This window comes from Giraffa tippelskirchi, chromosome X (genome assembly GCF_054371585.1).
Source record: "Giraffa tippelskirchi isolate mGirTip1 chromosome X, T2T-mGirTip1v1.2.pri, whole genome shotgun sequence".
NCBI classification, from domain to species: domain Eukaryota; kingdom Metazoa; phylum Chordata; class Mammalia; order Artiodactyla; family Giraffidae; genus Giraffa; species Giraffa tippelskirchi.
Window position 1 is genome coordinate 78,018,854 of NC_137289.1, and position 72,089 is coordinate 78,090,942.

A 72,089-nucleotide genomic window follows, 5' to 3' on the forward strand; every position below is an offset into this window, starting at 1 on the left:
CTGTGGCCACCATCAGGTGGCCAAAGTATTGAAATTTCAGCTTCGGCCTCAGTCCTTCCAATGAACATCCAAGACTGATTTCCTTTAGAATTGACTGGTTGGCTCTCCTTGCAGTTCAAGGGATTCTCAAGAGTCTTCTCCAACACCACTGTTCAGAAGCATCAATTCTTCTGTGCTCAGCTTTCTTTACAGTCCAACTCTCACATCCATACATGACTACTGGAAAAACCATAGCTTTGACTAGATGGACCTTTGCTGGCAAAGTAACGTCTGTGCTTTTTAATAAGCTGTCTAGTTTGGTCATAGCTTTTCTTCCAAGGAGCAAGGGTCTTTTAATTTTGTGGCTGCAGTCACCATCCACAGTGATTTTGGACCCCAAGAAAATAAATTATTTCACTGTTTTCATTGTTTCCCCATCTATTTGCCATGAAGTGATGAGCTTTTTCTCTCTCTTCTTTCACCTTCGTCAAGAGGCTCTTTAGTTCCTCTTTGCTTTCTGCCCTAAGGGTGGTGATATCTTCATATCTGAGGTTATTGATATTTCTTCTGGTAATCTTGATTCCACTTTGTGCTTCATCTAGCCCAGAATTTCATATGATGTACTCTGCATATAAGTTAAATAAGCAGGATGATGATATGCAGTCTTGCTGTACTCCTTTCCCAATTTTGAACCAGTCCACTGTTCCATGTCCGGTTCTAACTGTTGCTTCTTGACTTGTATACAGGATTCTCAGGAGGCAGGTAAAGTGGTCTGGTACCCCCATCTCTTTAAGAATTTTCCATAGTTTGTTGTGATCCACACAGGTGAAGTCTTTAGTGTAGTCAACTAAGCAGAAATAAATATTTTTTCTGGAATTATCTTGCTTTTTCTATGATCCAACAGATGTTAGCAGTTTTATCTCTGGTTCCTCTGCCTTTTCTAAATCCAGCTTGTACATCTGTAAGTTCTCAACTCACATACTGTGGAAGCCTAGCTTGAAGAATTTTGAGCATTGCCTTGCTAGCATGTGAAATGAGTACTGTTGTGTGGTAGTTAGAGCATCTTTGGCATTGCTCTTCTTTGGGACTGAAATGAAAACTAACCTTTTCCATTCCCATGGCCATGGCTGAGTTTTCCAAGTTTGCTGGCATATTTAGTGCAGCACTTTGACAGCATCGTCTTTAGGATTTGAAATAGCTCAGCTGGAATTCCATCACCCCCACTAGCTTTTTTTGTAGTGATGCTTCCTAAGGCCCACTTGGCTTCACACTCCAGGATGTCAGCCTGCAGGTGACTGATCAGACCATTGTGGTCATTAAGATCTTTCTTTTTATAGTTCTTCTGTGTATTCTTGACACTTCTTCTTAATTTCTTCTGTTTCTGTTAGGTCTATACCATTTCTGTCCTTCATTGTGCCCATCTTTGCATGAGCTACTCAGTTCATGGTATTTTTATTGTAGCAGCCTGAACAGATTGTCTTTTTGTATGTATGTCTATATGCATGCATGGATGCATGCATGTATCGTTCTTCCACATCCATTTCCTCTCTCCAGAAGGAATATGAAAAGTATATTCATAAGAATTTGTATAATGATTGATAAGCATGTTTTATCCTCCTAGGGTCACTTTCAGTTTATCATTAAATAAAATAATAAACTAAAGAAATAGTTTCTAAAGATAAATGATTGCATTTTGAATTTTGTTTATGTATGTGGGTGGTGGGGATTATGATCTACATATATCTCTGTTTATTTTAATGGTGTGAAAGATCTGGTTCCTTCCATTTTCTTTACTTTTTCTTAATATAAAGTAAAACAGAAATTTAACAGAACACGTAAGAGAATCCCAAAGAACATTGCTGTTACAACCTGAAAACAGAAGTAGCTTCCAAAGTGAAGTGGTGTAAAATGCTGCAAAACTTTGTCTTGAGTAGATCAGGCTTTTAGTAAATAATTCACACACCTCTATACATCACCTTTATAAATTACACGTAAAAAATCAACTCCTGGTGCTCACAGAAGACTTGTTTTTATTTATTACAGTTCCACAGAAGTAGAAATGCTCATTTGAGAGTAGGTATTGTTAACTGTGGTAAGGCCATTCTGTGAAATGAAGTGCTCAGTTGTTCTTTAAAGCAGCTTATGAATCCATTTTGCTTCAGGCTGAGGAATAAAGTAGAAAAAAGATTAAGATAAATTATAACACTTTAAAAAAGCTAGTAATTATAGAAAGTTCCTGGTGTGTTAAAGACCACAATGAAACACACAAGTGGAAGCAAACTTGGATATAATTTTTATGTTTTCTTATTAAAAATGTAGATCCTTGGATCCCATCCCAGAGTTACCAAGTAAAAGCCTGAGAAGGAGTCAGCAATAGCATGTTTAATAATTCCTCTGCATGATCCTAATGTTCACTGAAAGATGTGAAGTACTGAATACTAGTCCAACCACCAGCATTTGTGTAGGAACCAAGTCCTAAGCAGTGTTACATTATGAACACAACTACTTTAATGGACTAGGACTTCAAAATTGATAAGATAAAAACACAGAAATACATTTAAAATACTGATAGTCTCTCTAAATTTCACCACATTAATACAAGTGTTTTCACATTTGCACATTATTGTCTATTGTCTGTAGAGTAGTTGCAAATTTCATCTAGTTGCAAACCTATAGTATTTTCCTCTACATTCTCCCTTAACATTATAGTATAAACTTTCCCCTCTAAACTCAAGGTCTCACAACTAGTATTTCAATGAATAAATACTATGTTTTATATTTTAGTATGCCAATCTTCTAATTTTCTGCATTTAGCTTAATTCCAAAATTTTTGTCTTATGAACAGTATTGCAATTATCATCTTTATGCCCAGAGTTTTTTTTTCCTTCTGTTGACTTGTTTTTATTACAATACATTTTTACTAATGGGGTTACTGAATCAAATAGTACCATCCCATTTGTGGCTCTTTCTACATAGTCCCATATAGGTCAAGAGGAAATTTAACCAGTTTATGTTGTTCATCTTTTGCCATCAGCAGTGAATTAATGGTATAGATGTATAGCTATACATATATCTGTATATCTTACTTGGAACTGTTGAGGCTTCAGGGATAGTGGTGTGCTTATTCATTTATTTACAATTCAGAGAATAGAAGTAGAATTTTTTCCATACATAAAAGAGTTTTGGGAGTGTTCAGAAAATGGAACTTTGCCTAAGGAAGGCAGATCATGGAATTAGAGCTTATTCTTGACAGTCAGACATCAGCAAGAAGGCATCAAAACTAATGGTGAGTGAGGGGAAAGGGTAGATTAGTTGCACACTTAAGAGTAGAGTTAAGCAGCAGTGTATCAACACAGTTATATAACAGGTAAAAAAGAAATATATTGAAACTATATAATTTTTTTTAAATCAAAGAATCATCATGGAACAAATCAGTACTTTGTTCATCTTCAATTTATTTATAGTTTAGTATTTCTTAAAAAGAAAACTGAAACTGTAGTAGAGATATCACAATTTTCTATTGCTGCTTTTATGCCCCTTAGCCTTGCATTATGCTTACTATGCCTGTTGCCAACTCTGTGTCACTCCCATCAACTACTTTATCTGCCTCCTGGTCTGGAAATTTTGTTTCTTCCTTCAGTTAATATCATCTTTCAATGTCATACTCATATTCCATTTCATGATGCAATTTCATAGACTGGTTCTGGTATTAACTGGTTGGGTATTCTTGGATAGAAACTTCTCCCATTGCCTTTGCCTTTCAAAAATCTTATCTTTCATGACCCAGTTCATATATCACTTTTTCACCCTTGTTGAATGAGTGAATGAGTAAGTTAATTCATAAACTGCAGACTAAAAATTCATACTATCTAGTACCATCTGGAGTTTTAAAAACGCCCAGCAATTCTTTCATTCATTTTTTTCTAATTTCTAATAAATGACAAATTAATTGATTTATTAAATTAATATTGAGTGCCAGCCACTCTCTTGGACATATAAGCAAAGAGTTTTTGTCTTCACAGAGCTTACCTTTTACCAAAGGATACGCAAAATAAGCATAACAAATAAGTAAATTACATAGTGGAAGGTAGCAAATATAGGAAAAAAAGTAGATGAGGTGAGGAATAGCATGCAGTAGTGAGGATTGTTGCAATTTTAAATTGTATGATTAGATTAACCTCACTGAAAAATTGATATTTGAACAAATATTTGAAGAGAGAATTAACCACATAGAAATCTGAGGAAATAAGATTCTAGGTTGAAGAGTGGATCTGTGCAAAGTCATATTCCTGGGATGTATGGAAGGATACCAGTATGGTTTCATCAGACTGATGAAAAGGTGAAATAAGAGAGAGCAGCAAGTCAGATTATATAGGATCTTATTGGCAATTTTAAGCATTTTTACATTCATTCTAAGTGAAATTAAGTACTAGAGTTTGTTGTTGTTCTCAAGTTTTGTTTCATTAGGTTTAATTTAACTTTGTTAATTCTAAGTATACATTTTAATAAACTTTATCAATTAAATGAAGCTCAATAAATTGCATCCATGTTGAGGATATGAAGAGGAAAAATTAGAAGCAAGAGATATCTTAGAAGGCTACTGCAGTAATAAAGGAGAAAAATAATAGTGATGAGGACTAGGCTGGTAGCAATGTTGTTCACAAGTGGTCAGATTTTAGCTATATACTGAGTCAACAAAATCCAAGAAGGATTGTGAAAGAAAAAGAATTAAGATATTTCTAATGAATTACAATCTTATTCTTGATCTTCAAGAAAATGTGTCTTGAGAATTTACTGTTTCCTTTCAGTCTTTGATAGATAGCTATTATCGGAGAAGGCAATGGCACCCCACTCCAGTACTCTTGCCTGGAAAATCCCATGGACGGAGGAGCCTGGTAGGCTACAGCCCATGGGGTCGCTAAGAGTCAGACACGACTGAGCGACTTCACTTTCACTTTTCCCTTTCATGCACTGGAGAAGGAAATGGCAACCCACTCCAGTATTCCTGTCTGGAGAATCCCAGGGACAGCGGAGCCTGGTTGGCTGCCGTCTGTGGGGTCGCACAGAGTCAGACACGACTGAAGCGACTTAGCAGCAGCATTATCAAGATAAGGGAATTCTCTATTCCTTTTTATATTGGTGTTTTCATCTTAAGTAAATGCTGAAATTTATCAAATACTTTTCCAAAGACCTACAATTCCAGTTCTCAAGAATAAAGTAGATGAGTAAAGAACATAAAGATGGAAAGTTTGTGTGGTATTTTGACTGTTTCTATTCTCAGGGAGCTTCCCAGGTGGCTGAGTGGTCAAGAATCTGCCAGCCAAGCAGGAGACAGAAGTTCAGTCCTTGAGTCAGGAAGATCCCCTGGAGAAGAAATTGGCAACTCACACCAGTATTCTGGCTTGGGAAATCCCATGGACAGAGGAACCTGCTGGGCTGCAGTCCATGGGATTGTACATGAATTAAAGTCGGACATGACTCAGTGACTAAACAACAACAATTATCAAGGAAGACTCTCTTCAAGATTCTTGTTGTTCAGTTGCTGTATCTGGCTCTTTGTGACCCCATTGACTGCAGCATGTCAGGCTCCTCTGTCCTTCACTATCTCCTGGAGTTTGCTCAGATTCATGTCCATTGAGTTGGTGATTCTATCTAACATTCTCATCCTCTGTTGCCCCCTTCTTCTCTTGCCCTCAATTTTTCCTAGCATCGGGGTCTTTTCCAATGAGTCAGCTCTTCGCTTCAGGTGGCCAAAGTATTGGAGCTTCAGTATCAGTCTTTACAATGAATATTCAGAGTTGATTTCCTTTAGGATTTACTCTTTGGATCTCCTTGCTGTCCAAGGGACTCTCAAGAGTCTACTCCGGCACCACAGTTCGAAAACATCAATTATTTGGCACTCAGCCATCTTTATGGCTCAAATCTCACATCCATAGATAACTACTGGGTAAACCATAGCTTTGACTATAGGGTCCTTTGTTGGTAAACTGATGTCCTTGTTTTTTAATATGCTGTCTAGGTTTGTCATAACTTTCCTTCCAAGGAGCAAGCATCTTTTAACTTCATGGTTTTAGTTACCATCAGAAGTGATTTTGGAGCCCACAAAAATAAAATCTGTCACTGCTTCACTTTTCCCCCTTCTATTTGCCATGAACTGATGGAACAGGATGCCATGATTCTAGGTTTCTAATTTTGAGTTTTAAGCCGGTTTTTTCAGTCTACTCTTTCATCATCATTAAGAGGCTCTTTAGGTCCTCTTCACTTTCTGTCATTAAGGTGGTATCATCTCTGTATCTGAGGTTGTTGATATTTCTCCTGGTAATCTTGATTCCAGCTTGTAACTCATCCATCCTGGTATTTTGCATAATGTACTCTGAATCTGGAAGTTCTTGGATCATGTCCTATTGAAGCCTAGCTTGAAGGATGTTTAGCATAACCTTGCTAGCATGTGAAATGAGTGCAATTGTACAGTAGTTTGAACATTATTTGGCATTTCCCTTCTTTGGGATTGGAATGAAAACTGACCTTTTCCAGTCCTGCGGCCACTACTGAATTTTCCAAATTTGCTGACATATTGAGGGCAGCACTTTAATTGCATCATTTTTTAGAATTTGAAAGAAGTAGGGTGACAATATACAGCCTTGTGGTACTCCTTTCTCAATTTTTTCTGTTGCATCTTGACCTGCATACAAGTTTTTCAGAAGACAGGTAAGGTGGTCTGATAGTCCCATCTCTTTAAGAATTTTCCATAGTTTGTCATGAATCCACACAGTCAAAGTCTTTAGCATGGTCAGTGAAGCAGAAGTAGATGTTTTTCTGGAACTCTCTTGCTTTCTCAATGATCCATTGAATGTTAGCAATTTGATCTCTGATTTCTCTGTCTTTTCTAAACCCAGTTTGTACATCTGGAAGTTCTTTGATCATGTCTTATTGAAGCCTAGTTTGAAGGATTTTGAGGATAACCATGCTAGCATGTGCAATGAGTGCATTTGTTCAGTAGTTTGAATACTCTTTGGCATTGCCCTTCTTTGGGATTGCAATGAAAACTGACCTTTTCAAGTCCTATGGCCACTGATGAGTCTTTCAAATTTGCTGACATATTGAGTCCAGCACTTTAATTGCATTGTCTTTTAGGATTTTAAATAAGTCAGCTGGAAATCCATCAGCTCCACTAGCTTTGTTCTTAGTAATGTTTCTTAAGGCCCACCTGACTTCTGTATCATCAATACATTTTTTTGGTATAGTTCTTCTGTGCATTCTTGCCAACATTTCTTAATCTTCTTAATCTCTTCTGCTTTGGTTAGATCCATACCGTTTCTGTCCTATATCATGCCCATCTTTGTATGAAATGTTCCCTTGGTATCTCCAAGTTTCTTGAAGAAATTTCTAGTATCCCATTCTATTGTTTTCCTCTATTTTTTGCATTGCTTATTTAAAAAGCCCTTCTTATCTGTCCTTGATATACTTTGGAAATCTGCATTCAGTTGGCTATATCTTTCTTTTTCTCCTTTGCCTTTCATTTCTCTTCTTTCCCCACTATTTGAAAAGTCTCCTCAGATAACCATTTTGCCTTCCTGCAACTTTTTTACCTTTGGGATGGTTTTTGTCACTCTCTCTTATAGAATGCTATGAACATCCATCTGTAGTTCCTCAGGCACTCTGCCTACCAGATCTAATTCCTTGAATCAATTTATCACCCCCACTGTATAAATGATTTGACTTAGATCATACATGATTGGCCTAGTGGTTTACCCTACTTTCTTCAATTTAAGCCTGAATTTTGCAACAAGGAGCTCATGATCTGAGTCACAGTCAGCTCCTGGTCTTGTTTTTGGTGACTGTATAGAGCTTCTCCATCTTTGGCTGCTAAGAACACAATCAATCTGATATTGGTATTGACCATTTGGTGATGGCCATGTATAATTATCTCTTGTGTTTTTAGAAGAGGGTGTTTGCTGTGACCAGTTTGTTCTTTTAACAAAACTGTTAACATTGCCTTGCTTCATTCTGTACTTCAAGGCCAAACTTCTCTGTTACTCCAGATATCTCTTGACTTCCTAGTTTTTCATTCTAATCCCCTGTGAAGAAAAGGATATCCTTTTTTTTCTTTTTTTTTTGGTGTTAGTTCTAAAAGTTTGTCTAGAAGTTTAGTTCTTGTAGGTCTTCAGAAAACCAGTCAACTTCAGTTTCTCCAGCATCAGTGGTTGGGGCATCAACTTGTATTACTATGATAATAAATATTTTGCCTTGGAAACAAACCAAGATCATTCTTTCATTTTTGAGATTGCATCCAAATATACAGTGAGAGACTTGATTTTGGGGGCCTCCAAAATCACTGCAGATTGTGACTGTAGCATGATATTAAAAGATGCTTGCTACTTGGAAGAACAGCTATGACCAACCTAGACAGCATATTACAAAGCAGAGGCATTACTTTACCAACAAAGGTCCATCTAGTCAAAGCTATGGTTTTTCAAGGAGTCAATTGTGGATGTGAGAGTTGGACCATAAAGAAAGCTGAGCACCAAAGAGAAGATCAAGCCAGTAAATCGTAAAGGAAATCAGTCCTGAATATTCATTGCAAGGACTGATGCTGAAGCTGAAACTCCAATAGTTGGCCACCTGATGTGAAGAACTGACTCACTGGAAAATACCCTAATGGCAGGAAAGATTGAAAGCAGGAAGAGAAAGGGAAGATAGAGGGGGAGATGGTTGGATGGCATCACCAGCTCGTTGAGTTTGAATAAGTTCTGGAAGTTGGTGATGGACAGGGAAGCCTGGAGTGCTTCAGTGCATGGTGTTGCAAAGAGTCAGAGACGACTGAGCAACTGAACTGAACTGAATTGATGAGTGGTTGCTAGTACTGGTAATTAGGGGCAGAAAAATTAACTTGCTGGAGATGAGTATATTTTTTATGGGTTATAACAGTCTCTTCAGTTCAGTTCAGTTCAGTCGCTCAGTTGTGTCCGATTCTTTGTGACCCCATGAATCGCAGCATGCCAGGCCTCCCTGACCATCACCAACTCCTGGAGTCTACCCAAACACATGTCCGTCGAGTCAGTGATGCCATCCAGCCATCTCATCCTCTGTCATCCCCTTCTCCTCCTGCCTCCAATCCTTCCCAGCATTAGGGTCTTTTCCAATGAGTCAACTCTTTGCATGAGGTGGCCAAAGTACTGGAGTTTCAGCTTCAACATCAGTCCTTCCAATGAACACCTAGGATTGATCTCCTTTAGGATGGACTAGTTGGTTCTTCTTGCAGTCCATGGGACTCCCAAGAGTCTTCTCCAACACCACAGTTCAAAAGCATCAATTCTGCAGCGCTCAGCTTTCTTCACCGTCCAACTCTCACATCCATACATGACTACTGGAAAAACCATAGCTTTGACTAGACGGACCTTTGTTGGAAAAGTAATGTCTCTGCTTTTAAATATGCTACCTAGGTTGGTCATAACTTTCTTTCTAAAGAATAAGCATCTTTTAATTTCATGGCTGCAATCACCATCTGCATTGATTTTGGAGTCCAAAAAATAAAGCCTGACACTGTTTCCACTGTTTCCCCATCTATTTCCCATGAAGGTTAACCTAAAAAATGAACCATAGGAAAAACACTGAGTTGAAGATGGGATGAAGAATAATTGACAGGCATGAATATAGATACATAGTAATTAGGAAGGATAAAAGAAAACAATAATAGTAGAAATTCAAAGTAGTTAAAGGCGGAGGCATTTCCAATGAAAGGAAGAAGTCACAAGGTAATGAGGATGGAGACAAGGCCATGGTATTTGGTAAAAGATTATTTCAGGACATCCCTAAAAGAATGCTTTTAATAGAAAAACTAGAGTAAGGGAACAAGAAAGGAGAATTGAAGAGAAAATTTTAAGAGCACTAGGGAAAAAAAAGTTACAAATGCAATGTTTCAAGTTACAAGTGTCATTAACAAATGAACTAAAAATAAAGAATCATATTAGAAAAAGAGAAGATGAATAAGATCTTCATCCATTTTGGAAGCAATCCAATAGAAAATGTATAAAACTGATAAAAAACTATATAAATACATTATGTAGAGATACAGAAGGGTCACAAAAAGTCAGACACAACTGAGTGACTGAACTGACTGACTGACTGATCTCTATTCTAATCCAATTATGGGCAGACATATTGCCTACATCTTTAAACCACCAGTAGGGAACGCCAAGCTCTTTCTCCTGTGCTGTCTACAGTTACAATTTATAGTTCATCTAGTTTGATTCCTTATTCTGGAAATGAAGAAACATGTTTAGAATAGAAAAGGGATTTATTTGCCTTATTTTATCATGAAGCAACATGTGTTTTAGGAAGAAAGGATACTTTTAACCTAATTCTATAATTCAACAATTCCTATCTGTTTAAATTCAATTTGTAATTTGGCTGATTTTGCATAGAATAAGTATGTTGAAGTCTTGAGGCTACTGTTAGAGATGGACCAAAAGCCAGAGGCAGGAGGCTTAACTCCAAAACTTTAGAATATCATAGAACTCCTGACTTCAGGGAACATTAATAGAAAAGAGATTACCCAAAAGTTTCCATACCTACACTGAAACCAAGCTCACTCAAGAGCCAACAAGTTCCTGTGCAAGACACACCACATTAATTCTCCAGCAAAATAGGAACACAACCATGAACATTAAAAGGCAGGCTGCCCAAAGAGATGCCAAGCCCATAGACTGTCCAAAAGTCACTACTGGACACTTCATTGCAAGCAAGAGAGTGGATCCAGCTCCACCAACCAGAACAGAGACATGAGTTCTCCCAACCAGGAAACTTTTACAAACCACTGGTCCAACCCCATCTTCAGGGAGTAGTCTCCACAATAAACAGGAACCATGAACTTCCAGCCTTCAGAAAGGGCACCCCAAACACAGCAATCTAAACAGAGTGAAAAGGCAGAGAAATATTCATCAGATGAAGGAACATGATGAAAACCCATTGAACCAAGCAGAATAGGAAGAGACAGGGAGTCTACCTGAAAAAGAATTCAGAATAATGATAGTAAATATGATCCAAAATCTTGAAAACAAAATGGAATTACAGGTAAATAGACTACAAACAAGAACTGAGAAGATGCAAGAAATGTTTAACAAGACTTAGAAGAAATATAGAGGAGTCAATCGACATGGAACAATATAATAACTGAGATTAAAAGCACTCTGGAGGGAACCAACAGTAGAATAACTGAGGGAGAAGAGAAGATAAGTGAGGTGGAAGATAGAATAGTAGAAATAAATGAAGAAGAGAGGAGAAAAGAAAAATAATTAAAAGAAAGGAGGACAATTTCAGAGACCTCAAGGACAATGTTAAATGCCTCAACATTCAAATCATAGGTGTCCTAGAAGAAGAAGAAAAAAATAAAGGGCATAAGAAAATACTTGAGGGGATACTAGTTGAAAACTTCCCTAAAATGGGGAAGGAACTAGTCACCCAAGTCCAAGAACCTAGAGAATTCCAAACAGGATAAACCCAAGGTGAAACACCACAAAACATGTATTAATCAAACTTACAAAAATTGAAAACAAAGAGGAAATATTAAAAGCAGCAAGGGTAAAGCCAGAATGGAATGGTTGGGCATATTTAAAGTGAAGAAAGAGAAAAACCTACAACCAAGATTACTCTACCGAGCCAAGATCTCATTCAGACATGAAGGAGAAATCAAAAGCTGTACAGACAAACAAAACAGAAAATTCAGTACACCAAGCCAGCTCTTCAACAAATGCTAAAGGATATTCTCTAGACAGAAACACAGAAGAGTCTTATAAAAACGAGCCCAAAACAATAAAAGTAAATGGTAACAAGATCACACTTATTGATAATTACCTTAAATGTAAATGGGTTAAATGCTCTAACCAAAAGACAAAAACTGGCTGAATGGATACAAAAAAAAAAAAAAAAAACCCCTCTATATGCTGTCTAAAACAGACCCACCTCAAACCTAGGGACACATGCAGACTGAAAGTGAGGGGCTAGAAAAAGATATCTTACGCAAATGGAGACCAAAAGAAAGCAGGAGTAGCAATACTCATATCAGATAAAATAGACTTTGAAATAAAGACAGTGTTAACAAAGAGGACACTACATAATGATCAAAGGATCAATCCAAGAAGAAAATATAGCAATTATAAATATATATGCACCCAACATACTACTACTACTAAATCGCTTCAGTCATGTCTGACTCTGTGCCACCCCATGGACAGCAGCCCACCAGGCTCCCCTGTCCCTGGGATTCTACAGGCAAGAATACTGGAGGGGGTTGCCATTTCCTTCTCCAATGCATAAAAGTGAAAACTGAAAGTGAAGTCACTCAGTTGTTTCAGACTCCTATCGACCCCATGGACTACAGCCTTCCAGGCTCCTCTGTCCATGGGATTTTCCAGGCAAGAGTACTGGAGTTGGTTGCCATTGCACCCAACATAGGAGCACCTAATACATAAGGCAAATGCCAACAAATAAGAAAGGGGGAAATAACAGCAACACAATGATAGAGGGGGATTTTAATATTGCACGCACATCTATGGATAGATCAACCAAATAGAAAATTAACAAGGAAACACAAACATTAAATGATACAATATACCAGCTAGATTTAATTGATATTTAGAGGACATTTCACCCCAAAACAATCAATTTCACATTTTTCTCAAGTGCACACGGAACCTTCTCCAGGATAGATCACATCCTGGGCCATAAATCTAGCCCTGGTAAATTCAAAAAAATTGAAATCATCCCAATGATCTTCTCTGACCACAATGCAGTAAGATTAAACCTCAATTACAGGGAAAAAAAACTATTAAAAATTCCAACATATGGGGGCTAAACAACACGCTTCAGAATAACCAACAAATCACAGAATAAATCAAAAAAGAAATCAAAATATGCATAGAAATGAATGAAAATGAAAACACAACAACCCAACTCAACACCTATGGGACACTGTAAAAGCAGTGCTAAGGGGAAGGCTCATAGCAATACAAGCGTACCTCAAGAAACAAGAAAAAAATCAAATACATAACCTGACTCTACACCTAAAGCAACTATAGAAGGAAGAACTGAAGAACCTCGGGGTTAGTAGAAGGAAAGAAAACTTTAAAATTAGGGCAGAAATAAATGCAAAAGAAAAAAAAGACACCATAGCAAAAATCAACAAAACTACAAGCTGGTTTTTCGAGAAGATAGAAAAAAAAAAAAATTGACAAACCATTAGCCAGACTCATCAAGAAACAAAGGGATAAGAATCAAATCAACAAAATTAGAAATGAAAAGGGAGAGATCAAAAAAGACTACACAGAAATACAAAGGACCATAAGAGACTACTACCAACAGCTATATGCCAATAAAATAGACAATGTGGAAGAAATGGACAAATTCTTAGAGAGCATAACTTTCCAAAACTGAACCAGGAAGAAATAGAAGATCATAATGGACACATCACAAGCACGGAAATCGAAACTGTAATCAGAAATCTTCAAGCAAACAAAAACCCAGGACCAGACGGCTTCACAGCTGAATTCTACCAAAAATTTAGAGAAGAGCTAACACCCGTCTTAGTCAAAATCCTCCAGAAAATTGCAGAGGATAGTAAACTGCCAAACTCATTCTATGAGGCCACCATCACCCTAATTCCAAAACCAGGCAACGATGCCACAAAAAAAGAAAATTACAGGCCAATATCAGTGATGAACATAGATGCAAAAATCCTTAATAAAATTCTCACAAACAGAATCCAAAAACATATTAAAAAGATCATACATCATGACCAAGTGGGCTTTATCCCAGGAATGCAAGGTTTCTTTAACATCCACAAATCAATCAATGTAATACACCACATTAACAAATTGAAAGATAAAAACCATATGATTATCTCAATAGATGCAGAAAAAGCCTTGGGCAAAATTCAGCATCCATTTATGATAAAAACCCTCCAGAAAGCAGGAATAGAAGGAACATACCTCAACATAATAAAAGCTATATATGACAAACCCACAGCAAACATTATCCTCAATGGTGAAAAATTGGAAGCATTTCCCCTAATGTCAGGAAAAAGACAAGGGTGCCCACTCTCACCATTATTATTCAACATACTTTTGGCCACAGCAATCAGAGAAGAAAAAGAAATAAAGGGAATCCAGATAGGAAAAGAAGAAGTAAAACTCTCACTGTTTGCAGATGACATGATCCTCTACATAGAAAACCCCAAAGACTCCACCAGAAAATTACTGGAGCTAATCAATGAATATAGTAAAGTTGCAGGATATAAAATTGACACACAGAAATCCCTTGCATTCCTATACACTAACAATGAGAAAACAGAAAGAAAAATTAAGGAAACAATTCCATTTACCATTGCAATGAAAAGAATAAAATACTTAGAAATAAATCTACCTAAAGAAACAAAAGACCTATATATAGAAAACTGTAAAACACTGATGAAGGAAATCAAAGAGGACACAAACAGATGAAGAAATATACCATGTTCATGGATTGCAAGAATTAATATAGTGAAAATGAGTATACTACCCAAAGCAATCTATAGATTCAATGCAATCCCTATCAAGCTATCAACAGTATTTTTCACAGAACTAGAACAAATAATTTCACAATTTGTATGGAAATATAAACAACCTCGAATAGCCAAACAACCTTGAGAAAGAAGAATGGAGCTGGAGGAATCAACCTGCCTGACTTCAGGCTCTACTACAAAGCAACAGTCATCAAGACAGCATGGTACTGGAACAAGGACAGAAATATAGATCAATGGAACAAAATAGAAAGCCCAGAGATAAATCCATGCACCTATGGACACCTTCTCTTCGACAAAGGAGGCAAGAATATACAATGGAGAAAAGAAAATCTCTTTAACAAGTGGTGTTGGGAAAACTGGTCAACCACTTGGAAAAGAATGAAACTAGAATACTTTCTAACACCATACACAGAAATAAACTCAAAATGGATTAAAGATCTAAACGTAAGACCAGAAACGATAAAACTCCTAGAGGAAAACATAGGCAAAACACTCTCCGACATAAACCACAGCAGGATCCTCTATGACCCACCTCCCAGAATATTGGAAATAAAAGCAAAAATAAACAAATGGGACCTAATTAAACTTAAAAGCTTTTGCACAACAAAAGAAACTATAAGCAAGGTGAAACGACAGCCTTCATAATGGGAGAAAATAATAGCAAACGAAGCAATGGACAAACAATTAATCTCAAAAATATACAAGCATCTCCTGCAGCTCTATTCCAGAAAAAGAAACGACCCAATCAAAAAATGGGCCAAAGAACTAAACAGACATCTCTCCAAAGAAGACATAGAGATGACTCACAAACACATGAAAAGATGCTCAACATCACTCATTATTAGAGAAATGCAAATCAAAACCGCAATTAGGTACCATTTCTCGCCAGTCAGAATGGCTGCTATCCAAAAGTCTACAAGCAATAAATGCTGGAGAGGGTGTGGAGAAAACGGAACCCTCTTACACTGTTGGTGGGAATGCACACTAGTACAGCCACTATGGAGAACAGTGTGGAGATTCCTTAAAAAAATGGAAGTAGAACTGCCATATGACCCAGCAATCCCACTGCTGGGCATGCACACCGAGGAAACCAGAATTGAAAGAGACACGTGTACCCCTATGTTCATCGCAGAACTGTTTATAATAGCCAGCACATGGAAGCAACTTACGTGTCCATGGGCAGACGAATGGATAAGAAAGTAGTGGTACATATACACAATGGAATATTACTCAGCCACTAAAAAGAATACATTTGAATCAGTTCTATTGAGATGGATGAAACTGGAGCCCATTATACAGAGTGAAGTAAGCCAGAAAGAAAAACACCAATACAGAACACTAATGCATATATATGGAATTTGAAAGATGGTAACGATACGCCTATATGTGAGAGAGAATAAGAGACACAGATGCATAGAACAGTCTTATAGACTCTGTGGGAGAAGGTGAGGGTGGGATGTTCTGAGAGAATAGCATTGAAACATGTATATTATCATATGTGAAACAGAACACCATTTCATGTTTGATGCATGAGACAAATGCTCAGGGCTGGGGCAATGGGATGAACCAGAAGAATGGGATGGGGAGCGAGGTGGGAGAGGGATTCAGGATGGGGAACATATGTAAACCCTTGTCCGATTCATGTCAGTGTATGGCAAAAACCACTACAATATTGTAAAGTAATTAGCCCCCAACTAAAATAAATAAATTAAAAAAAATAAATAAAATAAAAGCATTCTATTAAAAAAAAAGAAAGAAAATTAGCAACGTAACATAAGCTTTAAATGATACAATGGACCAGTTAGACCTAATTGATATCTACAGAGCATTTCACCCCAAAACAATGGATTTCAACTTTTCTCAAGTGCACACGGAACATTCTCCAGGGTAGATCACATCCTAGGCCAGAAATCAGCCTTTGTAAATTTAACAAAAATGAAATCATTTTTAGCATCTTGTCTATATTGCAATGTGCTAAGATTAGATGTCAACTACAGGGAACAAAAACGTGTTATAAACACAAACATACAGAGGCTAAACCACATGCATCTTAATAAACAACAGATAGTGGATTAAATAAAAAAGGAAATCAACATATACATAGAAAGAAATGAAAATGAAAACATGACAACCCAAAGCTGATGGGGTTCAGTAAAAGCAATGCTAAGACGGAGATTCATAGCAATACAAGCCTACTTCAAGATACAAGAGAATTATCAAATAAACAACCCAACTTTTCACCCAAAGCAACTAGAAAAAGAAGAAGAAAAATAAACCAAAGTTATTAGAAGGAAAGAAATCATAAAAATCAGAGCAGACATAAATGAGAAAGAAACAAAGGAGACTATAGCAAAGAACAACAAAAGTAAATTTTTTTCTTTGAGTAGATAAACAAAATAGACAAACTGTTAGCCAACTCATCAAGAAAAAATAGGAGAAGAATCAAATTCATAAAATTAGAAATGGAAATGAAGAAATCACAACGGACAAAACAGAAATATGAAGGAACATAAGTGACTACTGTGAGCAATTATATGCCAATAAAATGGACAGTTTGGAAGAAATGGACAAATTCTTAGAAAAACAGAACCTTCCAAAACTGAGCTAGAAAGAAATAGAAAATTTGAACAGACCCATCACAAACATGGAAACTGAAAATGTAATAAAAAATCTTCCAACAAACAAAAGCCCAGGACCAGATGGCTTCAGAGGTGAATTCTACCCATAATTTAGAGAAAAACTAATACCTATCCTACTCAAACTCTTCAAGAAAATTGCAGAGTAAGGTCAACTCCCAAACTCATTCTATGAAGCTGCTGCTGCTGCTAAGTCGTTTCAGTCATGTCCAACTCTGTGCGACACCATAGACGGCAGTCCACCAGGCTCCCCCGTCCCTGAGATTCTCCAGGCAAGAATACTGGAGTGGGTTTCCATTTCCTTCTCCAATGCATGAAAGTGAAAAGTGAACGTGAAGTTGCTCAGTCGTGTCTGACTCTTAGTGACCCCATGGACTGCAGACTACTAGGCTCCTCTGTCCATGGGATTTTCCAGGCAAGAGTACCTGAGTGGGGTGCCACTGCCTTCTCTGTCTATGAAGCTACCATCACCCTAATACCAAAACCAGACAAAGATGTCACACAAAAATAGAAAACTGAAGGCCAATATCACCAATGAACACAGATGCAAAAATCCTCAACAAAATTCTAGCAAACAGAACCCAACAACATATTAAAACGACTTATCAGAAAAAAAATAAACCAGTAACTCCAAAGATATATGCACGCTCATGTTCATTGCAGCAGTAGTTATAGTAGCCGAGACATGGAAAAATGAGTTTTCACCAATGGTTGAATAAATAAAGAAGTTGTGGAATATATAAAAAGTGGAATATTATTCAGCCATAAAAAGAAAATCTTGCCATTTACAACAACGTGAATGGAAATTGAGGGAATTACGCTAGTAAAATAAGTCGATCAGAAAAAGACACATATTTATATTGAATTTCTATACATAGAAAATCCTAAATAACTAGTATAGCTCATCAGTGAATTTGATAAAGTTATGATACAAAATAAATACACAGAAATTTCTTGTATATCTGTTCACTAACAATGAAAGATCTGACAGAGAAATTAAAGAAATAATTACATTTGCCATGGCTTCAAAAAGAATAGTAAAATACCTAGAAATAAACCTATCTAAGGAGGCAAAAGACCTGTAGTCCAGAAACTATAAGATGCTGATTAAAGAAATCAAAGACAACACAAACCGATGATGATATATACTATATTCTTGGATTGGAATGATCAATATCATCAAAAAGATTATCCTACTTAAAGCAATCCCTGGCAAATTACCAATGGAATTTTCCCCAGAAGTAGAACAGCAACAACAACAACAACAAAAAACTTACAATTTGTATGGAAACACAAAAAGACCCCAAATAGCCAAAGCAATTTTGCAAAAGAAAAGCAGAGCTTGAAGAATGAGACTCCCTGATTTTAGACTATACTACAAAGCTACAGTCATCAAAACAGTATGGTACTGGCACAGAAATAGAAATATACATCCAAGGAACTGGATCAAAAGCACAGAAATAAACCCACACACCTATGGTCAACTAATCTAGGACAAAGAAGGCAAGGATATACAATGGAGAAAAGACAGAATCTTCAATAAGTGGTTCTGGGAAAAGTGGACAGCTACATGTAAAAGAATAAAATCAGAAATTCTATAACATCATACACAAAAATAAACTCAAATGGTTTAAAGACATAAATGTAAGATCAGATACTTTAAAACTCTTAGGGGACAGTATAGGCAGGATGCTCTTTGACATAAATCATAATAAGTTCCTCTATGACTCACCTCCTAGAGTAATGGAAATAATAACAAAAATAAACAAATGGGATCTAATTAAACTTAAAAGCTTTTGAATAGCAAAGAAAAACATAAACAAGATGAAAAGATGACCCTCAGAATGAGAGAAATAATTGCAAATGAAAGTGAAAATTGAAGCCGCTCAGTTGTGTCTGACTCTTTGCAACCAACTGACAAAGGATTAATATCCAAATATGCAAGCAACTCAGGCAGCTCAACATCAGAAAAACAAACAACCCAATCAAAAATGGGCAGAATACTTAAACAGACATTTCTCCAAAGAAGACATACAGATAGCTAATAAACACATGAAAAACTGCTCAATGTTGCTTACTATTTAAGAACTGCAAATCAAAACTGTAATGAAGTACCACCTCGCACTGGTCAGAGTGGCCATCATCAAAAAATTTACAAATAATAAATACTAGAGAGAATGTGGAGAAAAGGAAATGCTCTTGCCTTGTTGGTTGGAATGTAAATTAATACAGCCACTATGGAGAGCAGTATAAAGATTTCTTAAAAAAAAAACCACAAAAAAACTAGGAATAAAACTAGCATGTGACTTAGTATTCCCACTACTGGGCATATGTCCTAAGAAAATCACAACTTTAAAAGGCACATGTACTTCAATATTCACTGAAACACTATTTACAATAGCCAAGATGTGCTATTAAAGACATGGAAGTAACATAGATTCCTATTGGCACATGATAAGATAAAGAAGTTATGGTACATATATACAGTGGGATATTACTCAGCCATAAAAAGGAACATATTTGCGTCAGTTCTAGTGAGGTGGATGAACCTAGAGTCTGTTATAAAGTGTGAAGTAAGTCAGAAAGAGAAAAGCAAATATCACATAATAACGTGCATATATGGAATCTAGAAAAATGGTACTAATGAAGCTATATCTACGGCAGGGTTAGAGATGTAAACATAGAGAATAGACTGTGGACACAGTGGGAGAAGGAGAGGGTGGGACAAACTGAGAGAGTAGCATGGAAGCATATACATTACCATATATAAATATCCAGTGGGCATTTGCTATATCAAACAGGGAGCTCAACCCAGTGCTCTGTGATGAGCTAGAGGCATGTGATGGGGTGGGAGGAGGGTGGAAGGTTAAAGTGGGAGGGAATATATGTGCACCTATGGATGATTTATATTGATGTGTGGCAGAAACCAACACAACATTGTAAGGCAATCATCCTACAATTAAAATAAATTGTTAAAAATGTGGTACATATATACAATGGAATATTACCAAACTGTTAAAAAGAATAAAATACTACCATTTGCAGCAACATAGATGGACTTATAGATTGCCATACTGGGTGAAGTAACTCAGAAAGAGAATAACAAATATATGTTATCACTTATATGTAGAGTTTAAAAAAAAACTACAAATGAACCTATTTCCTAAACAGAAATAGAGTCACAGATGTAGAAAATATATTTATGCCTACCAGAGGGATAATAGGAAGGGAAGGATAAATTGGGAGACTAGGACTAACATATACACACTACTATATATAATACAAATGCCTAATAAGGACCTACTGTGCAGGCCATGGAATTCAATACTCTGTCATAACCTATATGGGAAAGGAATCTATAAAAGAGTGAATATATGTATATGTATATCATGTATCCTTAGAGATAACAAGAGAATATTTCATGCAAAGATGGACACAATAAAGGACAGAAATGGCATGGACCTAACAGAAGGAGAAGATATTAAGAAGAGGTGACAAGAATACACAGAGGAACTATACAAAAAAGATCTTCATGACCCAGATAACCACGATGGTGTGATCACTCACCTAGAGCCAGACATCCTGGAATGTGAAGTCAAGCGGGCCTTAGGAAGCATCACTACAAAAAAAAGCTAGTGGAGGTGATGGGATTCCAGTTGAGCTATTTCAAATCCTAAAAGATGATGCTGTGAAAATGCTGCACTGAATATGCCAGCCAATTTGGAAAACTCAACAATGGCCACAGGACAGGAAAAGGTCAGTTTTCATTCCAATCCCAAGGAAAAGCAATGCCAAGGAATGTTCAAACAACTGCACAATTGCACTCATCTCACACATTAGCAAAGTAATGCTCAAAATTATGCAACAGTAGGTAAATTCAACACTATGTGAACCAACAACTTCCAGATGTTCAAGCTGGATTTAGAAAAGGCAGAGGAACCAGAGATAACATTGCCAACATCTGTTGGATCATAGAAAAGGCAAGAGAATTCCAGAAAAAACATCCATTCTGCTGCATTGACTACGCTAAAACATTTGACTCTGTGGATCACAACAAACTGGGGAAATTCTTAAGGATATGGGAATGCCAGACCACCTTATCTGCCTCCTAAGAAATCTGTATGCAGGCCAAGAAGCAACAGACAGAACTGGACATAGAACAATGGACTGGTTCCAAATTGAGAAAGGAGCATGCCAAGGCTGTATATTGTTACCCTGCTTATTTAACTCATATGCAGAGTACACCATGAGAAACGCCAGCTGCATGAAGCACAGGCTGGAATCAAAATTGCCAGGGGAAATATGAATAACCTCAGATATGCAGATGACACCACATTTATGGCAGAAAGTGAAGAGGAACTAAATATCCTCTTGATGAAATTGAGAGAGTGAAAAAGCTAGCTTAAAAGTCAACATTCAAAAAACGAAGATCATGGCATCCAGTCCCATCACTTCATGGAAAATAGATAGGGAGACAATGGAAACAGTGACAGACTTTATTTTCTTTGGCTCCAAAATCACTGCAGATGGTGACTGCAGCATGAAATTAAAAGACCCTTGCACCTTGGAAGAAAAGCTATGACCAACCTAGATAGCATATTAAAAAGCAGAGGCATTATTTTGCCAACAAAGATCCATATAGTCAAAGCTATGGTTTTTTCAGTAGTCATGTATGAATGTGAGAGTTGGACCATAAAGAAAGCTAAGCATCAAAGAAGTGATGCTTTTGAACTGTGGTGTTGGAGAAGACTCTTGAGTATCCCTTGGATTGCAAGGAGATCAAATTAGTTTTCCTAAAGGAAATCAGTCCCGAATATTCATTAGAAGGAGTGATGTTGAAGTTGAAGCGCCAATATTTTAGCCACCTGCTGTGAAGAACTGACTCATTAGAAAAGACTCCGATGCCAGGATAGATAGAAGACAGGAGGAGAAGGGGATGGCCAAGGATTAGATGGTTGGATGGCATCACCGACTAGATGGACATGAGGCTGAGCAAGCTCTGGAAGTGGGTGATGGACAAAGATCCCGTGGACAAAGATGGTTGGATGGCATCACTGACTCGATGGACATAAGTTTGAGCAAGCTCTGGGAGTGGGTGATGGATGGCAGCATGCCAGTCCATGGGTTCAAAAAGAGTCAGACACTACTAAGCAACTGAACTGATCTGATGGACATGAATAAGTGATTTTCTTTGCTGTACACTGGAAACCAACAACATTGTAAATTAACTATATTCCACTAAAAATTTAAAAAAATATTGTATGATATCAAATTCAGGAAATTTGAAAGAAAAACAAAAAACTGAATTATGGAGAACAGATTGGTTGTTATCTGATGTGGGGAGGGTGGGCGGTGGACAAAATGGTTCAAAGGAGTTAACAAGTACAAACTTCCAGCTATAAAACAAATGTCATGGAAATACAATGTACAGCACGGCAACTAAAGTTGATAATACTGTATGTATGCTTGGCAGTGTTAATGGAGTACTTTTTAAAATTTTTCATCACACAAAAATAGTTTGTAGCTATGCACAGTGATAGAGTTGAATATGCTATTGTCATGATTATTTCTAAATATATAAAAATATCAAATCTTATGTTGTAGACCTGAAACTAAAATATCAGTGTATGGCAATTATATCTAAATTAAAAAAATAGAAAATTAGAATGGAAAACAAACACTCTAAACTTAGTTTTCTACCTCCATTAAATGGAATAAAAATAATTCTTCATTCAAACTTGAGGAACATGTCAATCTTCACAAGCATAATTTCAATGTGAATTATTTTAATCCAGAAATAATGTTGACCCTGAAACAAGGTACTAGCCTTATTTATGTGCTGCTGCAAGAATCAGACGGACTCTGGTGGGAGGAGTAAAGACATGGTTTTTCAAACTCATACAAGAAAAGACCTAAGATGCATTAACACAGTCTGATCATTAATTTCTCACACAGAAGTGAGGTTATATATATTTTCTATTCAGATATCAATTTAGATGTAACTTGCACTATTGTGACTTCTTTCCTTCCAAAATGTCTTGTTTGTTCATTTTAGTCTAATATTGCTAGAAAAGAAATACTTAGGAAAGTGGATGTCAGAAATGATATGATCTGCAGCTCTCTTAGAGATATCAAATTCTTATCCAATCAAATATAGGCCAAGTGACACTTTTTGAACTGTGGATACAGAAATGAAGAAAAAGGAAAAGATCAGGTTCACGGTTGCATGGAGCCTAAATTCTAATGGTGAACATAATTAACAAACAAATGAATAAACATAGCATTTTATATTAAGGTACATTCTATGAAGGGGCTTCCCTGGTGGCTCAGTGGTAAAGAATCCACCTGCTGATGCAGGTGCGAGTTTGATCTCTGGGTGGAGAAGACCCCTTGGAAAAATACAGTAGGATTCTGGGTTAGAAGAGTAACTGGACAGTTGTTGTGGGAGGGGATAACATAAGATATAGTAAATCAGGGAAGGCTTCTCCAAAAAGATAATATTTAGGTTGAAAAACCAAATGATGAGACTAGTCATGCAAAAACTGGGGAGAAGAATTCCAAGCAGAGGGAACAGCATATGCAAAAGCTTGGCAAGAGAGCAATCTTAATGTATATGAGAAGCAAAAATAATAGTAGTTTGGGTAGGTCAAAAAATAAAATGGGAAACTGGTTCAAGATGAGGGTAGAAAATAGGTAGAGGCTGGATAATGTAAGCATTGAAAGCCAGGGTAAGAAGCCTGAGTACATTATGAATGTAATGGGAAACCATTAGTGTTTTAAGCAGTGGGCAGTAGAGTCAGCAAGACTAATTAGGAACTCTTACAGTACTTCAGCAAAGATTATGATGAACATTGGGACCATTTAGATAGTATAATTGAGATGGAAGAAGTGGACTGATTCAGGATATATTTTGGAGGTAAGATAGACAAGTTTTAGTGATCGATCACATATGGGGGATAAGGAAAGTGCAGAATCATAGATGAAATCCAAATTTTAAAAGATTAAATGGGTGGATGGCAGTGCCATTTACTAAGACGGAGAATACTGGGAAAGACTAGGTTTTGAGATGGGTTAAGAGTGTTATTCATATATGTTAAATTTGAGATGTCCAGTAGACTCTACACTGAAACTTCCAAGTAGGTGTTTAGAATTTGGAACTGATTGGAAAGACCAAAGTTGGTTATATTACTTTTGGAGTAATCAATACATAAATTACATTTAAAACTATTGAATTGGATGAACTCACCAAAGGAAAATTTTAGAGAGAAGGTCCAGGACCAAGTCTTAGATCATTCTAACATTAAAGGGGAGGAAGAGTAAGATACAATAAAGGTGGTGAAAAGCTACCAGTAAGTAGAAAGAACAGGATAGGGTAGAATCAAGTAAAGTAAGTGTTTTTTGAAAGAAGAAGAGGTTGGTTTAAATGCTGCTGGATTATGGAATAACATGAGGAGAGAAGAGAGCCCAGTATGTATGGCTACAAGAAGATATTTGGGTAATCTTGAAAAGAGCACTTTTAGTAAAGTGATAGGGATGGAAGACACTGATTAGATGGTAGTCATATAAATTTAAGCTTATTACAGTGATGGTATGAATATATGCAAGGCCAGAACATATCCTGAAAGTTTTTTTTTTACAATTAAAATTAATCCTCAGATTCAAGGATTTTGTGGTATTAGTTTCTTATATTTTACATATTTTTCATAAAAACTGCTTTTGGAAAAGAGTTCAGCTTTTTGAGCGTCTCTTTTTCTTAATTACCTTAAAATTATCCACCAATATATTTTCATTCCTTACAAATTTTGTTGCTTTACTGGTTACCTGCCCGTTGACTTGGATTGAGCCCTAAACAATGGGGTTATTAATCAGCTTTGTCACAAAGCTGACATTTTGAGTCTGCCAGGAGAAAAATGGACTTAAAATCAGCCTTTTTGAAAGCGATAATAGGGATTTATTAATCTCTCCCATACATGTAAAATATACGAAGAGCAAATGGAAGTCAATACATAAAGTTTTATTATAAATAAACCAAGGATAGAAAAAACTTGGAATACAATGTAAAGTGAGATTCCCACCATTCAGAAGAGGAAATGGAAGCCCTTTGAGAAATAAGAACAAGAATAGGGGGACCGAGAGGAAAAGGAGAAAGGGTGGGGGGAAATTAATTAAATATAAGGTCAAGACCCAGCCATATCTACAGATGTTCTGAATTTAGCAGGACAGAGAGCATGAGACCTACCATGCTGAGAATAGTCAATTAACACTGTGGGAAAACAGAGGAAATACAGACTGACACCCAGAAACCATGCAAATAAATCACACCTCAACCAAAGATCGGAGAGTCAACAAGGGAGGACGAGAGTGGGAAGAGCAGACCTTCCATCCAAAGTGAGATGTTTAACTAAGCTTCCCTTTACAGCCAGGTTTTGAAGGAAGGGGGATTGAAAGGGAGATCCTTTGTAGGAGAGAAAGAGAAAACTTTAAATTTACAGAGTATTTTACAGCGAAAGAGATTGGATCAACCTTGAAGAGACTGCTTCCACCCCCACCCCCCCAGATTATCAGTACTAGTGACAACTCATAAAGATATGGTTAAAAAATTAAATGATTAAATATGCTTTTTTGGATATCTGAATCCTAATATGTTATGTTTCTATCTTGCTGTGTCTGAATTTGGTTGAGTTTTTACCATATTCAGCAACTTCCTAGGAAATGTCTTTATATCCTACTAAAACCTGCCCTTTAGAAATTTTAGTCATTTTCCTTTTTGTTCTTTCATAAGGATAGGACAGTTTAACCACTTTTGTAATATGATCCTTTTTACAAATAATTATAAATAGTTTCTTAAATTCCAAGTCAGTTCTCTCTGCTCCAATCTAAATACTATTCTTAACTTTTTGACATTTGTTTTGCAACTCTTTTGGGTCCTTGGAAGTACTCTATCTTTTCTCATCTGTGAGTCTCAAACTTGTCAATATTCCAGTAAAAGAGAACTAATCTTCAGAGAAAATATTAATTCAAAATTTAAAATATATCTTTCATTTTTAATCCAATTTTCTCTAAAAATGAAACAGGAGCAAACATACCAAAGGAGCATATCTTGGCTTTGGAGTTGGAGGAGGCATCTGGCACCGACAGAGACGTTTGACTCTAGGTGATGGCAGTAAAGGATCACAAGGAGGTAGTGGTGGCCTTTCTCTTGATGGAGGAACTCTACCTGTACGTATTTTTTTTCCTTTTTCTTTGAATGTAGTCCTCAGGGATTGCACTTTGAATCCTCTTTTTGGTTCCACTGCATCCTCCTTTGAATCTGTAGATGTGGCATCTGATTCATCAACTCTCTTTTTAGGCCCAGGTTTAAATAGAGACTCTTCAGATTCAGCATCTGAACTTTTGAACATTTCAGTCTTCTTTAGGTCTCTTCTGGAAGACACATCAGATTCAGCATCACTAGACTCTGTGTCCTTCTTTGCACTCTTCTTGGAGTCTTTCTTTGAATCTCGCTTAACCTTCTTTGAATCCTTCCTTGACTCCCAATCAGACTCAGTTTCAGTAGACTCTTCAGACTTCATTGCAGACTTCTTGTCATCTTTCTTTAAATCTTTCTTATCTTTCTTTGAGTCTTTTTTACCCTTTTTTGCATCCCCTTCAGATTCAGAATCAGCATCAGTAGACACAGCATCCTTCTTGGCATCCTTTTTCTTATCATCTTTCTTGCCCTTTTTTGAACCTTTCTTTGCATCCTTTGAGTCTCCAGATTCTGCATCAGTAGACTCTGCATCCTCCTTGGCATCCTTTTTCTTATCATCTTTCTTGCCCTTTTTTGAACCTTTCTTTGCATCCTTTGAGTCTTCAGATTCTGAATCAGATGCAGAATCCTTCTTGGCATCCTTTTTCTTGTCATCTTTCTTTGACTCTTTCTTGCCTTTCTTTGAATCTTTCTTTGCATCCTTTGAGTCTCCAGATTCTGCATCAGTAGACTCTGCATCTTTCCTGGCATCCTTTTTCTTATCATCTTTCTTTGACTCTTTCTTGCCCTTTTTCGAATCTTTCTTTGCATCCTTTGAGTCTTTAGATTCTGAATCAGATGCAGCAACCTTCTTGGCATCCTTTTTCTTGTCATCTTTCTTTGACTCTTTCTTGCCTTTCTTTGAATCTTTCTTTGCATCCTTTGAGTCTCCAGATTCTGCATCAGTAGACTCTTCATCCTTCTTTGCATCTTTCTTGGTGTCTTTCATTGCATTCTTCTTATCTTTCTTCGCATCTTTCTTTGCATCTTTTGAATCTACAGATTCAGCATCAGAGCCCTTCCCCTTTGAATCCTTCTTTGTGGGCTTCTTTGAATTATTCTGTGAATAATTCTTTAACCACATATCAAATTCCATGGTTTCAGCACCCGATTCCCCTAAATGCATCATTAAACACACATTTGAACTATTTTTTGAACAAGTCTCTGATATGGCATCAGAATTATTCTTTGAGCTCTTAGAGTACTTCTTTGTACTTATGGATTCAAAATCCATCTCCTTGGAATCTTTTGAATATCTCTTATTTTTTTTTTGATGCTTTATTGAAACTGGTATGGAATCTTTGGATTCTGGGTTTGTTTCTGATTTGGACTTTAACTTCTTAGATAGTTGACTTTCATGTGGTGATTTTGATGGAGTTTTATCTGCTTTATTTCCTCTTTTAGTTTTCTCATCTATTTCATTTGGGCCTGTAGCTTTCTTGGAAATTTTCTTCAAAGCTGTTCCTTTTTTGTCATCTTTGCACTTTTTAGATTCTGCCTTTTTAGAATGGATTATATGAGTATAAGTATGTCTGAATGAGGCCTGTCTCCCAATGGTTAAATTAATAGATGGACTTTGAAATTTTTTCCTTAAAGAATGCCTTATCCATATATGAGCTGGCTTCTGAAGTTCATCTAAATTTCTTTTGTCATGTCTCTGAAAAAAACGGTTAGAATAATGATAAGTTTTTTAATGAATTATATCTTTTTTATATTGAAATAAATAGTCTAGCTTTTCGATGACCATCTATTTAGATTGTGTCTTTTTTCTTTTTAAACATTCTGTGTGTGTTTGTATGAGTATGTGAGAAAACTCCACTTTGGAAATAAAATGAATTTAACAGGAACCTCAGAATATCTTCAGCGATTCATATTAGGATAAGAGGGGGTCCACAATGATTCATGACATTTCAGGACCTGGCCTCACAATAGATAACAAATTCCTTTAGAACTCCTACATGGGAGAGATATTTTGAAGCATTTCATGTACCCTTCTGCCCCCAAATAGATAAAAAGTAAGCTGATACTCTTAAAGTGTGTCATGGTAATTCTTATGATAGTTTACAATTCTGTAGGCTTCAGGGTAGCCTGATTTCTACATCTACTTTCAAGATTTTCTTTCCAAATTAAGAGCCTAAGATCTCTGCTGTGAAGCACTGCTGAAAACGAATACATAAAATAAAACAAGTGTCTTATCCACATTAATTAGTGTAGCAGTAGCTTATTATTGTTATTATTTTTATTTTCTGTCCAAACATTTGTCAAGGCTGGTTGTCATAGTGACCACATAGACTAATTTTACATTTACTTCTTATATTTCTTCCATTGTTATATGGAATGAAAGGAAGACCGTGAAGAGAAGCATGAAATTTGGGTCTCTATAGATGTAAATAAATAGCCCTTGAATAAATGCATTGACTATAGCTCTGCTTTGGGAGATGCTTTTAAAACATATTTTGCTATCACTATGGGTGACATCTGTAAGCTAACTTTTGGTTAGTTGAAAGAATAACTCCACTTTATAAAAGCAGTAGAAAACTTGAATCTCCAAGTATCTAGTATTTGAATGCTAGATTAAAGAAAATGTAAAGGCCCTGAAACCTCAAGATTGGCTCCTGTTCTAAGACTCAAATTTTATATGTTTTTATAGGAAACATTGTAAACATTTCCTGAGAGATCCCACCAGTTTCAGTATTAGATTCTCCAGCTTACGTAGCCTATGAGTTTTAAAATGACTTCGAAATGGAGAAACACGTATAAATAAAAGTTCAATCAGAAACAGCTCGGGACAATCTGCTATACAGGGAATTATACACCTAAAATATTTGCCTCCTAAAGGTAGCAAAATTCAAATTATGTATTTTATTTGTATGTATGTATTGTAACATATTATATTTAGTTAAAAATGATCTTGTCAATACTCACAGGAACTGTGATTTGTATTTTTGAGGGTCTTAATCTCTTTTTTCCACCTGGCTGGGATGGTTTGGGAAATGTTATAGTGAAATATTGTTGATTCCATAATTTTTTGCTTGATTCACTGACTGAAATGAGAGAGGATAAGAAACAATTTTGCATCTAATAGCCAGATTTTCATCAGCCCTGAAATATTCCTGAGCAAGTAATATAGTTTAATTTAAACTAAATTATAACTCAAAATATAGTCCTCCCCTAGAGTTTGTAGTTTATTTGCATGTCAGTTAAGGAAAACTAAAAATCAATTATTCCATTTAAAACCAAATTAAGTTTAAAATGACATTTGTAACTTTATTTTCTAGATTAAACCAATATATGCACTACTATGTGTAAAATAAATAGCTAATGGGAAGCTGCTGTATAACACAGGGATCTCAGCTCAGTGCTCTGTGATGATAGAAGGAGTGGGATGGGGGAGTGGGAGAGAGGCTCAATAGGGAGGGGATATATGTATATTTGTAGCTGATTCATGTTGCTGTGCAGCAGAAACTAACACAAAATTGTAAAGCAGTTATCCTCCAATTTAAAAAAAAATAATGAAAATAATAGTTACAGTAATACAATCAAACAATAGGAATGGAAAATAAAGATTAACTGTTTCCTTCCACACATCTCCACCATCTCCACTACCTTCATGTCATTTTGTTTAGATTGCAGAGCATATGACTTCTTCTATAGTCCCCATAATAGCTATTAATAGCATAATAGCTATTAGTAGAGCATCAGTAAAAGTCTCAATTGATTAAGTGTTTATGTTACTCCTCCTCTGACCTCAATGACATCCCAAGCCATAAAAATTAGGGCCACAGACCCAAATGCTACATTCAGTTCTGACACCCTTATTTAAAGTAAGGGCATGTACACATTTGAGGGCACCCAGAATAGAGTGATCAGGAGGATCAAGCTATCTGGAAGCTATCAAAAGAAGAAAAGTGGGATAGTTTAGATAGTTCTCCTGGAGATTAACAAGAGATGTGATCATTATATTCAAATATTTAAAGAGCCATTACATAAAAGAGTAGTAGTAATAGTAGTAATAAGATAGCTGCAACTGCTAACACATATATAGCATTTGCTATATGCTGGACTGTGTTTTAAGTACTTTATATATATCAACTCTTAGTCATTGCAACACTTTGAATTAGTTAATATAATTTATGATTGACTCCATTTTACAGATGTAGAAAAATAAAGCACCTAGAGAGGTTAAATTACTTGCCCCCAAATCGTAAATTTAGCAGAAGAGTTAAGATTCAAGCACAGATAGTTTGGCTCCAGAGTCCATGCTATTAATTACAATGTCAGAGACTTCTTTGTGTTTCTTGAGGGAATAACTAGAATCAATGGATAAAAGTTGTAGCAGTGCAGGTGTATTTCAACTCAATATATTAAGAAATTTCCTAAAGTTTTAGCTGTTCAACACATGAACTGTCAACTTATTTCTTTCTGACTATAGAAATACTTTAAACATGCACACACATGCCAATATTCGTGCTTCTCTTAGATTTTAACAAAAATTCAGAGTTTTTTATGCTTTATCACATTGAATGGAAGAGACTAGTCATTTTCCCTAAAATTATTTTCAAATATAATCTTAATTCTTACTTGGTATGGAATTATCATATGTTTTGATGTTTGTTTCTTGCCTGTTTAAAAAAGAAAACGTTTCAATTGAATTTGTACTATGTTTAATAATAACAATAATGACTATTATTACTAAGATGCCTTTAATAGTAATGCTGTCAGAAATCTGATGTGTTCTCTGAATTCCATTATCTAAGACTGTCTACCTATAATCCACAATTCCCTTCCTCTAAATCAAGTTATAGATGTATATGACTGTATTTCTCATCAGAAACTTGAATAAAAATAGACTATAGATCAAAACTGAAATAAAAACACTCCAGTTAAAATAAATTAATTAATTTTAAAAAAACTTGGTAAAGAGAAGGAAATATCTTATGAGCATATTTAACTAAACTTACTAAAGACAATTTTAACTTAGTAAAAAAAACCCCACTAATTTGAAAAATTCTATAACATGTAAAATATCTTATTTAATTATACAGAACAAGAAATAGAATTAGTTCCCCTGCAATTTTCTAATGAAAACATCTAAATCAGTATGAACGATATATCTTTTAACTTCACTACATAAATTTTGAAGACAACCTACCGCTTTTTAATAGTCTTAGTACTTAAACCACTAATGATGTGTGAGAGGGGAACATATAAGTGTTGATCTGTATTTTGAGTTGCTCCTACACATGAGAAAATTGGTCCATGGTATCTTTCCTTTGGAAAGTACTCATTTAATTTTGTAATGATTGTGTTGTCTATTGAGGATACACATGGTATAATTTGTTTTTAATTTTAAAATTTTTATCTTTTTAAAATTTTATTTAATTTAAGTATTACTTCCTTATTAATTAGCAGGAACAGTAGATTGTGACCATTGCTAATTCTGAGACTGTACTTGTGTGTGTTAAGTCACTTCAGTTGTGTCTGACTCTTTGCAACCCAAAATCTCTAGGTGTGGCTTGATCAAGTCTATTTAAAAACTCTCACAGGTGATTTGGACACTCAGTTCCAGTTATGAATCACACTCAGTTCTATGTATGAATTCATGGTCTTGAAAAAGAAAACTTCATAGATTTCTGAAATAGTCCAAGCTTGTGATATTTACTTTTTCAAAAAAATAGATCTATTCATCTGTATTGAAACCACATTTACTCTATAGTATAGCTAGAAGGTTAAATGCCCTGGGATCCTGGAAATTCAACAGTTTGAAAGTATGAAATGCTGGCTGGATCACTCACTGCCTTCACATTCTGGGAAAAATACTTTGCCACCTGTATTGATTTTGACTTCTTTGCTATAGTCTAAAGTAATGCTTTTCAAACTTTCTTTTGGGCACGACTCAATATGTGTGATGTGTGGATAATTCAAATTCTACTGTAATAATATACCTTATAAGTTATGTATTAAGATAGAAAATTTTAAGAGATGAAATAAAATACATAAATTGAAGCTGTAATTTCCTGTTCGCATATTCCAATTGATTGTCTTGCACGTACATCTCATTTTGGAAAACACTAAAAAAGGCAATCAAGGAACAATGAGAAATGGGAAAACAGTCAAATATCACAACATGTCTACCTTGTATATGGGCTTCCCAGGTGGTAAAGAATCTGCCTGCCAATTCAGGACATGAAAGAGATGTGGGTTTGATCGCTGGGTTGGGCAGATTTTTGCCAGTATTTTTGGCTGGAGAATTCCATGGATAGAGAAGCCTGGCAGGCTATGGCCCATAGGGTAACAAAGAGTTGGACACTACTGAAGTGACTTAGCAAGCACTGCCTTGTATACAAGTGGCCTCAGTCTCAAATCATTAGGGCTTTAATATAGTTAAAATTCTGAGAATTTCTATTCATTTCAAAGTGTACGTTTTAGTGCAATAAATGATTGTGTGCATATTGTTCTGTTACATAGGTGATCCGAACCTATATTTTGAAATAAAGGGGAAAATTAGTGACAGAAGCCAGAAGAAAATAGAAGGCATATTTAGTTCTAAAAAAAAAAAAAAAAACTACAAAAAACCCCTGACAACTTAAGATTTTTATCACAGCACAAATATTTTTCAAAAATGAGTGTGAAGTAAAGACATTGTTTTTATATTAAAATAAAAAAAATTGTGAGAGTTGTATGGCTAGCAGGAAGTACTAAAACAAATGCAGGTAAGAATTCTTCAGGTAGAAGGAAATGACCTAAGATAATACATACTTAAAATAAAGAGCATAAGACAGCACATATTTGGGTGCAGAACATGAATATTAAGTATTTACATATAATACTGATAATCTGGTGAGTTTAAAATTAAATTTATAAATTTAAATACAAAATTTATAGTGGTAATAAAGATTGGTGAAATAATTGGAGTTAAGGTGTTATAAGAAGCTTGATTCTCTGGGAGTTGTACAGATACTAATTTTTGATATACCTCTATAAATTAAAAGATAACCACTAAAGAATAATGAAAAGTGTATAAATAAAATAATAGAGAAGGAAATGTAATTAAAATGTTTGATTAATATAAAGGAAAGCAATAAATGATAAATGAACAAAAACATGGGACAAATAATAAAACTAAAATGATAGATGTAAATCCAAACATAAAGCAATTACATTAAAAGCAAATGAACTGGGCACTTCCCTGGTGTGTAGTGAGCAAGAATTTGCCAAGCAGGCCACACAGGTTTGATCCCTGGTCTGGGAAGTTTCCACATGCTGCAGAACAACTAAGCCTGTGAGCCTCAACTGCTGAGTTTGTTTGCCACAACTACTGAAGCCTGTGCACCTAGATTCTGTGCTCTGTAATGAGAAGCTACTGCAGTGAAAAGCTCATGCCCAACAAGAGTAGCTCCTGTTCACCACAGCTAGAGAAACACCCGCACACAGCAACAATGCAGCGAATTCTTTACCCTCTGAGCCACCAGGGAAACCCAAGAATACTGGAGTGGGTAGCGTGTCCCTTCTCCAGGGGATCTTCCTGACCCAGGAATCAAACCAGGGTCTCCTGCATTGTAGGCAGATTCTTTACCAACTGAGCTACCAGGGAAGCCCAAGAAAGACCCAGTGCTGCCAAAAATGAATAAATAAATACATACATAAATAAATACTTTTAAAAAAAGCAAATGGACTAAAATCAACAAGTTATAGAGGTTTTCTGCATAACATTGGGCCTATAATTAACAATACCATGTTTAACACTTAAAAGTTTGGTGAGTAGTTCTCATGTTTAATTTTCTTACCACAGAAAAGTATATGGACTAAGTACACAACTTAAAACATGAATCTGTCACAGTGGATTATAATAAATAAACCTAAAATATAAGAGAACATGATGTTTTTTGGCTTTTTTTTTTTTAATGGAAAAGGGATACACTGTGTACCTTAATGGATAATAAGCTCATGGAGCTAAACTAATGTCAAAGTTAACTTTAAGATACATAAAAATAAATAGGAATATTTTATAATGGTAAAGGGGTTAATCCAACAGAAAGATGTAATAATTCTAAATATGCATGTACCCACTGACATAGCTTTAAAAACCATAAAACTATAATTTATAAAAGGAAAAGTAATGTGCAAACTGACAATTATAGTTGGGAACTTTAGCATATTTATTTAAATAACTAATAGAACAAGAAGAAAAGAATATACAGTAGAGATATAGAAAAGTTGAATAACATGATTGACAAAACTTGGTGTAGCATAAAGATATCACACCAAATAACTGCACAATACTATACATTTTTTTTCAAGTTCATATGGAATATTTAACAAAAGTGACCATAGACTAAGCAATAAGCAAGTCTCAACAAGTATCAAAGTACTAAATCATATGACATATGTTTGCTGCTCACAGTTGAATAAAGCTAGAAATCAACAACAAAAACTAAAAAAAAATCTAAACAATTGGAAATTAAAAATACAATCTACAGATCAAAGAGTAAATTACAATGTAAACTAGAAAATATTTTTAAAACATTTTGAATAGTATAAGGTAAATACAGTATTGAAATATTTGTGGGATGTAAAAACCTATTTAAAACTTTATAACTTGAAATTTGTAAATTAGAAAAGAAGAATAGCTGAAAAGTCAATGACTTAAGTATCTAGTTTAAGAAGCTAAAAACAGAACAGCAAAATAAAGCCAACATATATAAGAGGAAAAAATAATAAAATTGTCATCAGAAAGAAATGTAAGAAGCAAAAGCATTATGCTAATATATTGAAAATTTGGATAAAATAGGCAAATTCCTTGAAAAAGAAAACATATGAAATCTGAAACAAGGGTTAAGCAGAAAATATGGATTACTGTATGTATACTAAAGACATTGTTTGATCATTAAAAACTTACCGACATAGAGAATTCCAGATGTGGATGTCTTCATTGATTAATTCTCCCAAACACCTAAGGAAGAGAAAGTAACAATTATTCAAAAAATCTTCCAAAGAACAGAAAAAGATTTATCCTATGAAATGAACATAGCCTTGATACCAAAATCTGATGAGGTCATTAACAGAAAAAATCACAGACTTACATCTCTCATAAATATAAATACCCTAACCCTTAAACATTCAATCTGATTCAATACATAGAAAAGATACTCTACCACAATCAAACAGGATTTAATTCAAGTTAGTTTAACATTTGAAATTCAGCACATTAACACATTAGCACATCAAAATAAAGAAGGGAAGATTATATGCACAGTTCAATACGCAGATAAAATCTAACAAATCCATGGTAAAATTTTAGCAATTTATAATTGGAAAGAAACTTCCTTAACTTGATAATAGATATATACAGAAAACTAGAGAAAATATGAATATTCAGTGCTGAAGCATTAGAAATATTCCTCTTAAGCTCAGGAACAAAAAGAAGATATCTGCTAGTACAACTTGAATGTAATATTTTACTGGAGGTTCTAGGTAGTGCAATAAAGCAAGAAAAATATAAACAAAAAGTCTAAGAATAGGGGAAAAAAGAAAGAAAACTGTTAATATTTACGGGCAGCATGTTTATGTAGAAAATCCATAATACCTATACACACACAATTAGAATTAATAAGATAATTTAGCAAAATGATATAAGATTAAGTGTGAAAATCAATTATATTTATATATACAACAAAACAAGTAGAAAATATTTTAATAATACAATTTTTCAGTTCATTTCAGTCACTCAGCTGTGTCTGACTCTTTGCGACCCCATGCACTGTAACACGCCAGGCTTCCCTGTCCTTCACAAACTACCAGAACTTGCTCAAACTCATGTCCATCAAGTCAGTGATGCCACCCAACCATCTCATTCTCTGTTGTCCCCTTCTCCTCCCACCTTCAACCTTTTTCCAGTATCAAGGTCTTTTCCAATGAGTCAGTTCTTCGCATCAGGCGGCCACAGTATTGGAGCTTCAGCTTCAGCATCAGTTCTTCCAACGAATATTCAGGGCTGATTTCTTTAGGATTGACTGGTTTGATCTCTTGCAGTCCAAGACTCTCGAGAGTCTTCTCCAACACCACAGTTCAAAAGTGTCAATTCTTTGGCGCTCAGCTTTCTTTATAGTCCAACTCTCACATCCATACATGACTACTGGAAAAACCATAGCTTTGACTAGAAGCAATTTGTCTGCAAAGTAATGTCTCTGCTTTTTCATATGCTGTCTGGTTGGTCATAGCTTTTCTTCCAAGGAGTAAGCGTCTTTTAATTTCATGGCTGCAATCACCATCTGCAGTGATTTTGGAGATCAAAAAAATAGTCTGACACTGTTTCCACTGTTTCCCCATCTATTTCCCATGAGGTGATGGAACCAGATGTCATGATCTTAGTTTTCTGAACATTGAGCTTTAAGCCAACTTTTTCACTCTCCTCTTTCACTTTCATCAAGAGGCTCTTTTGTTCTTCTTCACTTTCTGCCATAAGGGTGGTGTCATCTGCATATCTGAGGTTATTGATATTTCTCCTGGCAATCTTGATTCCAGCTTGTGTTTCTTCCAGCCCAGGGTTTCTCATGATGTACAGTGGTGTGATCGCTCACCTAGAGCCAGACATCCTGGAATGTGAAGTCAAGTGTGCCTTAGAAAGCATCACAATGAACAAAGCTAGTGGAGGTGATGGAATTCCGGTTGAGCTATTTCAAATCCTGAAAGATGATGCTGTGAAAGTGCTGCACTCAATATGCCAGCAAATTTGGAAAACTCAGCAGTGGCCACAGGACTGGAAAAGGTCAGTTTTTGTTCCAATCCCAAAGAAAGGCAATGCCAAAGAATGCTCAAATTACTACACAATTGCACTCATCTCACACGCTAGTAAAGTAATGCTCAAACATCTCCAAGCCAGGCTTCAGCAATACGTGAACCGTGAACTTCCAGATGTTCAAGCTCGTTTTAGAAAAGGCAGAGGAACCAGAGATCAAATTGCCAATATCCGCTGGATCATCAAAAATGCAAGAATGTTCCAGGAAAACATCAATTTCTGCTTTATTGACTACGCCAAAGCCTTTGACTGTGTGGATCACAATAAACTGTGGAAAATTCTGAAAGAGATGGGAATACCAGACCATCTGACCTGTCTCTTGAGAAACTTGTATGCAGGTCAGGAAGCAACAGTTAGAACTGGACATGGAACAACAGACTGGTTTCAAAAAGGAAAAGGAGTACATCAAGGCTGTATATTGTCACCCTGCTTATTGAACTTATATGCAGAGTACATCATGAGAAATGCTGGGGTGGAAGAAACACAAGCTGGAATCAAGATTGCCAGGAGAAATATCAATAACCTCAGATACGGAGATGACACCACCCTTATGGCTGAAAGTGAAGAAGAACTAAAGAGCCTCTTGATGAAAGTGAAAGAGGAGAGTGAAAAAGTTGGCTTAAAGCTCAATGTTCAGAAAACTAAGATCATGACATCTGGTCCCATCACTTCATGGAAAATTGATGGGGAAACAGTGGAAACAGTGTCAGACTTATTTGGGGGGGGGCTCCCAAATCACTGCAGATGGTGATTGCAGCCATGTAATTAAAAGACGCTTACTCCTTGGAAGGAAGGTTATGGCCAACGTAGGTAGCATATTTAAAAGCAGAGACGTTACTTTGCCAACAAAAGTCCGTCTAATCAAGGCTATGGTTTTTCCAGTGGTCATGTATGGATGTGAGAGTTGGACGATGAAGAAAGCTGAGCGCCGAAGAATTGATGCTTTTGAACTGTGGTGTTGGAGAAGACTCTTGAGAGTCCCTTGGACTGCAAGGAGATCCAACCAGTCCATCCTAAACGAGACCAGTCCTGGATGTTCATTGGAAGGACTGATGTTGAAGCTGAAACTCCAATACTTTGGCCGCATCATGTGAAGAGTTGACTCATTGGAAAAGACCCTAATGCTGGGTAGGATTGGGGGCAGGAGGAGAAGGGGACGTCAGAAGATGAGATGGTTGGATGGCATCACTGACTCAATGGACATGGGTTTGGATAGACTCCGGGAGTTGTTGATGGACAGAGAGGCCTGGCGTTCTGCAATTCATGGGGTCTCAAAGAGTCAGACACGACTGAGCGACTGAACTGAACTCTGCATATAATTTAAATAAGCAGGGTGACAATATACAGCCTTGAAGTACTCCTTTTTCTATTTGGAACCATTCTGTTGTTCCATGTCCAGTTCTAACTGTTGCTTCCTGACCTGCATACAGGTTTCTCAAGAGACAGGTCAGATGTATATTCACAATAGTGTTTTAAAGAGGGACTCCAAGCAAGATTTGACTGAAGAAATAGAGAAGACAATGTGACAACAGTCGCAATTTCAAGAAATTCTGATGGCCATCCAAACTGGAGGATGTATCAAATGAGTTTTCCCTTAAGGCCTCCAGAAAGACTCAGCACTGCCAATACCTTGATTTTTGCTCAAAACAGCTCAATGTGGACTTATGCTTTCCAGAACTATAAAATAATGAACTTAAATAATTTTAATATGTTAAGCTTATTGTATTTTGCACATTGGCAATTGGAAACTAATATACAAGGTAAGTGAATTTTTGTAATAATTTGTAATTAACCTGAGATATAAGATCAAAATTATTTAGATTTAGTGACAAAATTGACATTGAGAAGTGACTGAATTTTAGACACATTTTGAAGTTAGTCTCCATAGCATTTGCTAATATACTGGATGTTAACTGCTACAGAAAGAGAGCAGTCAAGGGAAACAACAAAAAGTGTTAGGGTGTGTGTGTGTGTGTGTTTACTTGAAGAATCAAATGAATAGTAGTGCTAGTTTTTGGAATGGAGAATACTTATGGATGACCATGTTTAGAATGAAGCAAGAATTTTGTTTTCATATTGAGTTCGAGATATTAAACATTTATGTGGAAGTGTCAATAAGGCAGTTGTATATATAGGTCTGGAAATTAGATATCTGGCTGAAATAGAGACTTGGGATTCATGAACATATAGATGGCATATAAAACTATGGGGCTGGTGATATTATATATTAAATGGTTATAGATAAGAAGGAGAAGAGGCCCAAGGACTGAGTTTTTGGGTTTTCTAATATTTAAAGATTGACGAGAAGAAAGATCAGCAAGAGAGTTTGAAAAGGAGTAACTAGTATTGTGGAAGGGGAAACAGGAGAGAATAGTAATACAATAACCAAGGGAAAAATAATTTACAGAAGAGGATCAACTGTGTCAAATGTTGCTAGTGGATTTTAAAAGGTGAAGGTCTGTTTCCATGGAATCTAAGGCAGTTTGAGAGAAAGTCTGGGGTCAGTTTGAGAGAAAAGGGAAACTAATAATAGTGAGTGAACTGGGGATTAAGGGATGGGGGGTGGGTATCTAGTATGGAAAAGTAACTTTTTACTATTTGTCTTTTTATTCTTTTGAAATTTTCTACCATATGTATGTATTAACCATTTTCATTAAAATCTACTTAAAATAAACATTGTTTGTGGGAGAAAAGGAGGTGGAGATAACTAATATGAATAATTACTTCAAAGAATTTTGCTATATAAAAGTTATATAAATTGGACTGGTGATTAAAAGAGGCTGTGTGGTCAAGGGAATATTTTTTAATGCTAGAAACTAATCCTCCTTTTCTGTTTGTTGATGGAAATGATCATATTGAGAGTTAAGAAAAAATGATAGTGTGACTGAATAAGAGATTTCTCACTCATATCACACTGCTGCAACAATAAAAATTCATTTATCCACAGTCAAAAGTACCTCTTTGTGGAGCTGTGGGATTCATCACAACATGGTAAGGAACTCAGGAGGAGTCTTGCCCACCTGTGTGTTGGATAATAGGCCTTGTTTCCAGCTGTGGCCCAAGAACTAGCCTCAATCCCCCTCAACTATGGTCCAGGATTCCCTGGAGAACGTTGTTTTAGACAATCTCCCACAGATAAGACAGCCTTTGTGGAAGTCCAAATTTCCAGGAGAATGATTATAGGTTATAATGTGAGCAAAAAATATAAATTTGGGTGCTTGGAGAGGGTCAGAGCATACTTGACTATAGACATCATCCCTCCCTTAAGGTAGCACAGTATACTGATAAAAGAAATCTCCCTGGCCTGTAATTTCTCCCGTGAGAGACAGTAAGGTTGTGTGAGTGAGCATCCAGCTTCCTCTGCAGTGTATGATGCTGTCAAAAAGTATCATTTCTCTGTCACCACATCTAGAGTACTGAGTGATGCGCAGCATGGATGGAAGCAAGAAGCTGAGAGAGCAACAGATATGACCCTCCGAGGGCATTAAAGGGAAATAAATCCTGTAGTGTTGCAAACTACATCATGAAGCCTACCCACAAGCCGCTGGAGATGACTTACTCAGGGATACCCCCAACTGGCCCACAGGCACCCTCAGAATATCATGTGCTTTATCCATACATACTCTTACCCTGTGGCTGGTTCCTTGTACATGTTTTTAATGATGGTGAGAGTGAGCTTTGAAAGACAGTTAGTGAGCATGCACAGAAAGCTGGCATGTATCTGTGGGCCAAGGAGAGACCACAAACATGAGCTTTGGTTCTGCCACTAAGAAAGTCAAATGGAGACTGTCAGCAGTGGGCCTGGTGCATTGTAAGATCGAAAGATGGTTACAAGCTTAAGAATTCTGCTGCAAAAGGGATCAAGAAGCATGGAGCAGAAATAGCCATAGAGGGTCTGAGAAAACCCCAGAATCCCTAGCAGGTCTGATGGAAGGTATCTCTCAAAGAATGGAGGAAGTCACTGCTTCTTCAAATGTGAAGCCAGTAATGAAAGACTTCAAGAAACGTGAAAAATCAAGGAAACATGATACCACAAAAGTATCATAATTATCTTCCAGCAATCAATCACAAAGACATAAAGATTTATGATTTATCTAATAAAGAATTCAAAACAGCCGTTTTAAGAAAGTTGAATAAGCTACAAGAAAGCAGAGAAAGACAATTCACTGAAATTAGGGAAACAATACACTAACAAATTAAGCAGTTTAACAAAGAGGTAGAAATCATAAAAACAACAACAACAACAAATTCTCAAGCTGAAGAATATGGTGAATTAAATAACAATGTAATACACAGCAAATCACCAAGTAGAACAGATTAAACAGAAGAAAAAGCCTAAGAATGGAAAAACAATACTTTTGAAATTATTGAGTCAGAATAGAACAAAGAAAACAAATGAAAAAGACTAAAGAAATCCTATATGATCTATGGGATACCATCAAAAGAAACAATTCATGAATTATTGAAGTCAGAAATCTTACAATTCAGGAGAGAGTGAGATTATATATTCAAAGGGCTGAAAGAAAAAAAAAAAGGAATATTACTCAGCTATAAAAAACAACACATTTGAATCAGTTCTAATGAGGTGGATGAACCTGGAGCCTATTATACAGAGTAAGTCAGAAAGAGAAACATCAATACAGTATATTAATGCATATATATGGAATTTAGAAAGACAGTAACGACAACCCTGTATGCAAGACAAAAAAAGAGACACAGACTTAAAGAACAGACTTGGACTACATCAGAGAAGGAAGGAGTGGAATGATTTGAGAGAATAGTGTTGAAACATGTATATTACCATATGTAAAATAGATGACCAGTGCAAGATTGATGCATGAAGTAGGGCACTCAAAGCAGGTGCACTGGGACAACCCAGAAGGATGGGATGTGGAAGGAAGTTCAAGATGGGGGGACACATGTACACCTGTGGCTGATTCATGTCATTGTATGGCAAAAATCAAACCACAATATTGTAAAGTAATTAACTTCTAGTTAAAATAAAAAACACCCTGCCAACAAAGAACATTCTAACAAAAGTTTTCCTTCAAAAATAAATGAGAAAAAAAAACTCAGACTAAAAAACTCTTACAGAGTTCATCATCATTAGATGTTTCTCACAAGAAATGAAAGTTCTTCAGGGTGAAATTAAAGGATAAAAACTAGTAATATGAAAAGATATGAATATATTCAACACACTTGGAAAAGGAGTATATGGTCAAATTCAGAATACTCTAATACTGTAATATGATTATATGTTAACTTAATTGAAGTTAAGTATTTATCAGTGAAAAATAAACTATTACATTAATAACAATTTTTTTTAACTGATGGTAACTGCAAGGCAAAAACTTATAATAGATACACAAAAGATAAAGGGAAAGGGAAATAAAAACAACTTACTATGATATTAATAAATTCACAAAGGAAGGCAGCAAGAGATGAAGTAAGAAAGAAACAAGGGAACTATAAAACAGTCAGAAAGAATAATATGACATTAGTAAGTTCTTATATATCAATAATTACTCTAAAACTCAAAATGGATTAAAGATCTAAATGTAAGACCAGAAACGATAAAACTCCTAGAGGAAAACATAGGCAAAACACTCTCCGACATAAACCACAGCAGGATCCTCTATGACCCACCTCCCAGAATATTGGAAATAAAAGCAAAAATAAACAAATGGGACCTAATTAAACTTAAAAGCTTTTGCACAACGAAGGAAACTATAAACAAGGTGAAAAGATAACCTTCTGAATGGGAGAAAATAATAGCAAATGAAGCAAAGGACAAACAATTAATCTCAAAAATATACAAGCAACTCCTGCAGCTCAATTCCAGAAAAATAAATGACCCAATCAAAAAGTGGGCCAAAGAACTAAACAGACACTTCTCCAAAAAAGACATACAGATGGCTAACAAACACATGAAAAGATGCTCAACATCACTTATCAGAGAAATTAAAATCAAAACCACAATGAGGTACCATTTCACACCCATCAGAATGGCTGCTATCCAAAAGTCTACAAGCAATAAATGCTGGAGAGGGTGTGGAGAAAAGGGAACCCTCTTACACTGTTGGTGGGAATGCAAACTAGTACAGCCACTATGGGGAACAGTGTGGAGATTCCTCATAAAACTGTAAATAGAACTGCCATATGAACCAGCAATCCCACTGCTGGGCATACACACTGAGGAAACCAGAATTGAAAGAGACACGTGTACCCCAATGTTCATCGCAGCACTGTTTACAATAGCCAGGACATGGAAGCAACCTAGATGCCCATCAGCAGACGAACGGATGAGGAAGCTGTGGTACATATACACAATGGAATATTACTCAGCCATTAAAATGAATACATTCGAATCAGTTCTAATGAGGTGGATGAAACTGGAGCCTATTACACAGAGTGAAGTAAGCCAGAAAGAAAAATACCAATATAGTATACTAACTCATATATACGGTATTTAGTTAATGGTAAAATAACCCTGTATGCGAGACATCAAAAGAGACACAGATACATAGAACAGTATTATGGACTCTATGGGAGAGGGCGAGGGTGGGAGGATATGGGAGAATGGCAATGAAGCATGTAAATTATCACATGTGAAACGAATCGCCAGTCTAGATTCGACACATGATACAAGGTGCTCGGGGCTGGCACCGGGACGACCCGGTGGGATGGGATAGGAAGGGAGGTGGAAGAGGGTTTCTGGAAGGGGAAAACATGTACACTCGTGGTGGATTCATGTCAATGTATGGCAAAACAAATACAATATTGTAAAGTTAAAAATAGAAAATAAGCTAATAAAAAAGTAAAAAGTAAATGGATTAAATTCTCCAAATAAAATACTTAGAGTGGCTGAATGAATGTAAAAACAAGGCACAAATATATGATACTCACAAGAGCGTCACTTCAGTTTTAAGATCACATATAGATTCAAAACTAAGTGATGGAAAAATATATTTCATACAAGTGGAAATCAGAAGAGAGCTTTCATCAGAAAAAATAGACATTAGGTCAAAAACCACAATCACAGATAAAGAAGGTCCTTTTATGATGATAAAGAGATCAATTCATAAGAGGATATAACAATGGTAAATATATAATCAGCAAAGATTAGAATAACTAAATATATTAAACAGATACTAACAGATTTTAAGGCAAAAATATACACCAATACAATAATAGTGTGGGACTTCAATACCCACTTTCAACAATAGATAGATCCTCCAGAAATAAAATCAATAAGGAGCAATTAAATTTGGAATATATTTTATACAAAATGGGCCTAACAAACATATACATAATAGTCCATCCAATAACAGCAGGATACATATTCCTCTCGAGAGCACACAGAGCAGTCTCCACAAAAGATCAGATGTCAAAGAACAAGTTTTAGTAAATTTAAGATTGAAATCATATCAGACATCTTTTCCAAGCACTATGATATTACGAATATTATACAGTATGATTACAAATCTGTAAATGTGACACTCTATGTTAATAGAATGAAAACTGAAAATCACATAATTATCTCAATAGGCACAGAAAAAGCATAGACAAAATATAACATTCTTCCATATACAAACAATACTCTCAACAAATTGGCTATAGAAGAAATGTACCTCAAAGTAATAAAGGCCATCAATGACAAACTCTCATCTTACATTACACTGAATGTTTAAATGTTGAAAGCTTTCCCTCTGTGATCAGGAACAAGTATGACCAGTCTTGCCACTCTCAGTCAACATAGTAGAGGAAACCTTAGCCAGAGCAATTAGGCAAGAAAATAAATACACAGCATCCAAATCAGGAATAAGTCAAATTTTTTCTATTTGCAGGTATATGATCTTGAATATAGAAAGTCCTGAAGAGTCTACCAAAAACTATTAGAACTAATCAGCAAATTCAGTAAAGTTGCAGGATACAAAACATATAGAAATCAGTTGAACTTTAATACACTAAAACCAAAATATCTGAAAAATAAAGAAAACTATCTGATTTACAATAGTTAAAAGTAACAAAATCCTTATAAATATATTTAGCCAAAGAAGTTAAATATATACACAATAAAAGCTATAATGATTTTGATGAAAGAAAATATAGAAGATACAAATAAATGGAAAGACATTTCAAGTTAATGAATCAGAAGAAGAATATTGTCAAAATGTCCAGACTACCAACCAAAAGCCATCTATAGTTTAAATGCAATTCTTATGAAAATGTCAATGGCGTTTTTCACAAAAATTGAAAATACAAATCTAAAATTTGTACAAAACCACAAAAGGCTATGAATAGCCCAAAACATTTGGCTATCTCAATAGCCAAAGCATTCTTGAGAAAGAACAACGCTGAAGACTCACAGTTTCTGATTGTAAACTACTCTTAAAAACTAAAATGTACTTGCATAAAAAAATTATAGACTATTATAACAGAATCGAGAACCCAGAAATACCAAGATAACAAAATGGGGAAAAGATAGCTCTTCAATAAATGTTTCTTTGAAAACTTGTAAAAGAATAAAAGTGGACTCCTATCTTACACAACTCAAACAATAAGTTTGAAATGGACTAATGACTTCAACATAGAAGCTGAAACTGTTCAGCTCCTAGAAGAAAACAGGAAAAAAGCTTTTTGATATTCTCTTGTCACTGATTTTTTTTTATATGACACCAAGAAAGTACAGGCTAACAAAAAGAGAAATGAGTAAACTGAAAAGCTTTTTTACAGCAAAAGAAACAATACCAAAAATAAAAGCAGTCTATGGACTGAGACAAAATGTTTTCAAATTGTCTATCTGATAAAGGGTTAATATTCAAAATATATGAGACACTGATACAGCTCATCAGCAGAAATAATCCAAACAACGCTATTTCTTTTTTAGATGAGAAAAGGAACTGGAGACACTTTGCCAAAGTATTTCTAAAAATGGCCAACAGGTATATGAAAAGATGCCCAACATAATAAGCAGGGTAACTAATATCAAAACTAGAATGTGATATCATCTCATATCTGTTAGAATGACTCTTATCAAAAAGAGTAGAGACAAGTATTGGTGAGGCTGTGGATAAAAGGAAATTTTGGCACTCTTGATACAAATGTCAATTGGTACAGCCACTGTGGGCAACAAGAGGGAGGTTCTTCAAAAATTAAAAACAAAACTACCATATTTTATAGCAACTCTACTACTGGGCATATATCTAAAGGAAATGAAATCATACTTGAAGAGATATGAGACTTATCTATCATCTATCAATCATTTACCTAATTTAGCCATGATAAAGAAGGAAGTTCTGCCATTTATGACAACATGGAAGGACCTTGTGGGCATTATGATAAATGAAGTAAGTCAGTGAAAGACATATACAGTACAATCTCACTTATAAATGGATTCTAAAGAAGCCATACTTAAAGAACAAACTGAGAGATGGGGGGAAATGCAGAGATGTCATTCAAAGTGTACAAACGTTCAGTTAAAATACGGATAATTTCTGGGTATTTATGGTACAGTGTGTTGACTATAGTTAACAATACTATATTATATACTTGAAATTTGGTATGAGAGTAGACCATAAATTTTCTCACCACAAAAAGAAATAGTAATTTTGTGATGTGATGGAAGTGTCAACTAATCCTACTGTGGTAATTATTTTGCAATATACATGCATAACAAATCATCACATGGTACACCTTAAACTTAAACAATGTTACATGTTAATTGTATCAGCAAAATTCTGTAATAAAAGGAAAGACAATGAGGATGCAGAAGAAGAGTTAACTATAGGAGCTATGCTTTTAGTAGAGAAAATCCAGCACCCAGTGTTATGAGTTGATTTGTGCCCCTTATAAATATACATACAAGTCTTACCAGTTGGCACCTGTGAATCTGACCTTGTTTGGTAATAGTGTCTTTACAGGTGTAATCAATTTAAGATGAGATAATTCTGGATTAGAATGGGGCCTACTACAATGACTTGTGTCATTATGAAAAGGGGAAACTTGGCACACACACAGGGAGAGTAAATTTTGTGATGTTGGAGGCACAGATTGAAGTGAGGCATCTATAAGCCAAAGAATACCAACGATTGCCAGCAACTGCTGTAACCTACAGTAGAAGCAAAGGCCTCCCTCAGAGCCTCCAGGAGCCAAATCTGCTGATGCCTTAACTTTGGACTTAAAGCTTCCAGAAGTGTGAGACAATTAACCCACTCAATTTGTGGTAATTTGTTTTGACTGCCCTAAGAAATTGTCACACTTCAAATTATACTCAGGCATGAGCAAGAAAAGGGCATTTGCTATAATAGAAGAGAAGGCAGACAATAGGGTTGTAAGATGCCTGTAGATTAGTATATTCAGTAGTGGTGATGGTGAAATTTTCCCATAGCTGAGGGTAGGATAGAGTGTAGCTATTATAGATTTGAGAAGAGAGGAAAAAGTGAGGAACACTTATCTTCAAGAATAGGAGAGCTATGAATAGATGATAGAAGTTTAATATTGCCAGGTACCATTAACAGTACACTTGCAGTTTGTCATCATAAATATGAATTGAAGCCAGTCTTCATGGTTACATGTCTTTCCTTAGTCATGTTCAGTTGCAAAATTGCCACCAACCACTATGGAGTAATAGGAGAATCAGATTTAACTAAAATTATGGTTTTTGAGAGCAGAGATGTCAAAAGGAGAGTGGGGAAATGGAATTGAGGATTTATGCAGGGAAATATTTGTGCTGATTCACCATGAGCTTGTAAGAATCTAAGATAGGTAAGAATTTATAATGGGTAAGAATATTAGTAAAGCCATGGAGAAGGGATTGATGAGTGACAGTTCAAAGACTGTAAACCAATGGTAGGTTTTGGAGTGGTGGAAACATTGTTGAGTGGGGTTATTAAAGTTACCTGAGGCAGTGGTTGAAGAGTGAAATGCTAGAAAATGAGATTTTGGAGGGTTATGTATGGAAGTGAGCCACTGAAATCAAATGAAAGACAAGATAATTGGATATTAAAGATGGTGGAGAAGAAGGATGTGCACTCACCTTTTCCTGTGAGAACTCCAAAATTGAAATTAGCTGCTGAAAACCAGTGACAGGAGAAAGTTGGATCCAACCAAAATATGATACCCCACATCCAAGGGCAAAGAAGAAGCCCCAACAAGATGGCAGGAGGGGTGAAATTGCATTTAGAATCAAACCTTATAACAGGCCAGAGATGTTTGAAAGGTGAAAACAAAGCCTTGTGTACACAGGACCCAGGGACCCCACAGGAGACTGAGCCAGACCTGCCTTTGAATGTTTGAGTGTTTCCTGCAGAGGTACAGGTCAGTAGTGGCCTGCCGCAGGGACAGGGTCTCTGACTGCAGCAGACATGGGAGACACGACATGTGGCATAAGATCTCTTGGAGGAGGTCGCCATTAGCCCCACCATAGAGCCACAGAACAGAGGACTCACAAACTGGAGAAAAATAACACCAAAGAATTTCTTGCAGTGTTGCAAAATTTCTAGGGCCCACATCAGATTTCCCAGCCTGGGTATCTGGCAAAGGGACTGTGAACTCCCAGGGAATTTGAAGGCCAGTGGGATTTGATTACAGAACGTCCAGAGGACTGGGAAAACAAACTTTTGGATGGCACAATCAAGATCTTGTGCACACCAGGATCCAGGAGAAAGGAGAAGTGACCCCACAAGAGACTGAGCCAGACTTGCCTGTGAGTGTCCAGGAGTCTCTGGTGAAGGCATGGCTCAACAGTGGCATGCTGCAGGGTCAGGGGCACTGACTTCAACAGTGGTGAGCCACAGGAGCCACAGGGTGCTGGCATAAGTCCTTTGAAGGGTGTCACTATTACTGCCATTACACCTACCTAGTTTTGCCTCAGGCCAAAGTACAGGGAGGGAACACAGCACCACATCAGCAGAAAATTGGATTAAAGATTTACTGAACAAGGCCCCACCTATCAGAGCAAAACCCAGTTTGCCCAATATGCTACTGGAGAAGAGTGGAGAAATAGCTCCAGAAGGAATGAATAGGCTGAGCCAAAGTGGAAACTATGCCCAGTTGATGTGTCTGGTAGTAAAAGTAAAGTCCAATGCTGTAAGAACAATAATGCATAGAAACCTGGAATGTTAAGTCATTCCAAACAGGAATGGTCAAACAGGAGATGGCAAAAGTGAACATCGACATTTTAGGAATCAGTGAACTAAAGTGGACTGGAATGCATGAATTTAATTCAGATGACCTTTACATCTACTACTATGGGCAAGAATCCCTTAGAAGAAATGGAGTAGACCTCATAGTCAACAAGAGAGTCAAAAGGTGCAATCTCAAAAACAACAGAATGATCTCTGTTTGTTTCTAAGGCAAACCATTCAATCACAGTAATCCAAGTCTATGCCCTGACCACTAATGCCAAAGAAGCTGAAGTTGAATGGTTCTGTGAAGACCTACAAGACCTTCTAGAACTCACACCAGAAAAAGAGATGTCGTTTTCATCATAGCTGACTGGAATGCAAAAGTAGGAAGTCAAGAGACACCTGGAGTAATGCTCAAGTTTGGCTTTGGAGTACAAAATGAAGCCAGGCAAAGGCTAACAGAGTTTTGCCAAGAGAATGCACTGGTCATAGAAAACATCCTCTTCCAATAACACAAGAGCTGACTCTATACATGGACATCACCAGATGGTCAATAAAAAAATCAGATTGATTATATTCTTTGCAGCCAAAGATGGAGAAGTTCTATACAGTCTGCAAAAAGACTGGGAGCTGACTGTGGATCAGATCATGAACTCCTTAGTGTCAAATTCAGACTTCAATTGAAGAAAGTAGGCAAAAACCATAAATAGGTCATTCAGGTATGACCTAAAACAAGTCCCGTGCAATTAAACAGCGGAAGTGACATATAGATTCAAGGGATTAGATCTGATAGACAGATAGCTTGAAAAACTACGGATGGAGGTTTGTAACATTGTAGGAGAAAAGGATACATATACCCATCTGAATACGGAGGTCCAGAGAATAACATGGGGGTTGTAAAAAGCCTTTTTAAGTGAACAATGGAAAGAAATAGAGAAAAACAAAAGAGTGGAAAGACTAGAGATGTCTTCAAGAAAACTAGAGATACCAAGGAAGCATTTCATACAAAGATAGGCACAATAAAGGACAGAAACGGTACAGACCTAACAGAAGCAGAAGATATAAAGAAGAGGTGGCAAGAATACACAGAAGAACTACACAAAAAAAGATCTTCATGACTCAGATGACCACTATGGTGTGATCGCTCACCTAGAGCGAGACATCCTGGAGTCCGCAGTCAAGTGGACCTTAAGAAGCATCACTATGAACAAAGCTAGTGGAGTTTGTGAAATGCCAGCTGATCTATTTGAAATCCTCAAAGATGATGCTGTGAAAGTGCTGCACTCAATATGCCAGCAAATATGTAAAACTCAGCAGTGGCCACAGGACTGGAAAATGTCAGTTTTTACTCCAATCCCAAACAAAGGCAATGACAAAGAATGTTCAAGCTACTCCTCAATCACTCTCATTTCACACACTAGCAAAGTAATAAGCTGGGTTTCAACAGTACGTAAGTCAAGAACTTACAGATGTTTAAGCTGGATTTAGAAAAGGCAGAGGAACCAGAGATGAAATTGCCGACATCTGTTGGAACATGGAAAAAGCAAGAGAATTCCAGAAAGTCATCTACTTCTGATTCATTGACTATGCTAAAGCCTGTGACTGTGTGAATCACAACAAACTGTGGGAAATTCCTAAGCAGATGGGAATACCAGACCACCTTACCTGCCTCCTGAGAAACCTGTATGCAGGTCAAGAGGCAAGAGAACAGGGAATGAAACAATGGACTGGTTCCAAATTGGGAAAAGAGTACATCAAAACTGTATATTGTCGCCCTGATTATTTAATCTATATGCAAAGTACATCAAGTGAAATGTCAGGCTAAATGAAGCACAAGCTGGAATCAGGATTGCTGGGAGAAATTTCAGTAACCTCAGATATGCAGATGTAACCACCCTTATGGCAAAAAGTGAAGAGGAACCAAAGAGTCTCTTAATGGAAATGAAAATGGAGAGTGCAAAAGCTGGCCTAAAACTCAACATTCAAAAAAATGAAGATAATGGCATCCAGTCTCATCACTTCATGACAAATAGATGGAGAAACAATGGAAAAAGTGCCAGACTTTATTTTCTTGGGCTCCGAAATAACTGCAGATGGTGACTGCAGACATGAAATTAAAAGACGCTTGCTCCTTGGAAGAAAAAAAATCATTGAAAACCTAGACAGCATATTAAAAAGCAGGGGCATTACTTTGCTGACAAAGATCCATCTAGTCAAAGCTATGGTTTTTCCAGTAGTCATGTATGGATGTGAGAGTTGGACCATAAAGGAGGCTGAGCGTACAAGAATTGATGCCTCTGAACTGTGGTGTTGGAGAAGATTCTTGAGAGTCCCTTAGATTGCAAGGAGATCAAATCACTCAATTCTAAAGGAAATCAATCCTGAATACTCATTGGAAGGACCGATACTTTGGCCACCTGATGCAAAGAACTGACTCATTGGAAAGGACCCTGATGCTGGGAAAGATTGAAGGCAGAGGTAGAAGGGGACGACAGAGGTCGAAATGGTTGTATGACATCACCGACTCAATGGACATGAGTTTAAGCAAGTTCTGGGATATGTTGAAGGACAGGGAAGCCTGGTGTGCTGTAGTCCATGGTATCACAAATAGTCAGTCATGACTGAGCAACTGAACAACAACAGATAAATCACAAGGAATTGACAAGAGTACAGTTAGTCGCATGATAGTAGGCCACATAAGAAAATCATGGCAAAATGAAGCGGAGCAACAATGGAATCAGCAGATGAATATAGCAAGGGAAGCTATCAGGTGACATAATCTGATGGCATGAGATTCCAAGCTAGTTCTTTTTAAAAAATAGAGAAGAGAAAAGATTTGGAAATGCCGTTGAGGAAACAAACCTACAGTACCTCTGAGTTCTGTTTTATGAGGGGATATGGGAGAAAATACTTCTCACTAGAGAGGGTTTTACTTATAACACTGTGTTTCAAAGAGATAATAATGTCCAGTAGTGACATAATCTGAGCCCTTTGTGATGTAAAAGGCAAGAGAAGATGTAGGCAACATCAAACTAGAAATACATTTTAAAAGAACAAGGGAACTAAATCGTCAATTTCTAGATAAAATCATTCTTTTCCTTTTTTTTTTTCCAAATTATGTTGCATTTTCTGATTCTAAAAATAATACATACTTTTTGAAAAAAAAATCCAAACATTATAGAAATGTATCATTTTAAAAGGGAATAAATCTCTATATTTTTTTAGAATTTAAATTTCTGAGTCAAAGGTTTTCTAAACTTTATTTCTATTTTGAAGTTGTGCAGTTTTTCATATTTTTACTGATCTTTGACATTTTCTTTTCTACAAATTACCTATTCCATCTTAACTATAGCTTTCTTACTGATTTTTACATGCTTTTAAAATTAGGTTGTGTTGTAAGAATTTTCCATTTTTGTAAGTCAAAATGGCTGAATATTGATAGTTTTATATGGTTCAACTTAATACATATGGATATTAGCTGTTAACTCTAAGTCAATATGGCTTACATCATCATAATTTTTGTATTACTGTCAGTAATACTCTTTTAAAGGAGATTGGCTTTTAAAATAGAGACTAACACTGAATGATGTAGCCACTAAATTTTGAAGAAATACTTTTGTGTAATTCCTATGAATAATATTTTATCATCCACTTAATTATACCTTTAAAATCAACTCACTATAATGTCTTAATTGGCAATAATATAAAGTCTTCCTTTTTATCAGAAAAACAGAATGGCCTAATATTCTTTACATATAAAATTAAGTATACCAAAGTACCATAATAAAGTCTTACTATGTTTTATTCTGCTTCACATTTTAAAGTGCCTTCACACACAGTAATTACTTCCCTTCTCCCTAAAATAAGAGGTGGTTATAAGTACACATATACACACACTCAGAGTGATAAAAATATTCAAGGCCATGCAGCTATTTTGTGAAAGAGCCTGAACTAGCTAAATTTCAAAGTAAAACACTTAAGATGTTAATGGAAATTTTGTACCTCTGTTTAAAAGACAACTTTTAGTCATGGCCAGTTAGCTCATTTGGTTAGAGCATGATGCTAATAAAGTACAACTCTTAATCTATAAATAGCTACTATTAGAAGAACATTATTTATATTAAAATATAAATATGAAACTAAATTGAGCATACTAACCATTAAAAACGCTAAAAATTATTAAAAAGAGGGCTTACAATCTTGGAAGAGACATTTCCCCTGCCTATAGGTTGCCAGGATTTTAGCACTGTAAGTTCAAACTGGTAATGCTGAGTGATGACATCATAAAGAGACTGTAAACAGCAGGGACTTAAAGGGATAAGACACAGTAATTACATTTTACAGTACATAAGTGCTCCTGAAATCTATTCAATAACTTTAGATGTGTTCACACACAATGTTTCATAGCTTGAACTGAGAGAAACAGTTTTTCATTGATTTAATCTATTTTTTTTAATTAAAGGAAAATTGCTTTACAATGTTGTGTTGATTTCTGCCCTATAACAACATAAATCAGCCATAATTATATATATATTACCCCCCTCTCGAGCCTCCCAACCTTCTCCCACCCCTCTAGGTCATCACAGAGCTCCAGGCTGGGCTCCATGTGTTATACAGCAACTTCTCACCAGTTATCTATTTTACACATGGTAGTGTATATATGTCAATGCTACTTTCTCCATTCGTTTCACTCTCTCCTTCCCTGACTGTATCCACAGATGCATTCTCTAAATCTATGTCTCCATTCCTTCCCTGCAAGTAAGTTCATCCATAACATTTTCCAAGATTCCATATATATGTGTTAATATACAATATTTGTTTTTCTCTCTCTGACTTACTTCACTTTGTGTAACAGGCTCTAGGTTCATCCACCTCACTGGAACTAACTCAAATTCATTATTTTTTATGGTTGAATAATATTCCATTGTATATATGTACCACCTCTGCTTTATCCATTCATCTGTAGATGGATATCTAGGTTGGTTTCATGTCCTGGCTACTGTAAATGGTGATGCAATGAATACTGGGGTACTTGTGTCTTTTAGAATTGTGGCTTTCTCAGGGTATAGTCCGTGTAGTGAGACTTCTGGGTCATATGGCAGATTTATTCTTTGATCCATCTCATACAGTAATGGAAATAAAAATAAAACAAACAAATGGAATCTAATTAAACTGAAAAATTTTCATGGCAAAGGAAATGATAAACAAGATTAAATGATAAACAATGATTAAAAGACAACCCTCAAAATAGGAGAAAATAATTGCAAATGGAATAACTGACAAGTGATTAATCTCCAAAATATATAAGCAGCTCAAACAGCTCAATATCAGAAAGAAAAAAAAAACAGCTCAATCAAAAAATGGGCAAAAGATCTAGGCAGACATTTCTCCAAAGAAGACATACAGATGACCAATAAACACATGAAAAGATGCTAAACCTCACTGATTATTAGAGAAATGTAAATCAAAATTACAGTGAGTCATGACCTCACATCAGTCCGAATGGCCATCATCAAAAAATCTACAAACAATAAATGCTGGAGAGGATATGCAGAAAAGGGAACTCTCCTATACCTTTGGTGGGAATGTAAACTGATAGAGCCATTATGGAGAACGGTATGGAGATTACCTAAACTAGAAATAAATCTGATTGTTTAAGAAACATCTAACTGCTTGATATCAGTTTATTTTAACATGAGTTTTGAACATGTATATGTCCACACAAATCTGTATATGTATGTGTGCATGAGAGAGCTATATGGGCCAAAAGGAAAATACAAGAATATTCCTCTCTAAAGAGAAACTGTAATGTGTACATTTTCTTCACATTCAGGCTCCTTTTCCTCCAAAACTATATATATACTTGCAGAGATTATCCTCAAAAAAGAAAAAAAACACTTGAATATAGTTTATTCTTAGATATGTAAATTAAGCAAAGGTAAAATGCCTATTAAAATAGGAACCAAGTGTATGAAAAATGTTTTTTTCTCATCTCCAAATCTGAACACAACTGTTGGTTATGTACAGAGTTATATTAGAACAACTTATCAAATTGCACTTGGTAGGAAATTTACAAATGTGAACTTTTCATCATATGAAATGAAAACTTGTGCCGGAGGTAAGGATGTGTACCGGTATAATTGTCACTTACTGTCCTAGATAAACATAAGTGAACATTGTTTTGGCCCTGGGAGGAAGAGCAATTCATTAGATATTGTCATTAGTTTTTTTTTTTTTTAACTAAATTCTTTGTCATTAAATTTTTTCTAATTTTTTAATTAATTTACTTATTTTAATTGGAGGCCAATTATTTTATAATGCTGTAGTGACTTTTGCTGAATACTGACATGAATCAGCCATGGGTGTACATGTGTCATCCATCCTGAAACCCGCTCCCAGCTCCCTCCCCATCCCATCCCTCAGGATCATCCTAGTGCACTGGTTCTGAGTGTCCTGTCTCACACATCGAACCTGGACTGGTGATCTACTTCACGTATGGTAATATACGTGTTTCAATGCTATTTTTCTCAAGTCATCCCACCATCACCTTCTCCCACAGAGTCCAAAATTCTGTTCTTTGCTTCTGTGTCTCTTTTGCTGCCTCGAATATAGGGTCATCATCACCATCTTTCTAAATTCCATATATATGCGTTAATAAACTGCATTGGTGTTTTTCTTTCTGACTTGCTTCACTCTGTATAAGAGACTCCAGATTCATCCGCCTAATTAGAACTGAGTCAAATGCATTCTTTTTAATAGCTGAGTAATATTCCATTGTGTATATATACCACAGCTTTCTTATCCATTCATCTGCTGATGGAAATCTAGGTTGCTTCTATGTCCTAGCTATTTCAAACAGTGTTGCAAATAACATTGGGGTACACGTGTATCTTTCAATTTTGGTTTCCTTGGTGTGTATGCCCAGCAGTGGGATTGCTGGCTCATATGGCAGTTCTATTTCCAGTTTTTTAAGGAATCTCCACACTGTTCTCCATAGTGGCTGTACTAGTTTGCATTCCACCAACAGTGTAACAGGGTTCCCTTTTCTCTGCATCCTCTCCAGCATTTATTGCTTGTAGATTTTTGATGGCAGCCATTCTGATTGGCATGAGATGGTACCTCAAGGTGGTTTTGATTTGCATTTCTCTGATAATGAGTGATGTTGAGCATCTTTTCATGTGTTTGTTAGCCATCTGTATGTCTTCTTTGGAGAAATGTCTGTTTAGATCCTTGGCCCAGTCTTTGACTCGGTTGTTTATTTTTCTGGAATTGAGCTGCAGGAGCTGCTTGTATATTTTTGAGATTAATTCTTTGTCATTTGCTTCGTTGGCTATGATTTTCTTCCATTCTGAAGGCTGTCTTTCCACCCTGCTCATGGTTTCCTTCGTTTTACAAAACACTTTAAGTTTATTTAAGTCCAATTTGTTTATTTTTGCTTTTATTTCCAATATTCTGGAAGGTGGGTCATAGAGGATCCTGCTGTGGTTTACGTCGGAGAATGTTTTCCCAATGTTTTCCTCTAGGAGTTTTATAGTTTTTGGTCTTACGTTTATATCTTTAATCCATTTTGAGTTTATTTTTGTGTATGGTGTTAGAAAGTGTTCTAGTTTCATTTTTTACAAGTGGTTGACCAGTTTTCCCAGCACCACTTGTTAAAGAGATTGTCTTTTCTCCATTGTATATTCTTGCCTCCTTTGTCAAAGATAAGGTGTCCATAGCTGTGTGGATTTATCTCAGGGCTTTCTATTTTGTTCCATTGATCTATACTTCTGTCCTTGTGCCAGTACCATACTGTCTTGATGACTGTGGCTTTGTAGTAGAGCCTGAAGTCAGGCAGGTTGATTCCTCCAGTTCCATTCTTCTTTCCCAAGATAGCTTTGACTATTTGAGGTTTTTTGTATTTCCATACAGATTGGAAATTATTTGTTCTAGTTCTCTGAAAAATACCGTTGGTAGCTTGATAGGGATTGCATTGAATCTATAAATTGCTTTGGGTAGTATACTCATTTTCACTATATTGATTCTTCCGATCTATGAACACGGTATATTTCTCCATCTATTTGTGTCCTCTTTGATTTCTTTCAACAGTGTTTTATAGTTTTCTATATACAGGTCTTTTGTTTCTTTAGGTAGACATCTTCCTAAGTATTTTATTCTTTTCATTGCGATGGTGAATGGAATTGTTTTCTTAATTTCTCTTCTGTTTTCTCATTGTTAGTGTATAAGAATGCAAGGGATTTCTGTGTGCTAATTTTATATTCTGAAACTTTATTATATTCATTGATCAGCTCTAGTAATTTTCTGGTGTAGTCTTTCGGGTTTTCTATGTAGAGGATCATGCCATCTGCAAACAGTGAGAGTTTTACTTCTTCTTTTCCAATCAGGATTCCTTTTATTTCTTTCTCTACTCTGATTGCTGTGGCCAAAACGTCCAAAACTATGTTGAATAATATTGGTGAGAGTGGGCACGCTTGTCTTGTTCCTGACTTTAGCGGAAATGCTTTCAGTTTTTCACCATTGAGGATAATGTTTGCTGTGGGTTTGTCATATATAGCTTTTATTATGTTGAGGTATGTTCCTTCTATTACTGCTTTTTGGAGGGTTTTTTTTTTTTATCATAAATTGATGTTGATTTTGTGGAAGGCTTTCTCTGCATCTATTGAAATAATCATATGGTTTTTATTTTTCAATTTGTTAATGTTGTGTATTACATTGATTGATTTGCGGATATTGAAGAATCCTTGCATCCCTGGGATAAAGCCCGCTTGCTCATGATGTATGATCTTTTTAATATGTTGTTGGATTCTGTTTGCTAGGATTTTGTTAAGGATTTTTGCAATTATGTCCATCTGTGATATTGCCCTGTAGTTTTATTTTTTGTGGCATCTTTGTCAGGTTTTGGTATTTGGGTGATGGTGGCCTCATAGAATGCATTTGGAAGTTGACCTTTCTCTGCAATTTTCTGGAAGAGTTTGAGTAAGATAGGTGTTAGCTCTTCTCTAAATTTTTGGTAGAATTCAGCTGTGAAGCCATCTAGTCCTGGGCTTTTGTTTGCTGGAAGATTTATGGTTACAGTTTCAATTTCTGTGCTTGTGATGGGTCTGTTGAGATTTTCTATTTCTTCCTGGTTCAGTATTGGGAAGTCATACTTTTCTAAGAATTTATCCATTTCCCCTCCAAGTTGTCCATTTTATTTGGATATAGTTGCTGATAATAGTCTCTTATGATCCTTTGTATTTCTGTGTTGTCTGTTGTGATCTCTCCGTTTTCATTTCTAATTTTGTTGATTTGATTCTTCTCCCTTTGTTTCTTGATGAGTCTGGCTAATGGCTTGTCAATTTTATTTGTCTTCTCAAAGAACCAGCTTTTGGCTTTGTTGAGCTTTGCTATGGTCTCTTTTGTTTCTTTTGCATTTATTTCTGCCCTAATTTTTAAGATTTCTTTCCTTCTACTAACCCTGGTGTTCTTCCTTTTCTAGTTGCTTTAGGTGTAGATTTAGGTTATTTATTTGACTTTTGTCTTGTTTCTTGAGGTGAGCCTGTATTGCTATGAATCTTCCCCTTAGCACTGCTTTTACAGTGTCCCATAGGTTTTGGGTTGTTGTGTTTTCATTTTCATTCATTTCTGTGCAAATTTTGATTTCTGTTTTGATTTCTTCTGTGATTTGTTGGTCATTCAGCAGTGTGTTGCTCAGCCTCAATATGTTGGAGTTTTTAATTGTTTTTCTCCTGTATTTGACACCTAATCTTACTGCATTGTGGTCAGAAAAGATGCTTGGAATGACTTCAATTTTTTTGAATTTACCAAGACTGGATTTATGGCCCAGGATGTGATATATTCTGGATAAGATTCCGTGTGCACTTGAGAAAAAGGTGAAATTCATTATTTTGGGGTGCAATGTCCTATATATATATCAGTTAGGTCTAACTGGTCTGTTGTATCATTTAAAGCTTGTGTTTCCTTGTTAATTTTCTGTTTAGTTGATCTGTCCATAGGTGTGAGTGGGGTATTAAAATTTCCCACTATTATTGTGTTATTGTTAATTTCCCCTTTCATACTTGTTAGCATTTGCCTTACATATTGTGGTGCTCCTATGTTGGGTGCATATATATTTATAATTGTTATATCTTCTTCTTGGATTGATCCTTTGATCATTATTGAAAGGTTGTTTGCTGAATCACGAAAAGACACCGGGATTCTTGGCCTCCGGAGGAGAAGAATTCAATCCGGGTCCAGAGACGAGGCTTGATTGCTGAGAGCTTTTGTGCAATAGAATTTATTAAAGTATAAAAAGGATAGAGAAAGCTTCTGACATAGGCATCAGAAGGGGGCAGAAAGAGTACCCCCTTGCTAGTGTTAGCAGTGGAGTTATATACTCCAAGATAATAGAATTAGCCAAGGTTTAATCCAGAGACTGTCCTTCAGGCAGGATACATTATTGTTATATAATCCTTGTAAAGACAGACCTACTCCCATAACTCACATTTTAAGATAACAGAATTAGCCAGAAAGTTTACAACAGATACTTTCCTCAGGTGGGATACATTATTGTTATATAATTCTAAGGAATGTAGAGAGAAAAGAAAAAGTTTGTCCTTTCTTCTTCCTTCAGAATTCCAGACCCCTCTTTCCTTGGGGACCCCTAGACTTCTTATCAACCTGCCTAGGAAATGTCTCTCTCTTTATGTAGTGTCCATCTTTGTCTCTTTTCACCGCCATTGTTTTAAAGTCTATTTTATCTGATATGAGTATTGTTACTCCTGCTTTCTTTTTGTCTCTATTTGCATGAAATATCTTTTTCCTGCCTTTCACTCTCAGTCTGCATGTGTCCCTTGTTTCGAGGTGGGTCTCTTGTAGACAACATATATAGGGGTCTTTTTTTTTTGTATCCATTCAGCCAGTCTTTGTCTTTTGGTTGGAGCATTCAACCCATTTACATTTAAGGTAATTCTTGGTAAGTATGATCCCGTTGCCATTTACTTTATTTTTTGGGTTCGAGATTATATACCCTTTCTGTGTTTCCTGTCTGGAGAAGATCCTTTAGCATTTGTTGGAGAGCTGGTTTGGTCGTGCTGAATTCTCTGAGCTTTTGCTTCTCTGAAAGCTTTTGATTTCTCATTCATATCTGAATGAGATTCTTACAGGATACAGTAATCTGGTCTGTACATTATTTTATTTCGTCACTTTAAGTATGTCCTGCCATTCCCTTCTGGCCTGAAGAGTTTCTATTGAAAGATCAGCTGTTATCCTTATGGGAATCCCCTTGTGTGTTATTTGTTGTTTTTCCTTTGTTGCTTTTAATATTTGTTCTTTGTGTTTGATCTTTGTTAACTTGATTATTATGTGTCTTGGGGTGTTTCATCTTGGATTTATCCTGTTTGGGACTCTCTGGTTTTCTTGGACTTTGGTGATTATTTCCTTCCCCACTTTAGGGAAGTTTTCATCTCTTATCTCCTTGAGTATTTTCTCATGGTCGTTCGTTTTGCCTTCTTCTTCTGGGACTCCTATGATTTGTATGTTGGTGTGTTTCACATTGTCCCAGAGGTCTCTGAGGTTGTCCTCATTTCTTTTCATTCTTTTTTCTTTTTTCCTCTCTGTTTCATTTATTTCTATCATTCTATCTTCTACCTCACTTATCCTATCTTCTGCCTCCCTTATTCTACTGTTGGTTCCATCCAGAGTGTTTTTGATCTCATATATTGCATTATTCATTATATATTGACTCTTTTATTTCTTCTAAGTCATTGTTAAACCTTTCGTTCATCTTCTCGATCCTTGTCTCCAGGTTATTTATCTGTAACTCCAATTTGTTTTCCAGATTTTGGATCATTTTCACTATAATTATTCAGAATTCTTTATCAGGTAGATTCCCTATCTTTTCTTATTTTGTTTGGTTTGGAGGGCATTTATCCTGTTCCTTTACCTGCTGGGTATTTCTTTGCCTTTTCATCTTGTTTATATTCCTGTGTTTGGGGTGGCCTTTCTGTTTTCTGACAGTTTTTGGTTTGTCTTTATTGTGGAGGTTCCTCACTGTGGGTGGGGTTAGACGGGTGGCTTGTCAAGGTTTCCTGGTTGGGGAAGCTTATGTCGGTGTTCTGGTGGGTGGAGCTGGATTTCTTCTCTCTGGAGTGCAATATAGTGTCTAGTAATGAGTTTTGAGATGTCACTGGGCTTGGTGTGACTTTGGGAAGCCTGTATATTGAAGCTCAGTGCTATGTTCCTGTGTTGCTGGAGAATTTGCATGGTATATCTTACTGTGGAACTTGTTGGCCCTTGGGTGGTGCTTGGTTTCAGTGTAGGTATGGAGGTGTTTGATGAGCTCCTATCGTTTAATGCTTCCTGGATTCAGGAGTTCTCTGGTGTTGTCAAGATTTGGACTTAAGCCTCCTGCCTCTGGTTTTCAGTCTTATTCTTACAGTAGCCTCAAGACTTCTCCATCTATACAGCATCAATGATAAAACATCTAGGTTAATGATGAAAAGTTTCTGCACAGTGAGAGACACCCAGAGAGGTTCACAGAGCTACACTGAGAAGAGAAGAAGGAGGAGGGAGATAGAGGTGACCAGGAAGAGAAGAGGGGAATCAAAAGGGGAGAGAGCATGCTAGCCAGTAATCACTTCCCTATGTGCTCTCCACAGTCTTGATCTCTCAGAGATGTTCACAGAGTTACACAGGGAAGAGAAGAGGGAGGGAGGAGACACAGGTGGCCAGGGGGAGAAAAGGGGGAATCAAAAGGGGAGAGACAGATCCAGCCAGTAATCAGTTCTCCACAGCCCGGAACACAAAGAAATTCACAGAGTTGGGTTGAGAAGAAAAGGGGGAGTGGGAAGATGGAGGAGACCTGGTGGAGAAAAAGGAGAGTTAAAAGGAAGAGAGAGCAATCAAGCCAGTGATCTCGCTCCCAAGTAAAAATGGGCACTGAAGATTGGGTTCTTGAAGATACAAAGTTGACAACAAATACTAAAAAGCAAAGATTAAAAATCTAGAGTAGAGGTTAAGTTCTCAAAGATACAATATTAAGGAAAAAAAAAAGATAAAAAAAGAAGAAAAAAAAACACCAGAGTCACAAAATTATAATATATATATATATATATATATATATATATATATATATATGAAGTTTGCTTTAAAAATAAGGTCTTTAAAAAAAAAGTACAAATACAAATAGGGTCTTTTTTTTTGCAAGGTAATAGTAGGTTATAAAAATGAAAATTGAAGGAGTAATAGTGGAATTAAAAATAAAAATAAAATAAGAAAATAAAATAACATTTAAAAAATTAAAAAAATAATAAAAAATGTTTTAAAAATTTAAAAAATGGTAATTATAAAAATATATGTAGGGCTTTCTCTGGAGCTGTTACAGACAGTGTGGGGTCAGCTCATTTTCAGATAGTTCCTTGGTCCAGCTTGTAATTCTCAAGGTCTCTAGGCCCCTTCCTATGTAGTTGGTGCTAACTACAAGGTTTTAATCTGTTGCATCTGTCTCTTCCAAAGCGGTTCCCTATGTTTCTTTTAGCTTCTTATGTTTGCTGGTCTCTTCAGTGCCTAATTTCCGCCCTGACACAAGGAGGGCAGTGGTGGTCACTTTTTTTTTTTTTTAGTCTCACTTGTTCAGTTGTGCTGTGGGGAGGGAGGAACACTGCAAACAAATCTCACTGGCGTGTGCTCACAATGTTTCAGCCACTCTGGATTTGCCCCGCTCACAGCGTGTGTGGTTTCCCAGTCTACACGGCTCAGGCTCTAGGTTGCTCTGACGGGCACTGTCTGAAGCGGCGCCTGGGGTTGCCTGTACTTCCCAGGTTTAAGCCATTCATATTCAGGTTCCTGGGTACTTCACAAAGGCATAGACTTGGTTGAGCCTGGGTTTTGTGCCCTTCCCAGGTCCGAGCAGCTCTGGTGACCAGGTTTTTGGCTAGCACGGTCAGGGGCTGCGCCTTTTTCCCCTTCCCCCATCCCAGCCACCTGGTTTTCTGGATGTACAACCGGCGCAGCTTCCCAGGCATGCTGTGCTCTCCCCTGGGGAGCTGACCTCTGGCTGAGACCCTCTCGGTGGGTGTCAACCCTCCAGAGTCCTAAGAAGTCCTGGTTAGCAACAAGATTTGTTTGCAGTTTGGTATAGGATGCCTCTCTGGGGCCGCGATTCTGCCCTTTCAGCTCTGGCTGCCCTTGCCTGCTTGTCTTCTGTGGGGGATGGGCCGGTCTGCAGCAGGCTTGCTCTGCTCGTCCTTTGTTCTGTGAGCGGGCCTGGTGGTGTCTTAGATTAAGGCTTTTCGCGGGAAAGCTATCCCACAGTCTAGGTTGTTGTCTCAATCTAGCTCTCTCAGATTGCCCTTGGGGCATTCAGGCCCAGTCCTTACCCAATGCAGCCCGCCCCTCCCTGCCCATCCCCCGCTTAATAGTTGGGGATGCACGTGTCTGTGCTGCACTCCCTCTGGGAGTTGCTGTTAGGTACGTAAACTGTGGGGTTTAATTGTTATTTATTTTTCCTCCTGGTTATTTTGCCCTCTGCAATTCGAGACTCGCCACAGACCCGCCGGAGAGAGAGTGTTTCCTGGTGTTTGGAAACTTCTCTGTTTTTTAAGACTCCCTTCCCGGGACGGATCTCCATCCCTACTTCTTTTGCCCCTTTTTTTATCTTTTATATTTTGTCCTACCTCCTTTCGAAGACAATGAATTGCCTTTCTGTGTATCTGATGTCCTCTGCCAGCATTCAGAAGTGGTTTTGTGGAATTTCTTGGCGTCTAAATGTTCTTTCGGTGAATTTGTGGGAGAGAAAATCATCTCCCCGTCCTATTCCTCTGCCATCTTATGACCGCCCTAATCTTTGTTTTTGAATGTTGAGTTTCAAGCCAGATTTTGCAGACTCTTCTTTCACTTTCATCAAGAGGCTCTTTAGTTCCTCTTCACTTTCTGCTATAATGGTGGTGTCATCTGCGTATCCTAGGTTATTGATATCTCTCCCGGCAATCTTGATTCCAGCTTGTATTTCATCCAGGCTGGCATTTCGCATGATGTACTCTGTATATAATTTAAATAAACAGGGTAACAATACACAGCCTTGACATTCACTCCTTTCCCAATTTTGCAGTAGTCTATTGTTTCATGTCCAGTTCTAACTGTTGATTCTTGACCTGCATATCGGTTTCTCAGGAGGTATACAAAGTGGTCTGGTATTCCCATCTCTTTAAGAATTTTCCAGTTTTTTTGTGATCCTCACAGTCAAAGGCTTTAGCATAGTCAATGAATCAGAAGTAGATGTTTTTCTGGAATTCTCTTGCTTTTTCTATGATCCAACAAATGTTGGCAATTTGATCTCCGGTCCTCTGCCGTTTATAAATTCAGCTTGATCATCTGGAAGTTTTTGGTTCACATACTGTTGAAGCCTAACTTGGAGAATTTGAGCATTACTTTGCTAGTGTGTGAAATGAGTTCAGTTGTGCAGTAGTTTGCATTTTCTTTGGCATTGCCTTTCTAACTGTACAGTAGTTTGAACACTAACTTGGAGAATTTTGAGCTTTACTTTGCTAGTGTGTGAAATGAGTTCAATTGTGCGGTAGTTTGAATTTTCTTTGACATTGCCTTTCTCTCTCTCTTTTTTTTTTCGTCAGTAATGTCTCAGCTTTTTTTTTTATTTATATATTTTAAATAAATATATTTATTTTAGTTGGGGGCTAATGACTTTTTTTTTTTTTTTTTTTTTTTTTTTTTTTTTTTTTTTATTTTATTTTATTTTATTTTTTTTATTTATAAATTTATTTATTTTACTTGGGGGCTAATTACTTTACAATATTGTAATAGTTTTTGCCATACATTGACAAGAATCAGCCATGGGTTTACATGTGTTCCCCTTCCCGAACCCCCCACCCACCTCCCTCCCCCTCCCATCCCTCTGGGTCATCCCATTGCCCCAGCCCTAAGCACTTGTCTCATGCATCGAACCTGGAATGGTGTTCTGTTTCACATATGATAATATACATGTTTCAATGCTATTCTCTCAGAACATCCCACCCTCACCTTCTCCCACAGAATCCATAAGACTGTCCTATGCATCTGTGTCTCTTATTTTGTCTCGCATATAGGGTTATTGTTACCATCTTTCAAATTCCATATATATGCATTAGTATACTGTATTGGTGTTTTTCTTTCTGGCTTACTTCACTCTGTATAATGGGCTCCAGTTTCATCCATCTCAATAGAACTGATTCAAATGTATTCTTTTTAATGGCTGAGTAATATTCCATTGTGTATATGTACCACAGCTTCCTTATCCATTCGTCTGCTGATGGACATCAAGGTTCCTTCCATGTCCTGGCTATTGTAAACAGTGCTGCGATGAACACTGGGGTACACGTGTCTCTTTCACTTCTGGTTTCCTCGGTGTGTATGCCCAGCAGTGGGATTGCTGGGTCATATGGCAGTTCTATTCCCAGTTTTTTAAGGAATCTCCATACTGTTCTCCATAGTGGCTGTACTAGTTTTCATTCCCACCAACAGTTTAAGAGGGTTCCCTTTTCTCCAAACCCTCTCCAGCATTTATTGCTTGTAGACTTTTGGATAGCAGCCATTCTGACTGGCATGAAATGGTACCTCACTGTGGTTTTGATTTTCATTTCTCTAATAATAAGTGATGTTGAGCATCTTTTCATGTGTTTGTTAGCCATCTGTATGTCTTTGGAGAAATGCCTGTTTAGTTCTTTGGCCCATTTTTTGATTGGATCGTTTATTTTTCTGGCATTCAGCTGCAGGAGTTACTTGTATATTTTTGAGATTAATTGTTTGTCTGTTGCTTCATTTGCTATTATTTTCTCCCATTCTGAAGGCTGTCTTTTCACCTTGCTTATAGTTTCCTTTGTTGTGCAAAAGCTTTTGATTTTAATTAGGTCCCATTTGTTTATTTTTGCTTTTATTTCCAATATTCTGGGAGGTGGGTCATGGAGGATCCTGCTGTGATTTATGTCACAGAGTGTTTTGCCTAATTTTCCCTCTAGGAGTTTTATAGTTTCTGGTCTTATGTTTAGATCTTTAATCCATTTTGAGTTTATTTTTGTGTATGGTGTTAGAAAGTGTTCTAGTTTCATTCTTTCACAAGTGGTTGACCAGTTTTCCCAGCATCACTTGTTAAAGAGATGGTCTTTTCTCCATTGTATATTCTTGCCTCCTTTGTCGAAGAGAAGGTGTCCATAGGTGCGTGGGTTTATCTCTGGGCTTTCTATTTTGTTCCATTGATCTATATTTCTATCTTTGCACCACTACGATACTGTCTTGATGACTGTGGCTTTGTAGTAGAGCCTGAAGTCGGCCAGGTTGATTCTTCCAGTTCCATTCTTCTTTTTCAAGACTGCATTGGCTATTTGAGGTTTCTTACATTTCCATACAAATTGTGAAATGATTTGTTCTAGTTCTGTGAAAAATACCATTGGTAGCTTGATAGGGATTGCATTGAATCTATAAATTGCTTTGGGTAGGATATTCATTTTCTCTATATTAATTCTTCCAATCCATGAACACGGTATATTTCTCGATCTGTTTGTGTCCTCTTTGATTTCTTTCATCAGTGTTTTATAGTTTTCTATTTATAAGTCTTTTGTTTCTTTACGTCGATGTATTCCTAAGTATTGTATTCTTTTTGTTGCAATGGTGAATGGTATCGTTTCTTTAATTTCTCTTTCTGTTTTCTCATTATTGGTGTATAGGTATGCAAGGGATTTCTGTGTGTTAATTTTATATCCTGCAACTTTATTATATTCATTGATTAGCTCTAGTAATTTTCTGGTAGAATCTTTGGGGTTTTCTGTGTAGAGGATCATGTCATCTGCAAACAGAGAGAGTTTTTCTTCTTCTTTTCCTATCTGTATTCCTTTTATTTCATTTTCAGCTCTGATTGCTCTGGCCAAAACTTCCAAAACGTTGTTGAATAGTAGTGGTGAATGTGGGCACCCTTGCCTTGTTCTTGACTTTAGGGGAAATGCTTTCAGTTTTTCACCATTGAGGATAATGTTTGCTGTGGGTTTGTCATATATAGCTTTTATTATGTTGAGGTATGGTCCTTCTATTCCTGCTTTCTGGAGAGTTTTTATCATAATGAATGTTGAATTTTGTCAAAGGATTTTTCTGCATCTTTTGAGATAATCATATGGATTTTATCTTTCAATGTGTTAATGTGGTGTATTACATTGATTGATTTGCGGATGTTAAAGAAACCTGGCATTCCTGGGATAAAGCCCAATTGGTCATGATGTATGATCGTTTTAATATGATGTTGGATTTTGTTTGCTAGAATTTTATTAAGGATTTTTGCATCTATGTTCATCAGTGATATTGGCCTGTAGTTTTCTTTTTTTGTGGCATCTTTGTCTGGTTTTGGAATTAGGTTGATGGTGGACTTATAGAATGAGTTTGGAAGTTTACCATCTACTGCAATTTTCTGGAAGAGTTTGAGTAGGTTAGGTGTTACCTCTTCTCTACTGATTACAGTTTCGAATTCCGTGCTTGTGATGGGTCTGTTAAGATCTTCTATTTCTTCCTGTTTCAATTTTGGAAAGTTATACTTTTCTAAGAATTTGTCCATTTCTTCCAAGTTGTTCATTTATTGGCATATAGCTGTTGGTAGTAGTCTCTTATGATCCTTTGTATTTCTGTGGAGTCTGTTGTGATCTCTCCATTTTCATTTCTAATTTTGTTGATCTGAATCTTCCCCCTTTGTTACTTGATGAGTCTGGCTAATGGCTTGTCAATTTTGTTTATCTTCTCAAAAAAACCAGCTTTTAGTTTTGTTGATTTTTGCTATGGTCTCTTTTGTTTCTTTTACATTTATTTCTGCCCTAATTTTTATGATTTCCTACCTTCTACTAACCCTGGGGTTCTTCATTTCTTCCTTCTCTAGTTGCTTTAGGTGTAGAGTTAGTTTATTTATTTGATTTTTTTCTTGTTTCTTGAGGTACGCCTGTATTGCTATGAACCTTCCCGTTAGCATTGCTTTTATAGTGTCCCATAGGTTTTGGGTTGTTTTGTTTTCATTGTGATTCGTTTCTATGCATATTTTGATTTCTTTTTTGATTTCCTCTGTGATTTGTTTGTTATTCAGAAGCGTGTTGTTTAGCCTCCATATGTTGAAATTTTTAATAGTTTTTTTCCTCTAATGGAGGTCTAAACTTAATGCATTGTGTTCAGAGAAGATGACTGGGATGATTTCTATTTTTTTGAATTTGCCAAGGCTAGATTTATGGTCCAGGATGTGATCTATCCTGGAGAAAGTTCGGTGTGCACTTGAGAAAAAGATGAAATTGATTGTTTTGGGGTGGAATGTCCTGTAAATATCAATTAAATCTAACTTGTCTATTGTATCATTTAAAGTTTCTGTTTCCTTGTTAATTTTCTGTTTAGTTGATCTATCCATATGTGTGAGTGGAGTATTAAAGTCTCCCACTATTATTGTAGATAATAATTATTATTAATTGTTATTGTTAATTTACCCTTTCATGTTTGTTAGTATTTGCCTTACATATTGTGGTGCTCCTATTTTGGGTGCATATATATTTTTAATTGTTGTGTCTTCTTCTTGGATTGATCCTCTGATCATTATGTAGTGTCCTTTTTGCATCTTTTCACAGCCTTCATTTTAAAGTCTATTTTATCTGAAATGAGTATTGCGACTCCTGCTTTCTTTTGGTCTCTGTTTCCATGAAATATGTTTTTCCATCCCTTCACTTTCGGTCTGTATGTGTCCTTTGTTTTGAGGTGGGTCTCTTGTAGACAGCATATATAGGGGTCCTGTTTTTGTATCCATTCAGCCAGTCTTTGTCTTTTGGTTGGGGCATTCAACCCATTTACATTTTAGGTAATTACTGATAAGTATGGTCCCGTTGCCATTTCCTTTTTTGTCTGAGTTCATGTTTAAACATCCTTTCTGTGTTTCCTGCTTAGAGAAGATCCTTTAGCATTTGTTGGAGAGCTGGTTTGGTGGTGCTGAATTCCCTCAGCTTTTGCTTGTATGTGAAGTTTTTGAATTCTCCTTTATATCTGAATGAGATCCTTGCTGGGTACAGTAATATGGGTTGTAGATTATTCTCTTTCATTCCTTTAAGTATGTCCTGCCATTCCCTTCTAGTCTGAAGAGTTTCTATTGAGAGATCAGCTGTAATCCTTATGGGTATCCCCTTGTGTGCTATTTGTTGTTTTTCCCTTGCTGCTATTAATATTTGTTCTTTGTGTTTGATCTTTGTAAATTTGATTAATATGTGTCTGGTGTGTTTCACCTTGGGTTTATCCTGTTTGGGACTCTCTGGGTTTCTTGGACTTCTGTGACTATTTCCTTCTCCATTTTAGGGAAATTTTCAACTATTATCTCCTCGAGTATTTTTTCATGGCCTTTCCTTTTATCTTCTTCTTCTGGGACTCCTATCTTTCGAATGTTGGGGCGTTTCATATTGTTCCAGACGTCCCTGAGGTTTTCCTCATTTCTTTTGATTGTTTTTTCCTCTCTGCTGCGTTTATTTCCACCATTCTATCTTCTACCTCACTTATCCCATCTTCTGCCTCCGTTATTCTAGTGTTGGTTCCCTCCAGAGTGTCTTTTATCTCCTTTATTTCATTATTCATTATATATTGACTCCTTTTTATTTCTTCTAGGTCCTTGATAAACATTTCTTGCATCTTCTCAATCCTTGTCTCCAGGCTATTTATCCGTAACTCCATTTGTTTTAAAGATTTTGAATCATTTTTATTATCATTATTCTAAATTCTTTTTCAGATAGATTCCCAATCTCCTCTTCTTTTGTTTGGTTTGGTGGGCATTTCTCATTTTCCTTTACTTGCTGAGTATTTCTCTGCCTTTTCATCTTGTTTAGACTGCTGTGTTAGGCGTGGCCTTTCTGTATTCTGGTAGATTGAAGTTCCTCTTTATTGTGGAGGTTCCTCACTGTGGGTGGGGTTGGATGGGTGGCTTGTCAAGGTTTCCTGGTTGGGGGAGCTTGTGTCGGTGTTCTGGTGGGTAGAGCTGGATTTCTTCTCTCTAGAGTGCAATGGAGTGTCCAATATTGAGTTTTGAGATGTCTATAGATTTGTTATGCCTCTGGGCAGCCTCTATATTGATTCTCAGGGCTATGTTCCTGCGTTGCTGGAGAATTTGCATGGTATGTCTTGCTCTGGAACTTATTGGCTCTTGGGTGGAGCTTGGTTTCAGTGTATATGTGGAGGCTTTTGGATGATCTCTTATTAATTAATGTTTCCTCTGGCTTTCAGTCTTTTTCTTGCAGTAGCCTCAAGACTTCTCCTTCCATACCGCATCGATAATAAAACTTTTAGGTTAAAGGTCAAAAGATTCTCCACAGTGAAGGATACCCAGAGAGGTTCACTGAGTCACATGGAGAGGTGAACGGGGGGGTTGAGGTGACCAGGAGGAGAAGAGGGAGACTCGAACGTGGAGAGAGCAATCTAGCCAGTAAGTTCTTCCCTCTGTGCTCTCCACAGTCTGGAACCCTCAGAGAGGTTCACGGAGATACATAGAGAGGGGGGAGGACGGTAATAGAGGTGAGCATGAGTAGAAAGGGAAGAATCAAGAAGGGAGAGAGAGATCTGGGCAGTATTCTGTTCCCAAAGTGTTCTACGGAGCCCAGAACACCCTCAGAGATTCGCAGAATTGGGTTGAGAAGAGAAGGAGGAGGGTGGCAGATAGAGGTTCCCTGGGGGAGAAGAAAGAGTGTCAATAGGGGGAGAGAGTAATCAAGCCAGTAATCACACTCCTGAGTAAGAATGGGTACTAAAGTTTGGGTTCTTAAATGTATAAAATTGATATCAAATATGTAAAACAAAGATTAAAAATCTAGAGTATAGGTTAGACTCTTAAAAAGTACAATATAAAAAAAAGAAAAAAGAAAACAAAATCACAAAAAGTATAAGATATATGTATTCAGTTTGCTTTAAAAATAGGTTTTTTTTTTTTGTAAGGTAATAGTGGGTTATAAAAATGAAAATTAAAGGTGTAATAGAGGACTTAAAAAAAAAAAGATAATAGTAAAAATATATCCAGGACTTTCTCTGGAGCTGTTGTGAGCAGTCTGGGGTCTGTTCAGTTTCAGATAGATCCTTGTTCCTGCTTATACTTTTCAAGATCTATAGGCCCCTTTCAATGTAGTCGGTGTTAACTACAGGGATTTTAATCTGTGGGCCTGTCACTTCCAAAGCGCTTCCCTCTGTTTATTTGGCTTCTGTTTGCAGGTCTCTTCATTGTCTAATTTCCGCCCTGCCACAATGGGGCGGATGTGGTCTCTTTAGGTTCGCTTGTTCAGTCGTGCTGTGGGGAGGGAGGAACACTGCAAACCAATATCACTGGCGTGTGTGTGGAGAGCTCACAGTGTCTCGGCCGCACTGGGTTTGACCCCGCTCACAGCATGTGTGCTTTCCCTGTCTACCCTGCTCAGGCTTCAGGTTACTCGGCCGGGGAGTGGGCCCTGAGATGCGTGCACTTCCCAGGTCTAAGCTGCTCAGGTTCAGGTTCCTGGGTACTCCCCAGAGGCGCAGACTCGGTTGGGCCCGCAGTTTGTGCCGTTCCCGGTCGGAGCAGCTCAGGCAGCCAGGAGTTTGGCGAGCACACTCTCCCCTCCTGAGGCGATGCAGCTTATCACCTCCCTGGTCCCCGCCTCAGTTTATGGGCGCACCCGGCTCCGGTGTGCTTTGTGTCAGTACTGGGGAGCTGGTCTCTGGC

General features: G+C 36.6%; 1 protein-coding gene across 1 annotated transcript; it reads right to left on the reverse strand.

Moving 5' to 3' along the window:
- Window positions 1-1,989: 1,989 nt before the first annotated feature.
- Window positions 1,990-53,637, reverse strand: CYLC1 (cylicin 1). Its single transcript, XM_081566558.1, has 6 exons — window positions 53,584-53,637; window positions 35,361-35,414; window positions 31,043-31,083; window positions 29,387-29,505; window positions 26,259-28,118; window positions 1,990-2,142 (listed from the first exon to the last, which is right to left on the reverse strand). Exons 1-6 carry the CDS (start codon window positions 53,598-53,600, stop codon window positions 2,110-2,112), a joined length of 2,124 nt encoding a protein of 707 aa, XP_081422684.1. The 5' UTR covers window positions 53,601-53,637; the 3' UTR covers window positions 1,990-2,109.
- Between the last annotated feature and the right edge of the window lie 18,452 nt (window positions 53,638-72,089).

Coding starts and splice junctions, on each gene's coding strand:
- CYLC1 (XM_081566558.1), bottom strand. Junction 29,506..31,042: donor ATATGATAATTCCATACCAA/GTAAGAATTAAG, acceptor CTCTCATTTCAG/TCAGTGAATCAAGCAAAAAA. Junction 2,143..26,258: donor AGCCAAGATATGCTCCTTTG/GTATGTTTGCTC, acceptor TTTATTCCTCAG/CCTGAAGCAAAATGGATTCA.